The following is a 72,089-nucleotide window of genomic DNA, read 5'->3' as shown; positions in this document are numbered from 1 at the left end:
GTCTATTCTCTAGAGAACGGTACACGTTACTTAACTCCTGGCATCACCTCAGCAGACACAGAATACACATATAATTTTAGACAAGAGATTTTAAAACTTTAAGAAATGCTTCTGTATATTTTTAACCATAAAAACACCTATCATTTCGCAAGGTACAGTTAACTGCTACAAAAGAATGACTCCAACATTTTGCTTTCAAAAATTCTTCATAACTATATGCATTGCAACCTTATTTGATGGTGCACACCTTCAGGAGTCAGATAGCAAGTTCACTATCTGTACAAAGTCATAGTTATCATTTTGGTACTATTAGTAACAACCAAGGTTTGCACCACCATTATGGCACAAAGTTACAAAAATACTGTATACGCTTTAGAGTAACAGCCATGTTAGTCTGTATTCGCAAAAAGAAAAGGAGTACTTGTGGCACCTTAGAGACTAACCAATTTATTTGAGCATGAGCTTTCGTGAGCTACAGCTCACTTCATCGGATGCATACCGTGAAAACTGCAGCAGACTTTATATACACACAGAGAATATGAAACAATACCTCCTCCCACCCCACTGTCCTGCTGGTAATAGCTTATCTAAAGTGATCCTCAAGTTGGGCCATTTCCAGCACAAATCCAGGTTTTCTCACCCCCTCACCCCCCTCCAAAAACACACACACACAAACTCACTCTCCTGCTGGTAATAGCTCATCCGAAGTGACCACTCTCCCTACAATGTGTATGATAATCAAGGTGGGCCATGTCTAGCACAAATCCAGGCTCTCTCACCCCCCCCACTCCTTTCCCCCCCCCCGGGACACACACACACACACAAACTCACTCTCCTGGTGGCAATAGCTCATCCAAACTGACCACTCTCCAAGTTTAAATCCAAGTTAAACCAGAACATCTGGGGGGGGGGGGTGGTTAGGAAAAAACAAGGGGAAATAGGCTACCTTGCATAATGACTTAGCCACTCCCAGTCTCTATTTAAGCCTAAATTAATAGTATCCAATTTGCAAATGAATTCCAATTCAGCAGTTTCTCGCTGGAGTCTGGATTTGAAGTTTTTTTGTTTTAAGATAGCGACCTTCATGTCTGTGATTGCGTGAATCACAGACATGAAGGTCGCTATCTTAAAACAAAAAAACTTCAAATCCAGACTCCAGCGAGAAACTGCTGAATTGGAATTCATTTGCAAATTGGATACTATTAATTTAGGCTTAAATAGAGACTGGGAGTGGCTAAGTCATTATGCAAGGTAGCCTATTTCCCCTTGTTTTTTCCTAACCCCCCCCCTCCCCCGACGTTCTGGTTTAACTTGGATTTAAACTTGGAGAGTGGTCAGTTTGGATGAGCTATTGCCACCAGGAGAGTGAGTTTGTGTGTGTGTTTTTTGGAGGGGGGTGAGGGAACCTGGATTTGTGCAGGAAATGGCCCAACTTGATTATCATGCACATTGTGTAGAGAGTTGTCATTTTGGATGGGCTATTACCAGCAGGAGAGTGAATTTGTGTGTGTGGGGGTGGAGGGTGAGAAAACCTGGATTTGTGCTGGAAATGGCCCAACTTGAGGATCACTTTAGATAAGCTATTACCAGCAGGACAGTGGGGTGGGAGGAGGTATTGTTTCATATTCTCTGTGTGTATATAAAGTCTGCTGCAGTTTCCACGGTATGCATCCGATGAAGTGAGCTGTAGCTCACGAAAGCTCATGCTCAAATAAATTGGTTAGTCTCTAAGGTGCCACAAGTACTCCTTTTCTTTTTGTGTATACGCTTTAACACTCCTCCCCAGCTTTTTCTAGAGTCCAGCTTGTTTTTATTCCTCCCCCTTCACAGCAAGGAAGTCAAAATCCTGTACATCTATCTTCATTACAATTTCTATTTCAACAGATTAAATACCCCAGATAAAAGGGTTACATTATATCTAGCAGATATTAAGAAAAAAAGGAAGGCAAGGTATGAGGCTACAGTCTTTTTCGGTCAGCTGTAGTAAAAATATTCAAAAATATATAATTTTAAGATTATAACAATGCTTTTGTTGATGTTTAGAAGGGACTATTCAACATGAACTGACCATTGGTTTTTATGAACCTCAATAATAGTAATGTCTAAAAGGCTTTTAATTAGGATCAAAGAAAAAGAAAGAGAGAAAAAAAATCTATTCTTACTATTAACCATGGTTGCAGATTGACAGATATATTTTATTTAGATTTTGCTTCTCTCCCTCTGGGGTCTCATACTGATGGTCCTTTGAGGAGGTTAAGTATCCCAAAGCACTACCTCTTTCAGTATTTTGTTGAATTTGAATTAAGATTCCCTGTGGTAAGTTGCTAAATTGCTCAAAATTGACTCTAGGCATCCTAAGAACCCTAAAGCTTCTCAGGGACTTGTTGAAAACTAAAAACTGAATATCTCCTAAAGGAAAACTACACGTCAAATTTATATTATAATGTGTTATTATGTTTTTTGTTCTAATTGGGTTTGAAGACAAAAATGTTGTTATTTTGCCCATATTCCTGAAGTATTATTTTGTTACTATTAGTTCCAGACAAAACAAATAATCAGAATGAATATCATTAGAACAGCAGTAATTCTGGAAAATTTTTCCATCTATCATCCATATTATTTAATTATTCAGATTTAAATCACATCTGTGAATGAAATGATTTCATTCTAGTGCTAAAACAGTGGAACAAGTTACATTTAATATAAAATAAATAAATTAGTCCGATTGAATGTTACTGTAGAGCTATATCTCATTTTCAAAGTTTCACCTTAACCTTAAGAATTAGTTCAAGGATTAATCTGTATTCGCAAAAAGAAAAGGAGTACTTGTGGCACCTTAGAGACTAACCAATTTATTTGAGCATGAGCTTTTGTGAGCTTTTTGTCTCTAAGGTGCCACAAGTACTCCTTTTCTTCAAGGATTAAAACAGCCCTTATCTGTAGGTAAGAAATATGAATATGAACACTGCATCTGTTGTGAAAAGATGCAATGTCATCTTATGGCATCATTAGCATATTTCATGTAACTCAGAACAGCGAAAATTGAGAATGGAACCAGGTTACAGGTGATATTACAAGCTTAAAAATGCATTGCCATTTCTTTAATCACAGACATTTCTTCACAACTGCTATGTTTAAGTGGAACAAAAAGGATCTTCTTTTATATTAAATATAGTTGTAGAATTCATGTTTTCATCCATACTACCTACCCTTACTCTGAGATTCAAATATAAAACAGGATAATTCAATCAGAATTAAGTGATATCTTTAATGCAATGTCATTATGCTGCATTACATGGTGTAAAGAGAATCACAATATAAATTACAACACAAACTTATTACAAAATCTGTTTTATGATAATACAAATTCTTATCTTTGGCATGTCATCATAGAATCACAGAAATGTATGGTTAGAAGGGACCTTGAAAAGTCATCAAGTCCAGCCCCCTGAGCTTTCCAAACAGAAAACTAACCTAGCAAGCATTTTATACCTCTGGCTTCTTCTTTTCCTTTCAGTTTACACCTAGTTAATTACTGTTAAATGTATACTCCTCCCTCCCCCACATATATTTTCATGAAACCATGCAGTTAATAGTGCCTTCACCAAGAAAGATTTTCCTCCATCTGTTAAAGTTACACCAGCAACATTATCTGTGTGTTCAGAATGTACTGAGATATAAAAAGTTAGTTCTGTCAACAGCTTATTGGATCTGATTTTTTTTTTTTTTTTATAGCTCAGTTCAATGCAATAAAGAAGTTTTCTGGAGGAAAAAAGAAAAGGCCAAATGTTGCTCACTTTACCTTACCAAAAATCTCATTGCTTCCTTGGAACTACTTGCATGACTAAGGTAAGCAGGATTAGTCCCCAAGGTTTGTGAACGTCACCAATGTAGTCATGGTAACTTTCATCTTGAGAACATTTTCCTTACTAATTTAAATGTGAATTAAGTTTTTCTGGACTTAGTTGTTCCCCAGACCAATCTGTTGACAATAAGGACAAACTAATAAACCATTTATATCCTCATATACATATTTAAATATTTCATTCATTAACTTGTTTTGCAGCCATGGTTGGTACCAGTTCTGCTACAGCTTTGGTGACATTTTTTGTGGCAGTCACTCTGTCCTTAGTCTTGGTTGCAAAATACTTTTTTTCCTGGGTTTTGCCAACTGTGCATTAGGGAACTGTAGCTAAAACAGAAGAGGGCTACATGGTTTGACTCTTTGTTTATGAAAACATATTCTCAGTTTTACCTTGCATACTTGGTATGTTGCAATCTAAGATATATTTTCATCATACTAATTTAAATTATTTGATAACCAAGACTAAGCAGCACACAAAGCAAGTGTGTATAGCTACACCCACAACTGCATGTAGCATGTTGTCAACACTGTATAATATACCTGGTTTGGAGACCTCAGATAAGTCACTCTCAGCTAATGCTACAACTCACACATAGTCTTCAAGCTATCCAACCATTTGAATGCACATTGATATACAGGAAGCAAAATACTTCTGCAATATCTATAAGTCTCTGAAATCCAATAGGTCAGAAGGAACCCAAAGTTTAATCAAAAACAGGTTCAGCCATTCTCTGATACATTTTAAATGAGAGCCTTTTATACTGTTTATTCATTTGGTGCCCCAATTCAGGAAAACATTTAAGCACATACTTGTCTTTAAGCACATGAGTATTTCCATTAAAGCTGATGGACAAGATTCACTCCTGTGCCAAAATCCATTCAGATTGGATTGGGGAGGAGGGGATGTTATAGTCCCTGACTCTCAAGATGACCCAGCCCTGGTGTACTTTACACTGGTCTGGGGGCTACTGTATATTATGACCACTGGCTCTGGTCTCTAAGGGATCATACATGGGATGCAGTTTTGTATAGGAGCTGACTTTTCCAGTCTTATGCCAGCTAAGCTTTGCTGGACAATTCTCAGAAGGTCTGGAACATCAGCAGAGAATCTAGGCCAAAGAGACTACTCGTGTGCTTAAATGCCTTGCCAGATCTGGATCTGAAATACTACATATTAAAACTTAGCACTAATATATACACACACCAAAAGTACAGAAAACCCCTGCTGTCAAAACTCCAATATTGAAGTAATTTAAGTTTTTGAAACACAGATATTTACATTACCAAATAGATTAAAATTCTGTTTGCTCAATGCCTATGTGAGTTTTGTACCACAGGCAACAGATGGCCTCTCCCCCTCCCTCCACCCCCGCCTCTTCACTCTCTTCTCCTCACCCTCCTGAAAGAGGAAAACTACTTGTAGCAGATCGCCAACTCACTGGCACGGCACCTCCTGCTGGTCAGTCCGGGAATTAGCTTATTCAGCTCAGGAGCCCGCTCTGCTCAGCAGTTTCTCCCTGCCCCTCTGCAGTCCCTTTATCTCCACCACGTGTAGGCCCCACGTCCCTTCCGGACTACGGTGCCCCTTACCTTGGAGTGCTACCCTTTACCCAGGCAACCCCGCTCCCCTGAGCCTACCTCGCCTCAGTGACCCACTGCCAGTCCTCATCTAGCCCCTTTACTCAGGGGCAAACTGTATTCTGCAATGGCCACTCATCATTGGCTAGGGGGTTGGACCTGTTGCCTTTTCCTTGCAGCCCCAGTACCTCCTTAGGCCTTCCTGTCAGGCCTCAGCCTAAGAGGTCGTCAGGCCTGAGCTCCCCACCTCAGCCTGCCCCTTCCCCAGCACTGCTCTGTTGAAGGAACCCTGTGCTCCCAGGCAGCCCAGTCCTTCCCACCCCAAAGCTGGAGTGAGACTGCCTGCCTCCTAGCACACAGCCCTTTTTATACCAGCCCTACCAGACCTGGACTGGCTGCTACCTGCCTTTGCCTGATTGGCTTCTCAGGGCAGCCCTTTCCCAGAGCTCGCTTTAACCCCTTTTTCCCCAGAGCGGGGTGCTCGCCCCACTACACTACTATAGATAAGTTCAGCTGCAAACCACTATACCATATATTCATTTGTGTATCGTCCTTTAATAGGCAAACATATAATCAATCTAAATAGTAGAAACCAACACATCTGGAGTACATTTCACATAAAACAATAGGGCCATACAATAAGAACATAAAAAAAAAGCCATATCAGATCAGACCACTGGTCCATCTAATCCAGTATTTTGTGGCTGACAGTTGCCAGAACCAGATGCTTCAGATAACAGATCAAGAAACTGAATAACGAACAATTATGAAAAAACCTATTCACAGGAATGGTTTCTTCCTAACTCAATCATGTAGCGGTTGGCTTATGTCCTGAAGCTTGAGGGAATAGATCCCTTATGAAATATTTTTAGCCTATCTAGTGTAATTCTGGATGGTCTCGTTCATAAACATCAATATATTTAATGTGTGCACAGACCAGCGTGTTATAAATACATTCCAATAGTCAAAGTAATTACTGCATATTACATACCACTACTGTAATGTCACAGAAATACAAATATATACAGTGTGAAAGTAAGCCAAAATACTCCATACCTGAAGCAATAAAGCTACCATATAATTCTCAGATTTAACAGTGAAATACAAAGAGTTTCCTCCCTTCCTGCCCCACCACTCCGACCCATGTCAGTTTGTGGTATCCAGGGCCAGACCTAATCTGCTTGGAAAATGTAAAAGGATTAACAAATAAATTTATTAGTGACAGGAACCAGGATTTTATGCAGTTGAATAAATGTAGTTAACATTTGAACTTTGTCCAGTTTGGCACTTGATACAAAAAGCTTGTTCATTTCATATAATGACCAGGAAACGTAGATGTTTCCTTGACAGTTTCCAAAGCACTGAAAATAATGCATTATTATTTATGATGTCACGCGTTCTTAAAGTACAAAAGAACCTTTTGCCAACTAAAAAATGAAATACAATAAACAGAAGGAAGTTTACATGTTTCTAATTTCAACTTAGGAACAAGACATTGTTCTTTATGGTGATTCATAGCCAGGAATTCATATCCAAATTCCTGTTAAGTTGTACATTTGTCTCATCTCCCCTCTCAAGGTGCAGTTCAGAGAAGCATTCTGGGGTAGGGGGGGAAACCCTTACAAGCAGCCACATAAAATGAACCATTAATACTGGTGAGGATCATACCAATTCAGGAAAAAAGGCTGATGAGATATGTTAGATCTATATAGTTATAGTACTCAGAGTGGTAGCTGGGTTAGTATGTATCAGCAAAAAAACGGGGAGTACTTGTGTGGCATCTTTGAGACTAAGGCCCCCATTGTGCTAGTTACTGTACACACCTGTAATTAAAAAAGACAGTCCCTGCCCCCAAAGAGCTTGTAATATTAGTGCATGAATGGAGAGAACAGGTGGATACAGAAAACAAACAGGGAGAGGCAGGGCAAGATAACAGTTAAATGATTATGTTTAATAAAATAAGAAGCTGATGGAGGTGATGAGTCAGGGATGGAGGTTGGCTGGACAGACCTTGCAATGGAAGACAAAAAAAAAAATTAAAGGAGTCAAGGGTGATGAAAAGTGTGTAGCAAGACAACAGTGCCAAAGGGAGGATAAGGACAGGGAGGGGGAAATTTAGTGTGGAGGAGAAGTTGTGGATATCAATGCATTGGAAGCCAAGAAAGGACCAGGTAGCCAGGTAAGGAAGAGGGGGCAGGGAAGCAATACCGAAGGAGACAAGGAAGTGGTCAGAAAGGAAATTTAATAATGGAATGATAATGAGAGCATTGATCTAGAATTGCAGGTTAATCAAAGAGAAGAGGGTGAGGAGACAGGAGGCCAAAATGGAAGCTTTATCTCTATAAAGTCATGAATAATACACACTTTCCCTCTTTGATAAGCCTCTGATAGCATAACAAATCTTCATTTTTGTTTCCTTGACTGGGAAACACCTGTCTTTCACTGGGGACTTATTACATGGACAGAGGTCAGAGGTCAAATGAAAGATCCTGATTTTTGTCTGCAGGGACAGTGATTCTGCATAGTACAACAAATAAAGACCTACACAAAATTCTGAACTGTACAATCTTGTTACTTTTTGTTTAATTTCTCTCTGTGATCAGACGGTGAGACAATACAGTAATCTATATGTCAACAAAACTTATGATTGGGTGAGGTGTGATAACCCCCACCCTCCTTATAACAGTTACAGCCCCATATTCAACTCCTCCCAAGAATAGCAGTTCCCACTGAAATCTCTCAAAACAAAATCATTCAGTTCTTCTTGGCTCATCACTTTGCAGCTTCAAGCCTGTAAATTTCAATATTGCAGACTATCTTCATAGGATTCTGTGTAAGAAGTACTACAGAATCTGACCATAGGAAGCAAAAACATTTCCTTCCATCATTGAACAAAAATCATTAAATGCAGCTAGACAGACTTAACTAGCTTGTAGGAAGTCTGCTTATCCTCAGGAATGTTACTTGAGTCTCTGCTTCATTTTCATTAGCACAGTGTAATTTGGTACAATGAAATTCTGTTTCTTGTGAAACTGAACTCTTGGCCCTTACTCAGCCTCTGATATATGCGTTTGGGGTTTTTTTAGAGTTACACCATGTTAGAAGGGGAAAATAAAGCTCTCACACTAGAAGTTAACTATACTAGTGACTTGGTCAGTCACATCAAACCCCCTACATATGGGTTGTGTTTTTTAATAAAGACTTTCAGTATCGGCCTCAATTCATGATTAATCCAGAGACTAATTTTTGTCATCTCTCACTATGTTCAGGTAACTAAGTGAACTTCTCTTTGTGAATGCTAGCTACCAAAAAAGCAAAGGTCAAACCAATTGAATAAAATGCCAACTAGCAGACGCCATCTAATGTGGTTACAAGGTGGCCCCAGTAGTCTCCATGTGCACCTCATTAGATCTAATTGCATTGACAGGAACTGTAATTCACTGTTAATCTAAAATAGCTGAGTGGATGGAGTTCTTTCACACAAAGTGCAGTCAAGTAAGTAATTTCAAGCATGAGTCCCAGCAAACTACAGTAGGGACAGAGTCACATATTACTGACAAAATGAAAAAGACAGCCATCAATATATCAGTGGGCTGGCAATACAAAGGTTTAATTCATAACTGTATTATTCACTCCTGTGGCAAAAGGCTCACAAGTTTATTGTCTTTTCTTCTGGAATTATGTTCATTACATACCTGAGTGGGCACCTCGAGCCATCCTTAGATTTTATGGACTACAATTCAGCTCATTCCTCACCTACAGCTGCATTCCTCCCTCCAACTTTTCATACCCATGAAACACACAAGCACACCCTTCTGCCTCAGATCTCCCTCCCCCTACTTCACCTTCATTCCACAGTAATTCCACCATTACCTGTCTGAAGAATCTGTGGTTCTGATTATGCTTCTTCACAGAGTGAGAAGCAAAAAAATGAAGTCAAAGTGCATTTTGAAGAGAAGAGAATAGAAAGGGGGGACAGTTAGGAAATTCAGTCTCTGCAATTGCTGGATTTAAATAGAACAGGGAACTGTGGCTGGAGAACTGGGTAGGCTTGTTGTTTGGAATGCCGTGAAAAGCAGGTCCACCTTTAAAGAGATCATAGAATATCAGGATTGGAAGGGACCTCAGGAGGTCATCTAGTCCAACCCCCTGCTCAAAGCAGGACCAATCCCCAATTTTTGCCCCAGATCCCTAAATGGCCCCCTCAAGGATTGAACTCACAACCCTGGGTTTAGCAGGCCAATGCTCAAACCGATGTCTAAGTCCTCTAAAATGGACATGCTTTGTTGGATTTTTTTTAATTTGGTGTGCATCAGGATGGTGTGAGATAGGGTTACTGATCAACCTTTGGAGCAATTTGACTCAGGGGTTCCAGATATATAAGCCCTGAAAAAATAGCCATTTAAAAAAAAAGTTTCTAGGGGCTTTTGGGGTTTTTTGCTCAGAGCTTGCAATCAAACTATTGATGTGATGAGGGTAAAAATAGTCTCAGTCTGTCAAGTTCTATTGAAGATAGTGCATATGCAAGCAGGGGAATGGTCTTGCTATTGTGGGGAACTTTTCTGGCTTATACACTACCCTAGTGGAATTAGCTAGTGTGAAAAGAACTGAATCCTCACTCCCATTTCCTTTACCCAGAGGCCTGCCTGACCTCGAGGACTCTCCTCTCCTCTCTCATATTCCTGACAACGCTGGGCCCAGGATTCCTGGGGCGCTCAACCCCCAAACTTGTCATGGTCCCTTAGGACAAGGGCTCAGGTGTCCCCATTCTGGGGTACTCTCTCTGCTCTGGATGCTTCCCTGGCTCACGGATCATTACAAATACAATTTATTAAACAGTAAATCAATTTAAAAAACAAGGAAAAAAAGAGAAAGGTTAAAGGAAAACATGTAACCCCTGCTCTGTGGCACAGACACACCACAAACAGCCATCTCAGGAATGTAAGGGAAGTTCACAGTTTCTCCCTTACACATCCCAGGCCTCCTTCTCAGGCCCTGGCGGTGCTGCAGGGATGCTGTGGGTCGGACACTTGCTCTGGAGGTGGCCACGTGCTTTCAGGCTCTCGATGGCAGGACCCTTCTTCCCGGCATCAACCCCCCGCTTTCCCCAGCTGCTCACCACACCCAGTTCTGGACTGCTCCAGCTCTACTCGGCCTCAGCACTGCTGCTGCTCTGCCTTCAGCCCCCTTGGCTGCTTTTTCTGGCCCCTCCAGCTCTGGTTGCTGCAGGTCTCCTCTCAGGACAGGTCTGCTCTCTTTGGGCTGTTTCACTGGTTCTCTTTGGCTGGCACAGCACAGCTCAGCTCTGGCCCTTGCTCTCTCCTTAGTTCCGACGCACTCTGCCTGACCCAGGCAATTCTAGCTCACATGGAGGATGGGACCTTCCCCCCCCGCCCCGCCTCCTGACACCCTCATTGGCCACCCTGCCCTGTCAATCAGGCTGACTTGGAGCACTGACCTCTCCATATTCACCCTGGGGACTGTAAGTCACAGGATCCTGGTTGCCCATCGAGCCTTCCCCTTTCTTTTGGTACTGGGAGATGGCCAACCAGAAACCGACTTAGTTTCAGTAAATGGTCAACAGTCCCCTTACACGTGGCACTGACTAAATCTCTTAGGGACCCAAACTGAGAGCAGTATTTAAGAAAATGTACATTTTACACTGCTCATGTGTCATTGCTACAATTTTGTATGATTTAAACTCCACTCTTAAAAATGCTTTGAAATCTAAATAGTTATTCAAATTCTTTTGAAACCTGCTGTGCCTCATGAGGGCGTGCGGTGGTGTTAGTGATCCAAATTTGGGGTCTCTTGACCAAGGGTTTACTGAGTTATAGCACCTCTAAAAACCAGTTTCCTACTACCGTCTTGTACTGTTAAACAGAGATGCTAATGACTGGTTCAATCACAGATCTCTTGATGGCTGCAAACTCACCCTTCAATTAACATATCTAAGGACAAGTTAATCACAGTCCGCTTACCGAAGACAAAAGGAGTTTTGGACTGAGTGGCTGGAGCTTGCTCCAATTTGTGAGACATGGGTGGCAGTTTCATTATGAGGGGAATGTGTTCAAAATATTTGGAGGGGAAAATAAAACACATGAATGCTTCTTGCGAGGGGAGGAGTTTGAGGGGGCTGACGAGTGGGGGGAGGAGTTTGGGGCTGCAATTAGGGGACAGCGATACATGGGAATATATGGTAGGGGAGGTGAGAGAAGTTAGGAGCTCAGGTGAGGAACGCATGGGACTTCCCAGCTCTGCCAGTGCATCCCAACCCCCCTGCATCTCCCAGCCCTGCCAGTGCACCCACCTACCTTGCCCCACCAATCTGCAGCCCCCAGCCCTGCTAGTGCAACCCAACACTGCATGAAAGCTATTCCTAAGAGTTGATGGAATATTTATCAGGAAATTGGCAGGTTCACGGCTTCCAGAAATTGTTTACTATATGGCACAGTAACATTACAAGCTCTGACACCCCACACTGTTTTTTCGGAGATGAGATACACCTATTGGACAAGGGTCAGATGTTCTTTCTCTCCAACATAAAACTGTTAGTATTTTGGAAAAGAAACTCCATATGTAATGTCTCTTTTAGGCTGTGCCACACCCTCCAAACACTGTGAAACTCAAGCAGGAACACCATTCCACTGTAACATAATTGTCCTTCACTCCAGGTATGGCATGTGAGTCAGGTTACAGGAGGGGGGAAGTAACAGCAATAGAAACATCCCATGTTTTGTTTCTTCCTTTTTGTTCTTTACTAGCATTAGATAGAATCCTGTGAGCATGAGTGAATGGATTCCAGAAGGAGGTGAAGAGCTTGTACATTTCAACAACTGTGGGGTTGCCAGAGTAAAGGGGTGTGTGTGTGTGTTAACAGGGCATATTTTGGGGCATTGCTAAATGAGACCACAGGTTTTCAATTTCCCGGTTTTCAGAAATGTGAGTTTTGCTTGAATCAGTGTTCTACAAGAGGACCTTGTATCACCAAGGAATCTTAACTCTGCATTAATATACATTTTTGCCACTGAATTCTGCTGCATAAGATTCAAAGGCCTACTTCCACCACAGGTGCCAATTAGACACACATGATTAAGGACTTAAAAATATAGTGGGGAAATTTATACTTCAGCTCTGAACTAAGTGGTACTTTCCTTTTCAAATGCTAAGACTTAGTGAAGAGAAAAGTTTTACTTGCAGTTTTAGCAGCCTCTGAGGCACCAAATATTTTACTCAGTGCTTTTCTATTACTTTTACACACACACAGAATCAAAAGCAAGAGAAGTGAGGACAGAGTAACAACAATGTTCACCAAAGAAAACTCACAACCACACATAATTAACTGGGGTACAGTATACCTTTGTTTAGAATCTGTGGCTTCTAGTAAATTTTATTATTTCCCTGTGACTTTAAAATTGATGGGGACTTCAAAATGAGTGCTCCTTCTATTAAATTTAATTACTTCCCCTCACATCTTGCATGGTAAAGGGGTGGATATTAAATGAAGGCAGCTTCTAAACAAAGTAATATGTCAACTGTTGAAATACCATATATAAGTTTGAAAACTCAAACTTAAGATCTTACATATTTTTCTCCTCCAATTTTGGGCCAGTCCCTGTGCATGTATGTAAGTGAGGAGGTTACAAAGAGTCTTTCCCCATCTTGTACCCTAGCACATCCGCCCATAGACCATGCTCCCAAACAGTAACTCTCCAGACACTAGGGCTCAGATATGCAAAGGGATTTAGGCACCACTGTGATTCACAAAACCTTCACTCAGCTGGCCACTAACTTCACTAGGTACCTAAATTTCATCTGTAATAATCCCTAAGGGACCTAAGTTTCTGCCACTGGGTATACACGCTGATGCCTCAGGCAGGCACCCAGAGACCTATCTCCTGCCTAAGCCCTACCACAATCCTCAAACCAGTTGAAGATAGGCAGGACAACACCTATCTTACCTGCAAGGCCCAATCCCACTGGACTATGGGATATTTTGATGTGGAGCTCTCTCAGTCTCCTCTGATGAAGCTGTTCCACATTGTCTATATCAGTGGTTCTCAAACTTTTTTTTCCCCGCAGACCACTTGAAAATTGCTGAAGGTCTTGGTGGACCACTTAATGATCTTTCCAAATGTTGTTTGTACCATTAGCTAACTATTGTAAATCGCTTTGGATAAAAGTAATATATAAAAAAAAACTTAATTATAATTAATGTGTTTTTGTTCTACAAATGAAAGCACATAACTCATATTTTAATATCAGTAGTCTTACCTTTATAATGCGATGGATGTGCCCTCTCTTCCCCACCATGGCAGCCCCCGAGCTGGGACTGGGAAGAAGAGGGGTCTCCCCTGCTGCGGCAGCCACCGAGCTGGGGCTGGAAAGGAGGGGGGTCTCTCCCTCTCTCTCCTGCCACACAGCCCCTGAGCTGGGGCTGGGAAAGGGCCATCTCCTCCCAGCAGCTGCAGCCCTGGAGCTGAGGAAAGTCACCTCTTTCTCTGGCTGCCGCAGCCCTGCACATCCCAAATTCCCCCCACTCCTCTTCTCACCCCCCTGCCACCTACCCTCTATTCCCCCCAAGACCACCACCTGACCTTATATGTACGTCTTCTCCAGGGTCCAGGCACCTAATTAGTGGAGCCATGCCTGCACGACTCCACTAATTAGGTGGGTGGTCCTTCATTCTCTTGTATGCTGCTGCCCAGGCACACACCTTAGAGGGAACTATCCACGGACCACCTGAATGGAGCTCGTGAACGACTGTTTGAGAACCTCTGGTCTATATAATTAAATATTCATTGGACCAAAGAAAGAGTGAGAATAACTCTATAGCTCTCACCTGAGAGGTAGAAAAAACCTAGTTAGATCCCTTTGCCCCAGGGGGAAACTCAGCCAGAGAGTCTCCCAAGTCCCAGGTGACTACCCTATCCAGCAGGCTGAAGGCTATAATGGAGGCTTCTCCTCTTTCTCCCCCTGGGCTTAGTAGTGTTAAGCATGCTCTGACTGTGCCTGCTGGATCAGGTCCCACAGCAAGATAGGTGTTGCTCCACTTATTTTAACATGGTTTGAGAATTGTGCTGGGGCTTAGGCATCAAAGGGGTGTCCAAGTGCCTGCCTAAGGCAGCAGTGCACTTGTCCAGCTGAAATGTAGTGAATATAGGCATCTACAGTGTTAGGTGGTAGATAAGCAGCTCACAGTCTATTAAACTAGCTCACAGTATAGACATAGCCTAACTCAGATCTGCCAAAAACTATGTATACTGTCCTGCGTCTTCAAATATCAATTATTTCATTTATTTATCAAGATTTATACAAAACATAAGAAAGCACAGGTCCAGCTCTAGGCAAGTTTGCCATACACTAAAAACACTATACAAATAACAATTCAAAAATACAATACAATAAATGCAGCAATGTCAACAAAACGGAAGGAAAAACATCATGCTCTAGACATGGATTCTAGCCTTGGACATACAAACCCCAATTTTCAGTGCAAAGTGTGCCCTGCTGTTGGCTATTTTGCACCAAGAGGATGAAATTCACAGTTCAGGGAGCCATACAGAGAACACACTGCTGGCAGCTCACTTTCTCGTAACTGAGGTGGCTCCAGCTCAGATGCCCAGGAAGGACAGGGGTCCAAAGCCCAGCTTGTAACACAAAATATTCTCAACACCTTTGTTACTTCAGTGAGCATTACAGGCCTCAACTCAGAGAAGATCTGATATTCAGAAATAATTCTGCATCCATACCCTCCAGAAATCATTCTGCACCCATGGTGGCAGACGGTTTAGTCCAAATCTACTCCATTTTCTCTCCAAAGTAATAAGGAGTATCCTCACTACAGCACAGAATCAATTCAGACACTCATCGAAGATGGATGGGATTCAGCAGGCTGTTCCACTACACAGAACAAATTTGCTGATTGATGTGACAGGTTCTAGGAGAGACCTATGACCTAAGATTTCAAAGCTCTTTATGAGGCTTTTGGTCAAATTCAGCATAATTCTTCTACTTCAGTAGAGGTGAGGTCACTCCCCATTGAGGTCATCCATAAACTGCGTAACTTGTGAGGAAAGAGACCAGGAAGAGGGTTTCTTGAAGTCACTTCATTGATAGTTGAGTGCAAAAGTTCATCATACAGTCCTACCAAACCATTGATCAGAATGGTCTGTTGGAGGAACAATATTCTCCCTTGAAGCCCTTCTTAAATACTTGGTTTCGTTCTCCCTCAAGCACAGACTACCTGAACTGGTCCCTTGCCCTGAATGAAAGGGTCCATTATCCCTTCAGTTAATGTTTATGGAAGCTACAATATGTGCTTGTACTGAAGGGAAAACTGACCCATAAGAGTGGCAGTAATGAGACAGTAGGGAAAGTTTAGGTAGTTATTGTTACTTTCTGAACCTAATACCCATAAAATTTCTGTTGAAATGATTGTGAAGGAGCTTACGGGAAGAGGGACTTGGTAACCTTTAGAAAAAGCTCCTAACTGCTATAATTGCCATCACTTTTTTTTGTGTAAGCATGTCACTGCCACCCTAGCTGCATCATGCTATGGCCCTGTGATGGTGCCCCCCCCATGAGGCTTTCTGGAAATATGCTTATGAATGTATATACACCGGACCCTCGCTAGAACGTGCGTCTATATAGCACGAATTCGCATATAACGCGGTCGCTGCCATGGATCCCAAATGTAATTACTTTAACTGCAATTCATTTTAACGTGGTCCCCGCTATAATGTAGTCCCCGTGTTAACACGGTACCGCGCATGGATCCCAAATCCCACGTTCTAGCGAGGGTCCAGTGTATATTACATAATTGGAATATGTTTTATGCTACAGATACCATGTAACATATCTCTGTGAAGGTTAAGATCTACAGAATCCATTCATCCTATTTGTATGCATGTATCATTTTTGTATTCGAAGTTATGAATATTGGCTGTGTACTTGCTTGACTTTGAGTAGTCTTTGTAAAGCATTTGGTCAGCTTCTGGAGAAAGGAATGTGCAAATTAAGTGCCCAGTCAAGAACCACTTAAGCCAACAATGAACTTGAAGATGCCAATCCACATGTGAGCTTTCCCAGGAATGTGGCTTGGCTGGTAAGTAACTCAGTCATGCATGGACATGTGACTGGCCCACATGACTTCAAAACTCCATTTTGTAGCTTGATTCTACACAGGGGGAGGGAGGGGTGTCCACCCACAAGAGAAAATCTATTTAAACCCCTGAGAGACCCCCTCCATTTTGTCTTCAGCTGGCTAAAGAGGTAGCCTCTCCACCCCCAAGGATACCTGAAAGAAACTGGAACAAAGGACAGTAACTACAGGGCGTGTGAGTGATTGCTGGATCCAGACTACAAGGAGACTAGTCTGTAAAAGGAAGCTTACTGGAATTCCTCTATGGGTCAGGTTTTTATCTGTATTCAGTTTTCTTAGACATAGACTTATGTGTTCTATTTTATTTTGCTTGGTAATTCAGTTTGTTTTGTCTGTTACTACTTGGAATCACTTAAATCCTACTTTCTGTATTTAATAAAATCACTTTTTACTTATTAATTAACCCAGAGTATGTATTAGTACCGGGGGGGGGGGTGGAGGGGGAACAACTGTGCATATCTGTCTATCAGTGTTATAGAGGGTGAACAATTTATGAGTTTACCCTGTATAACCTTTATACAGGGTAAAATGGATTTATTTGGGGTTTGGACCCCATTGGAAGTTGGGCATCTAAGTGTTAAAGACAGAAACACTTTTTAAGTTGCTTTCAGCTAAGTCTGCAGCTTTGGGGCATGTGGTTCAGACCCTGAGTCTGTGTTGGAGCAGATTGGAGTGTCTGGCTCAGCAAGACAGGGTGCTGGAGTCTCAAGCTGGCAGGGAAAGCAGGGACAGAAGTAGTCTTGGCACTTGGCAGCTGGCAGTCCCAAGGGGGTCCTGTCACAGGCCCCTTCATACATTTCCCTTGCAGTGGCCTTTTAGGTACAGATGCTCTACTTGTTAAGTGTCTCCAAAGATATTAGTAGTAAAATATATAAAGATATACTTAAGTACTCCCTGGGAAGAATGTGCTCTGCATGAAGAACCATTGTTACATCCTTTGTATTCATGAGTTTGCCTAGTCATTAAAGATAGGCAAAAATGCCAGTTTTTCTCCAAGAATGTTTTACTAATAATGTTGAATACATACATACAGCACAAACATATGTTAATTCACGAGTAAAGATGCCAAGCAGGTCAAAGTAAACTGTTAAAATACTATGTGCCCTGAATGGGGCTAATGAAGGCTAACTAGGGACCAATTAACCAGACAAGTCACAGCTGAGAGGAATCAGGTGGCTTAAATAATCCCCTCACTGAACAAGGGTGTCCAGTTGAGGAGGAACAAGTTGGGATGGATTTATAAAGACATGAAGTTGACAATAGAGAGGGAGATGCAGGGAAGTAGTTTTCAGTTGCTCTCTGGGAGAAGGGAGGTGTGTTTGGGGGCTATACAGACAAAGTAGTTTACAGTTACTCCCTGGGAGGAGGAAGTTTTGGGGCTAGCAAGCCCAGAGAAAAAGGGGGCACCAGATGGGTAGGAAAGACTCAGGGAAAAAGTAGTAAAGTCCTGATTAGGACACATTTTGGCTGCTGATTAGAGGGTCCCTGAGCTGGAACCTGGAGTAGAGGATAAGCCTGGATTCCCTTAGCAGCCACTGAGGAAGTATCAGCTGGGCAGTGAATGGAAAGACTGCCTGGGCCCATTTGTAAGAAGAGATTTTGATACCACAGGAGGGGAGGATTTGTGACTTGGCTGAAGCACTAAGCCATGAACACAGAGCATCTTGCCTTGCTGAAAGCCAAGAAGAGAAGGCAGGGGAAAGGAGATGTCAGACCTGGAATCAGCTAATACTCAGAGTGACCAGGAGGCATGTACCAAAAATTGGGCAAATAGGCTTGATATTGTTTGCTCTCAGTGTCTATCCTGAGTCCTATTGGGAGTTGGAGCAGGCCCTCAATCCTCATAATTGTATATGAAACTGACTTTGTCATAGTGTCACAGGGTCTGCTCACCACCAGTGTGCCTCTTCCAAATGACATGCACTATCTGATCTACATCCACAATATTCCTTTTCATTGTGATTGCTTCACTGTAAGCTTATATTCTTCCAGTTTCCACTGCATCCATTTCTGAGGCCCTCTTCATGGGGATTAGCCACTTTGTAAGGAATTAACCTCTTCTATGTTAGTAGATCACTCATTTCTATGGGTTATTATTCAACATTTCTGTTTATAAAAGCATCTTTCAAGCTATTTCTAAGTTGATGCTACTCATTTAAAATTAGGCTGTGCCTTGTGGCCAGTGATGACACCCAACCCCTGACCCAGTTGACCCACACTTCTTGTTGAGATGGAAGTGGGGATATTTGGATTGAAGTTCAGGGTCCTCTCTTTCCTAGATGCTTTACCAGCTGGCTACTTTTCCAGCTTCTGGGACCCAGCTTCTTTGGCTTGTGTGCTGCTGCTGCCCCTGACTGAGTCTGTTTCAGGACCCTGTGACCACTATCCGGATGCTGCTGCCTGATCCCTGTTCAGTCTTCTGTATCCCCTCTTCTTTCACTGCCTCTGTATCACCTCTCAGTTTTAGATTGCAGGGTTACATGGCTCAACTGGGCCTACTGATGTGTGTGAATTGCTATGGTGCACATTTCTGTGGGAGTGTCTTGTTAAAATATGGGCAGTAAATCACCCTGAGTGTGTTCTGAGTGTAATTTTTTTTAAAAACATGGTAGTCTACACAAGAGTCATTTCTACTAAAAATCCCAGGAATGACTTGGGCCTCAGTTAACTGTGTTTAAAATTGTGTAGTCGAAGACCTGAAACTCATTTTTGGCTAGCTGTATAGTTTTCAAGGAAAACTTTTAGTCTTTGAGCTTTGCTTCTGATGCAAAGCAAAGTATGAAACCACAAAGAGGAGGTTTACAGGGCTGGCTAATGAAATTCCCACTCCCTCCACACACACACACACAATGATATTTGCCTAGAAATAGCAGTGGCAACCAGATCTCTAGAAGTGAAAAGGTAGTGCATAGTGATGTCAGCCCCTACATCGATTTAGGGTTACATATATACCCAAAAGCTATATTGATGGCCATTTTAAAAATCCCATACATTACAGAAAATCTAGTTCACCCCATTATATACCTCAGTTATGATGGAGTTCAGTACACGATCAATTTGTGATTTATATACACCTGCATGTGATGATGTGATTTATAGAGTGACAGATTATACTATGAGTTCCCTTACTTTTCTTGGTATTACATTAATATTAAAGAAAAAAGAAGAAATACAGAAAAAAATACATCACTTGATTAATTGTAATGGCCAGCTGTTACACTTCCACTGAGATTGTAAGAGCCTCTGCCTAAGGTGTGTTTAAGAGTGCCAAACCTCACAGCAACTCAGCTCATCCTAAAAAGCTCCATGGCCTGGAGTGAAAGCTGCAATTTAAAAATCTCCCAGAGACCCATTATTTGCAAATCATTGACACAACAAATGGTAACAACTCTGGTTATCCCCATCAGTGCATTCTTAGGGAGCTTTTCATCCGTAGAGGCTTGTACGCTCAATCATTTCACCTACTAACAATCCTTATAAAATTTTGGATAAAGAGGAGTTCCTATACATGTGCAGTGGCTCTTAAATTTCTTAAAAGCTTTTCCATATAATCCAAAGTTAATGTCAATCTGACTTGTGCTAGAAACATTTTTATTATAGGAAACAAAGTTGGCATTTAAGAAATCAAAGATTTTTAAAGCTCAGAAATCCAAGTTGCCCCATCACTCTTAAATCTTTTCTATAATTTAAAAAATAGCTTAACACATTTTTTTCTTGAAAAGAAAAGTGGGAGAGGGGAAAAAAGCTTGAGTGATTTAGATGTTTTCTACCAAATTTCACCCCCAAGGAATTTTCCTAGTTGAGCTGTAAACCCTTGATATAAGAGATTGACAAGATAAACCTGGACACAAGCTATACTACAATGGTGCTTGTGGGCCCTGCTGCAGTATTATTCCTCAGTTAAGGTTGCACAAATTGGCTTTACAATCTCCTATGTAATTTAATTTTAAAAAATGCAAGTCATTAGGAATGGACAGAACTGAACATCACCTGATTAGCTGGCCATTGCTGACATTCAGTCTCAATGGCTGGGATGGGGAAGCGGCCAGTGGGAGTAGGAACGTCCAGTGATTCTCTTCACCTGGAGAGGGAAAGCAACAGCTAGGAGTGCTGAAGGGGAGCCTCTGAGTTTTGGGAGAAAATCCATCGTTGCCAGGGGGTAGGCGGAGCAGAGAATAATGAAGTGGCAGCCAATGACTATGCAGGAATACAGCTACTGAAATAAGAAGGGAGTGGTGAACCAGCCATATTTTTGGATGTGGAGGGCAAGCATTAAGTGGGAGCATGGAATGTGTGGGAAATGCAATGTTTCAGAGAGGGAAGAATAATAATAAATGATGTTTTGAACTTTACAGCTTCAAAACATTTTGCATATAGTAAATTAATTTATTCTCATAACACCCATTTTACAGATGGAAAGAAAGCAAGGTTTGCTGAAGGCCACACATGAATACAACACCAGACTTTGTATTGGAATCGATCAATCCCTAATTCCCAGTCCCACACTTTATCTGCTAGCTAGACAATGCTTTGGAGCATCTTCAGACAGCAACTTGCCAACCTCATGAGGAGCACTTTAAACTAGGTTCAAAGGAGTAGGTGACAAAAGCCCACTAGTAAATATATTTTTAAAAAGTGACCTTGACAGAGGTGTGGAAGTTGTGGATAGAAACGGAAAACTATGTTAGGGTTACAGGAACAATAGGGCATGCATTGGAGAAATCTGCTCAACATCTGAGATGTCTATATTCCTGTGAGTGCATAACAGATTGAAAAAACAAACTTGGTTATCAGTGGTTTTCTGTCAGACTGGGAGGATGTATCTAAAAGGGCCCTACAGAAGTCTGTCCTGGGTTCAGTACTCGTCAATAGTTTCATTAATGATTTGGATAATGGAGAACATGCTTACAAAATTTGTAGATGACACCAGTCTGCAAACACTTTGGAGGACAGGCTTAAAATTCAAAATGACCTTGACAGATCAGAGAATTGGTCTGGCAGGGGATTGGCCTAGATGACCTCTTGAGGTCCCTCTTCCAGCCCTACATTTCTATGATTCTATGTTCTCTCTCTGAAAAGGTGGTGGGTTTAAGCAATATTAGGAAGCCATCCAACATTTTGGATGGGTAGAGAAAGCAGCAGTTCAGAGCAAAAAGGGAATGCAGTGGAATTCAAAAAGTATTTTGCTTTCTAAGTCCTAACACATGGTATTGCTATAGTGCAGTTGGCTTTCGAAACCAGCATTGTCTACTGTAGTCAAATAGCTGCATTATGAGCAGCTAGCGAAAAGGGGCTATACCGTGTATATTGTATCCAGTTGATCTTTATACTCAAGCTTTCTTTATCTATTTTTTAATTAAATGTGTGAATGCCTATTTTTTCTAGCTTTTCATAAGCCTCATTTATAAGCCAGTTTTTAAGCTCATGGGTAGATTTAGCTCTAACAAAAAATAAACTGTTGGTATATTATTGGCTTTTAAATTTGAAGGTAGAATTTAGGAAGGAAACTTGAAAATGTAAGACATTTTCCAAATTATAGATCTGTTCTTCTCAATTTCACAGGAGAGAATGCCTCTTCCTATGGAAATTGTAACATAACTCTTCATCATTTGGGTCAGAGGTTAAGTCACATTGTATCTTTTTTCTTAATTTTAAAACCATTTTTTTCTTCTCTAAATCTGAAAAGTTAATTTAGTGTTTGAGGAAGGCACCTCATTGACAGGATAAATGTTCCTAGTCAGACATCAGCTATGAAATGAGAATCAGAAGTACAGACTTTCTTAACCCACCCCACAGTCCTTCCCAACTCCCTTCTAGTAGGACCACTCAGAGGGAGTGTTCATTTCCCTGTCTTTTCCATCCTTGACTTCTTTGTCATGACTGCCAGCTGCAGACACCTGTTCAGCAGGGACTAGAAGACTGATATCATCACCACATTTCACAAAACACTTACGAAATGGTAATGGCTTTCAGCCATTATCAACTTGGGCAGAATCTGAACCAGTACCCTAGAGGTGAAAAGACTTTGTATTTTATTACGAATCTCTTCAGTCATTCACACACCCCATTGGAGCCTTTTAGTTTTCCTATTGTAACTACAAATGTTTTTTCTATATCTAGCAACACCTTTTTTGGTCTTGTCAATTGCCCCTTATCTTCTTCTAAATACTCTTTCTACTGGGTGTGTTGGAGAAACTGGAAAATAATAACACAGGAACAGTAGGTTTGTTGTTCAGGTTCAGTGGCCACCCAATACAGTAATTTCTGCATGGAAGACTCTCTTCCATTACTATTAGTAACATCCCATACCAAAAGTCCATTCAGGCTATTCCACGCAAGTCTGAGAATGGAGTAGAAAACATGGAAATAAACCAAGTACATGACAAATGTAAAAAGCAATAAAAACAGAAAACTCTTCCAGAACCAAAATGGTCCAGCCACAGCCAAATAAACAGCTTCTCTCTCACAGACACACACGCCAGCAGCATTCTTGGAGGTGCAGGTTCAGAAAAATTCAGGATTAATTCAAACTAAACCATCTCTTTCCATCTCTTTTCACTCTCTTGGAATTGTGCAAGAGAATAAGAGAAGGCTCATAAATATCTTTAAAAGCCCAGCATGATCCTCTTTTGCTGCACAAAAACACATTTTGTCACCATAAAACACTTACCATGTCTTTCCCCTCAGGCTGAAATAAGAGCATTTACTTTTAAAATAAACAATCTGAAGATTCTTTTCTTCTTTTTGATGACCTGTATACAGCTTTGTCTTATAATAAATTGATTTTTTTTTAGCTGAAAGTATTATTTTGTATCTAATGGCTTTTAAGCAATATATTTAACGTTTGTGCTATGATGGAGAAGTAGAGTAAATATTAATGATGCAGATTTATTTTGAGTGAATGAGGACATAGTAGTTCAGTCACTCCCTCATTCTTAGTTGCAACTTGCAGGTAAAGATTTCTGATGGGTGAGGCCAAAATGAAAAGGAAGGCAGGATTATAAATTACAACGAGGCTAAATCCAAAGAACTAATGAGCTGAATGAGACTGAATTTTGTGATTCTCATTCTCCAGAAATTCAAACAAGCCAATATGGCTAGAAGTTCCATAGAGGAAGAAGAAGGTGAAAAGAATGGGCTAGTGAAAGATATCCAGAACCCCCCAAATAATCCCTATCCTACACCCTACTTTGTTCAAGAAAAAGGCTGCAGCAGTGTTGGATTTTATGTTCTAAATTATGGTTCAAGCTTTATACTGGGAGGTACTTACTATACGCTGAAGTTTGGTGTTTTGTGTAGCGCAATACAATTTAGGTCATGTGAACTCTTCACCTCTTTTCCTGCCCTCTCTATCACTGTTGATATCTGAACTATTTTTCCTGTCCATCAGTCTCATAACCTTAGTGCCTTCTTCATGTTCTCTCCTTCTTTTCACATATTTGACACCATTGACATACCCTTTCAGCTCTATATCTCCAGAATACATCTGTTCTTCCCAATTCCCACTATGGAAACCCGTCTATGCCCTGATTATTTTTCCTATTCTTTGGCTTTCTAGACTCAACTCTAACGTTCCCTATCTACACCTGTTCAAAATAAAGTGCCATTTATTTTACTCACCATCTGAATACATTCAACCTCTCTTCATAGCTTGTAACTGGTTTCTAGGTGGCCCTCAGGATCATATTGCCTGGTGGGTCTGTCCACCAGCTTGGGAGACAAAACAGCCAGCAACACCCAACTCTGTTTTAGCCTTCAAGGCAAGCTCTTTTATTCTTCTCTTACACATATGCAAAAAATATCAAAAAGGAACAGAGGTGATAGTCCTGACCTGATACTCCAGATTCCTCTATTTCCACCCCTCTAGCTCAAAGATCATGACTCTTCCTTAGCCTCAGAAGGAGCACAAGGCAAGCGGGCTAGCCAGCCACTTCTTCCACCACTGCTCAGGGAAGTGTTTGTCTCTCCTGATACCCCTCCCTCCATCCTTTATGGATCTGGGCCTTTATTTATATCTTCAATTTGGGAATCAGGGCCACTAATTAGCTGGACTAACTGGGTCCCAACACCCGCCATCTCTGCTTCTCCCTAGGCCAGGGCTTGCTGCTCCTTAGCTCTGCAGGCCCTTAAAGGGGCAGACTGTCCTGCTACACTGCCCCATGTCTGTGTCTCAATTTTTTTCTACACTTTTCCACATGCCTGAAACCTTCTCCCTGACCCATCTACCATGCTTCCATCCCCTTTTTAAGTCCTTACTTTAAATCTCACTTCTTCCAAAAGGCCCTTTGTCATAAATATAAAGGGAAGGCTAACCACTTTTAAATCCCTCCTGGCCAGAGGAAAAACCCTTTCACCTGTAAAGGGTTAAGAAGCTAAGATAACCTTGCTAGCATCTGACCAAAATGACCAATGAGGAGACAAGATACTTTCAAAGTTGGGAGGAGGTGGGGAAACAAAGGGTTCTCTCTGTCTGTGTGTGTGTTGCTTTTGCCGAGACCAGAGCAAGAATGCAGGTGAGAACTCCTGTGAAGGGTTAATAAGCAATCTAGTTAGATATGTTTTGTTTAAATGGCTGATAAAATAAGCTGTGCTGAATGGAATGTATATTCCTGTTTTTGTGTCTTTTTGTAACTTAAGATTTAGCCTAGAGGGATTCTCTATGTTTTGAATCTGATTACCCTGTAAGGTATTTACCGTCCTGATTTTACGGAGGTGATTCTTTTACTTTTTCTTCAATTAAAATTCTTCTTTTAAGAACCTGATTGCTTTTTCATTGTTCTTAAGATCCAAGGGTTTGAGTCTGTGTTCACCTATGCAAATTGGTGAGGATTTTTATCAAGCCTTCCCCAGGAAAGGGGGTGTAAGGCTTGGGGGAATTTTTTGGGGAAAGACGATTCCTAGTGGGCTCTTTCCTGGTTATATTTGTTAGATGCTTGGTGGTGGTAGCAATAAAGTCCAGGGACAAAAGGTAAAATAGTTTGTACCTTGGGGAAGTTTTAACCTAAGCTGGTAAAAATAAGCTTAGGGGGTTTTTCATGCAGGTCCCCACATCTGTACCCTAGAGTTCAGCGTGGGGAAGGAACCTTGACACCCTTCCTCATAGTATCCATCTCAGCCAAGTGCTAAACAAACAGACACATTAATATTTTTAAAGAAGTAAAAAGATCAAACCATCTATAAACATGCACTACACAATCAACTGACTTCAGTCCCTTCAGACACCCTTCCTGAGTTTGTATGTTGTCTTTCTAGATTGTAAAGCCCTTCAGGACAGGGATCTTGTATTCATATATGGCTCTAGCACATTGTTGGCATTCAATAAATAAAAAATAAAGCATTGTTAAAGTTGGTGCTATGCACAGAAAGAATCAGGTTGGTCATAATGGTATGTTGCTAGGATCACCCATGAGTGGGAGTAATGGCTAACCACCTTTGGAATATTATTCCCATTTGAAGGGAGTTGGGATCTGAATACCTCCAAATGGCATAAGATATTCCTGATATTAAAGGTCAATACATCCAACTATTACAGAAAGGAGCGTATCCTACCCTATTGATCTAGATACTTACATAGCCTCGATCACCATGGTAACTGAACATCACTCAAACAATAATGAATCTATCCTCACAACTCACCTGCAAAGTAGGAAATTATGCCCATTGTACAGATGGGGGAACTCAAGCACAGAAAGGTTAAGATTAGGCAAGAGGTCTGTGGCAGAGCCAAGGATTGATGCCAGATCTCCTAAATTTCTGTCCAGTACTCACAAGACCTATTGATAGATTGGTGTAAGTTAGTTTCTTATTGTAGCAGCTATATTCAGAAGAGTGCAGAGAAGATCCAGGTTTGCATCATGAACAGTGTGTATTATGCCCTGAAGCATCAGGAATTTGGACTAGCATGGAAGGGACTTAATCATCATTGGAGGAGGGACCAAAGATGTACACAAATGTTTGCAGAAATAGTGAAAAAAGTGCATTTTTAACTTTTCACCAGTGCTGCTGCTTGTGAACATTTTAAAAAACACTCTTCACTACGTGTTCTAAGCAGAACACACCTTTTGGCCCCCCAATGAAGAATATAAACAGTCTCCCCTTCATGATGAAAGTCTTTTTCCACCCTCTTTCTACCATTCTTGTTAGACAGGTCTCTGACCTTCGGGTGAGCTACTGAGTTGTCCCTTGGTATCCTTCCAGATGGTAATCTGCCAGATATGATAGCACTGCATAGTGTACAGAAGACAAACATTCCTGGTGGAGACTGATGCACCCTGGGAAACAGGAGTGATGTTCTGAACGGTAATGGCTCTGCAAATGTCCTCCACCACCCCAACGCTCCCAGACAAAGAATTTCCACCTCTACTCAACTGCCATATGTCCTCGTTTGTGGCTAAGAGATAGAAGACCCCCTGACACAGAGGTCAGCATTAATGTGTCACAGATAAATATCTGTGCCAGCACTTAGAGAAGCACAAGCACTTAGACTTGCACTTGCAATTCAACTGCAGACCAAAAATGCAAGCAATGCGGAGACAAAGACAAGACATCTAGGTCTAAAATGTTCACAAATGACCTCTCAATTTGTATTTGCATTTTTACATGTGCAATTAGTACCTGAATACAATCACTGAATAGATGACGTTCTTTGGAGACACTGAGGTCCCTTTAAAAAGCCAGCCTTTATTTTTAAACAGAGTAGCACTTTAATCTATTACTTTCATATTGTGCCATGACTTCAGACGTGTCATGGACCAGGAGACAAAGAACAGGCCTTTGTGGGATCTTGCTGAAACTGCAAGATACTGGCAATTTGGATTTGCTTCTCTAAGGAGCAAATCACTGCAGCAACACTTAAACTGGGGGTCAGAGAAAGGGACTTGTAACTCTGGCCACAAAGCTTTGCTCTTCAGAAGAATTGCTTTAAAATGGCAGCCATAAGCAGGTGTACTATGATTAGGGTGACCAGATGGCAAATGTGAAAAATCGGGACGGGGGTGGGGCGGTCATCGGTGCCTGTATAAGAAAAAGCCCCAAATATTGGGACTGTTCCCTATAAAATCGGGACATCTGGTCACCCTAACTATGATTTTATGGCTCCTATGATGTACTGTCTTGCGAGATCTTTGTGCTTGTCACACTGTTCTATTTTATAAACTGAGCCGTAGTCTTATATGTAATGCATCCTATACAATGATGATAATACCACTATATTTTATTAAAATAAACTATTTTAAAGTGAAGACAATGTACTCATTTTGTCCGACGGACTGTCTTATAGGATGGATCAGTTGTATACTTCAACCAGGGAGAGAACAATCTATCTGTAAAACTGAGATGTTTTAAAGAATTACTGTACTTTTATAAATAAGCAGATTTCAAACAGATTAATTGTATAATTTATTTTTTATCTAACTAGACACAAATACCGTATACGTATCACATGCGAATGCTGTATCAGTAGCATGTTTGCTATCTATGTTAACTTATGTGAGATCATATATAGACTCATAAAAACTCAATGTGGTATATAAACAGAGCCAGATACTATATTATAACACTGTCACTAAACACTAGAAAACTCTGAAAGTCATGACCTCAAACATTAGAAAATATGTGTTGACCGTTTGCTTTCCTCTAGTTCCAGTTATCTCCTTAATATTTGTTTTCATGCTACAGAGAATATACTTTAGAACATCTGTTTGCTGATCTGGGTTTCACTGAATCACAATTGGCCACTAATAGCTGCAACAAAGAAAATGATGAGAAGATTGTTTCTAAAGCACGAATGTTTGCTGCTGTTGTTTTCCAGCAGCGAATATGCTTTTGGAAAAAAGAAATAAACATTAAGGAGAAAAGCACTGTGGTTTCCCCGCTGTCTGGATCCCATTCTGTGAATGGGAGCATCGTTTTGTTACCGTGTAGCTAAACAACTGCTTAAGTGATCGATACAGACCATTATCTTAAATCATAGCATGAATTCCCAATATCATACATAAAATCAATAAAACACACAAAGAATAGGACTGAAAATTTCCACTAAACATAGCCTGCTGCTTTCCAAAATAATATTTAGTAGGTTGGATTTTTTTTTGTTTTACTAATTATGAGCTCAGTGGCAGTTTATTCTGCAGTAAATCTGCTGGTGTGAGATTAAACCTGTTATTGAACAGAGTTTTGAATCTACTGCAAGGCACTCATCACTGCTGGAGAGTGAACATTGCTGTTATCTCATTTAAAAGTTGGCCAGCAAAGCAGCCCATTTGTTTAAAATGCAATTAAGCTGGTGTCTTGAAGAGAAATTAGCAAGGAGTGCTTCATTCTGAAGGCATAAGAGGTCTGTTCATAGACACATTAATTCTGTGATTTGGGACATCATTGCGATTTGGGACTGTGTTCCGAAAGGATGTATGCTGCACACAAGCACAAAAGAGGAAAGCTGTTCACCGCAATGGATCAGCTCTGTTTCATGCTTTCAGGATTATCTTCACTATTTCATACTCATTATGTGTGCTAATTATAGAAATAAAAAGTTTAATGAAGATCATTGCTACTGCCTTGAACAAAAATATTGTGCACATTGACCACTAATCCATATACATTAATGGGTTGCAGAGCAAGATGATGAACACATGGTTGTAATTTATGGGGAGATTATTCCAATCAAATTAATTCAAAGTAAATATTCCAGGGCTAATTATTTTATTTAGATTTCTAAAATAGGCTTATCAATACTCTTAGTACATGCAAAAAAAATAATTAAATCAAATCGTAATGAGGTTGCTTTCTCTTTTAAAATGGCATAAGCAGCTATCCACAGGCAAAAATCAGTTCCGGAAAACAGGAAGTAGGGGTTCTTTTCAACTGCACCCCTTCAGGCAGCAAAGTGGGTTATATACAGACTCAGTAGATTTGAAATGGCCAGTCCCTTACAAGTTTGCTAGGTAGAAAGAAGAATGAAGGACAAACTTATCCCTGATGTAACCCAACTATGGTCAAGTGTCAAATTCAGCCTTCACTGAAGTCATTGGAGTTACACCAGGGATGAATATGGGCTCTGAGTCCCATGGCTGAGGTTCAGGCCTTGTGACTCCTCAACGCCCTCCAAACATTTTTTTCTCCCTTACAGTTACAACCAAGTAAGAGTGATCAGGGAACAGAAAGCCAACATCCCACGTATGAAGTAGGGAGAGAGAAACACCAGTCATTTCTTTCTGCCCTGTACAGAGTGACCAATTCCCACTTTGAAGAATGAGTAAACAAACACACACATTTTCTAATACACCTGTGCCATGGTGCACACACATTTTTGCATGCAACCCATTGAGGTCCATGAAGCCAGCCACAGTTTGTGCCCACACACTCTTGATATTTGTGCTTTTATAGCATATAATATAGAATCCCATGGCATACATTGGCAAATGATGCAGTATGCCATGTTTGCAACTCCCCAGTATTAGGGCTGGCCAGGAACATCTTTGGCCACTCCTTGAAGACAGAGCAGCTTCAGGACTGCTCTAAATAGTATGTGATTGCCCCAGGGGCCATTCCAACAGCTGGGACTCACCAGATCATTATAGCTCTTTAGCCAATCACATTTTTTTCTTACCCTGGCCCTGAAAACAGTAGTTGGGGGTATGGAGGAGTGTTAATGTAGAACTGGCTCTACCAGCTCTAGGTTACATAAGCATTCTCCTATGAAAGGGGATTCCTCATCTGGCCAGGTATACATCTGCTTTGTGCTATGGAGCAGTGCAAGGCAGAGTTATCAGGAAGTAGGATCTGGCTCTTGCTGAGTGTTTATTTCTTAAATTTTTGTTGCTCCATATGGTCCTAACAGTTTTGTCAACACTTTCATTGAGGCAGTAGGAGTGGGAAGCAGGTAGAAGAGTACAGTTCACATTTGCTGTTGCTATGGGCTGGTGATAATTTTCCCCAAAGCCAGATTATAACAGGGCAGTAGTGTATTGATAATATCATTGGGTTTATTTTTGCAATGGAAAGTACAAAAATTGTGCAATTAAACTAAATTAATACGATTAACACTATTTTGGTCACAGAGCTTGAAACCAGGTATTCTAACATCTAAAGTGTGTCAGGAGTTTATGACACCTGCAAACTTCATTGTGGACTGCTCTGCTAGGAAGATGGAGATTTTAAATACTATTTAAAAAAATTCAAAACAATAGGATATTTAGGCTTTTAAAAAAACAATTATGGTATTTAAAATAAAAATTAGTCCTTGCTACTAAGAAAGATTTTAAGAACAATTTTATTTTAAAAATGTCCTATGATTCTTTGGACCCTAAAAGTTCCAGGACCAGATTAAACTGATACTTTAAATTTCAGCATTGCTGCCTTTGAACTAAATGAGGATGGTGCTGATGAAATTTTCAGTAGAGAAAGAATAAACACTCTTTAAAGAACCAGACTTTAATTCTCCTTGCTTCCTGTCTGTCAGTATAAACTAATGTCTGACAATAAGATGATTTAAAGCCTAGTTTTCAAAACCCCAGGTTTGTCTGTACTGAGAGGAGCTCCCATGGGCATACTTCAAAGATTTCAAAAGTTAGGAGAGTCTGTGGAGAAGGCTGTGGCAGCTCCTCCCTACGCAGCATCCATGGATGCAAGTCAGTGCAGAGACAACAGAGATTTTAAGGAAGAAACTAGTTTGAAATGGAATTGAAGCCTAGTTTCTGAGACAAGTGTTTTTTCTCTGCCACAGCTGCATTTAGTTCAAAAGACAAAAAAGGCTACAGCTGGGACTCAAATTGATAAATGTACTTTCAAATGACACCAGAGGTTTTAGATTTCTAATGCTTGCTATTCATTTCAATGAATAAATAAGTAATAACACCACCAAAGGAAAAATGACTTTTTTTTTCTGCTACTGTTTCCTTGGGTGTATTGATTCAGGGAGTCTTAGCTGGCTAACAAGTTCCAATCATATTAGTATAGGCTGGAACCTTCATTAGCCAATCAGATCACTTCCTTTTTGTATCGTATAACACATTGCTTCTACTGAATTCTCTAACCTTTCATTTTGGACAGAATTAATGTAATCATGCTTGTAACACTTTACAGAAGATGTGTTGCCAGCAAACTGTTACATACAGTGATATGGTTCCCATTTCTGGCTTGCCTCTCACACAGCCAACAGAAAAGAGAGTTTGAAGTTAAGCTAATTTCTTTTTAATTATCTTTTCTTTCTTTATAATTATCTTTTGATCACAGATAAGTGGAACACATTACAAGTGTTTTTTCATTATCTGAAGAACCTGATGGTGTCTGCATGTCTAGTATAACGCTGGTAATGCTTACTATTTCTACAAGATGTGCTGACAAGATTTGCAGGAAAGTATATGTTTGGATAAAGTAACTTGTAAATAAAAACAATTACAAAATAAACTATATTTGTAGAATGCCTATACATTTTTTAAAAAAAGAAAAGGAGTACTTGTGGCACCTTAGAGACTAACCAATTTATTTGAGCATAAGCTTTTGTGAGCTACAGCTCATTTCATCTTTTTATATACACACAAAGCATGAAAAAATACCTCCTCCCACCCCATTCTCCTGCTTCTAATAGCTAATAATTAGCTAATAGCTAATAATTAGCAGCAGGAGAGTGGGGTGGGAGGAGGTAATTTTTCATGCTTTGTGTGTACATAAAAAGATCTTCTACACTTTCCACAGTATGCATCCGATGAAGTGAGCTGTAGCTCACGAAAGCTTATGCTCAAATAAATTGGTTAGTCTCTAAGGTGCCACAAGTACTCCTTTTCTTTTTGCGAATACAGACTAACATGGCTGTTACTCTGAAACCTATACATTTTTTGATTAGAGACAAGTCAGCCAACAGGACCCTCAAGTCCTTTCTTCCTTCCCACCACAAACAACCACAACAGGTGAACACAAACAGTTCATTCTCCAAAAGTAACACCCCAGAAAGCAATGATGTTATTGCAACGGTAACATTATAGAAATTAGATATGGATAAGACCTATATGGTCTTCTAACTCCTCCCCCAGCCAGTGTAGGATAATTCCCTATAGTGCATTTTCTAGTGTTTTGTCCATTCTTGTTTCTAATGTGCCAAGCAATTTGGCTTTCACTTCTACCTCTGGGAGATTACTACACAATCTAATAGATCTCACTGACAGGAATATTTTTATGTTGCCAAGTCATTCCCATGAGTGCCATTTTTAGAGGAGGGAGGGGAACCCAATTCCGGCAAATGTACAATTGTTCCTATGGTATTTCAGTTAGTGGGTGCAGGTAGCCAAACACCATCTGGTACCCAGCTGGTACAGCATATTTAGAGATGCCTAAAATCCTTCCAGCCCTCCCTGGCTCATCTTTGCTTTTGGAATCAACTTCTTAATCATTTTTAATCACTGTATTGTTTTGCTATCTGGAAAAATTCCTTTGTATGTATACAATTATTTGAAGGAAGAATTTAATTATAGTTCAGAACCTATTATTATGAACAAAGCAGCAAAGCAGGGCTTTTTTCCTCGTCACTTCAGTTTAATTATCTTTAACAAGTTTTAATTGTATATCTTTTTGAGTTTACAGCATGCAAACTGTCTCATGAGATGAACAAATCTTTAAAAGCAGGGCAAGTAATAGTGGCCACATTCACGAGCAAAAATAGATTTCTTACTCAGAATACCAGAATAATGAAAAAGAATGTCTATTGTTGCCGTTTTAAAGAATTTAACTTTAAAGTATTCAAAAGGTATATATAACAATCGATTTTAGGCTACACATGCTTTTAACTGTATTGCGCTTCATGGAAAAAGTGGACAAGTTAGATCATGTGACTTTTTTAAGCTGACAAGATGGAGAAAGACTGTCTTATTAAAAGTCTAGATATTATGGTCCTTACTAAGGCACAACTCCCACTGACCTTTTTCCCAAAAGATTCAATAAAACTAGAAATGTATTTAGTCTTCAGTATATTGTAGCAACTATGAATATCTACCTGTTCTCAATGGGTTTAATTCAAGGTCCATTGAAATCAATAAGAGTCTTTCCACTGATATCAGTGTATTTTGGATTAGACACAGTACGCTGCTAAGTACTTTAAAGGACCACTAGTAAACACTGCAGTGAAAGACATGGAAGAGTGGGGTCTGGTTCCACTCACGCACACCGATGTAAATTTCCAGTGAAATCAATATGGCTATATATGGCTCCCCACATTTGCCATGGAAGTCAATGTGAATTTTGCCTGAAAAAGAGCCACAGGAGAGTGGAGACATGATTTCTGCACTTCCTTCGGGAGTGCAAGCAGGAAGGCACACAGCAGAGTCCTCGAGAGTGGAAACTTTTTAGCACTAAGCTCCACAGCACATAGGAAAGCAAACCCAGCCTCCATTGTTTAGTAAGTAACAGTAGAAAGTATAGAAGTAAAGTGCAGAGGCAAAAATAGAGACCAAGTACTAATAAAGAAACAATTACTTTTTGCTAAGAAAAGCTACACAGGTAAGAAATGGAACCACCAGAGGAAGACAAAGAGCAATGTCTTTAAGAGCACATACTTTTTTCTGATGATGATGATGAATAAAAAATAATAATGCTCATGAGAAAGTAAACTACTATCCACATTCATTATTTCAGTTCAACACAGTTTTATCAAAGATAGTACCAGCTAAAAAATTTGGATCCAGATCTGGATTTTGAATGCTACCAAATCCGTTAGGTTTTGTTAGGTGTATTATAAGCAAGAAGGTAATTTGTGAAATGCAGATCTAGATCTGGATTTTGAATATGCCCAAAACTCAGGGCATTCAGAACTGGTGCTTTGCCCAGCCCATGTCCAATCTGGTGTATATTCCATTAAAAAAAACCTACAGTAAGAGAATGTTAAGGTTGAAAAAAACAGGAAGTTCTATAATTAAGGTTGTCTGTAAATCTTAATCCAATCTTAATTCACTGGTTGTAAGCACGATACAACTACCTTAACCACAAGACCACCCCTTTTCTTCCAGCAATCCCCTGCTATATTCACTACACACTTTCCAACCAGCTTCTCCAGACCCCCTTAATCAGGACCCCCACCTCCTGATTTTCTTACACCCTATCCAAGGTCCCACAAAGCTGCAAGATGTCCTGGTCAACCTCCTCCTGGTGCTGGCTAAGAGGGCCATCCATTAAAACAGGAGAAGGAAGCTGGATGGGGTGGTGCTCTGTAACTGTGAGGCCTATTTCTGATCCCTACTGCAGTCACGTCTCTAGGCACTGTCCCTTGACTCTTTAGATACCTTTGAGGAGCAGTGTGTGCTGTTGGAGGTTCTCTGCTTGGTGTCCCCTTCTGGATCCCTCATTTTCACCCTATGATTTTCACTCCAGTTCCTGCTTTTTCATTTGTTGCCCCTAATATTCACTTCGGGCCTGAGTTAACTGGCCTCTCCCTCTGGCTAAGGGGGAAGGCCTTTAGCTATAGGCAAGCTTAGGCCTGCCATCTTGCAGTAACTGCAATAGGTACACACTTTCCAATTGGCTTCTCCAGAACCTCTTACTTCTCCCCACACTTCCTCATTTATGCACACCCCCATTTATGACTTCCTCATCAACCTCTCCTGGTACTGTCCAAGATGGCCATCCAACACTCTAGAAGGAGGAAGCTGGATGGTGGGGGAGTCCTTGGCCACAGTGGGGACTATTTCTGTCCCCTTGTTTGTTCATGTCTCCAAACAGAGTTCTCTAAGCAACATCCTCTGACTCTGCAGATGCCTTTGAGGTCCTGTGGGATGGTGGTCCCTGCCCATGCCCTCACCTCTGACCCTCCAGTAATCAGCATCAGGCCCCTGCCACACAAGACCCTCCCCAAGCCCCCAGGCACCTCAACCATGCCACCTGAGTCGATTGAATGACATTCAGCTGGTCCAATTCTGAACTGCATCCAGAGAACATCTGTATGCACTTGTGCTTCATACCATCCTGCCTCAACACGAAGTAGCAGGACCTGTTGCCACCTGAAGAGGGTGAGGAATCCCAGTTGTCCAGTCTATACCTGGTTATATGGCCCACTGGGGATATTATTTGGCAACTCCTCCATGGACTCGGGAGCATGGACATGTACCTGGCCCAGTTCACAAACTCCCAACACCTGTCCCTTTTGCAGTGAGAGGGCACCCCTGGCACATGTCTATGTAGGGTGCATCAAGTTGCAGTCCCTCTTCCAGCTCCTCCAGAACCTCTTACTGATGTTCTAGCTACACTTTTCAGCGCATCTTCTAATCTATGCACACACCATCTGTGGCAAAGTCCTGGGACCTCCTTGTCAACCTCCTCCTGCACTGGCCAAGATGGCCATCCATCACTCCAAGAGGAGGTTCTCTGTGACCATGGGACCTATTTCTGTTCCCTTGTTCAATCATGGTTCTGGGCAGAGTTCCACTGGGCAGTGTCCACTTAGATGGTTTTAAGTAGCGCTGAGTGCTATCAGGGGTTCTCTGCTCAGTGTCCCCCTCTAGATCCCTGATTTTTAACCTTTGACCTCACTCCAGCACCTATTTTCTCCTTCGTTGTCCCACATACTCACTTGTGGACTTGGCCTTGTGATTCCTCCCTCTTAGTTCAGGGGCTGGGCCTTAAGTTTTTGGTGGGCCTAGACCCACCAGTTCCAGTACCTGCAATTTTTTTTTAAACACACTTTCCAACATCTGCAATAAACAAGGCAGGCACACACAACAGCCTCATTCACTACACAACACTGCTTTACTCCCAGAGCAGGTCCATCGTCCACTGAATCATGCAGGGGTGCTGTGGAAAAAATAGCATGCGATTATATAATTAAAGACTGTATCATATTCCATTCCATACGAGGGGGCTGGTCTATGGTTCTACAAGCAACCTTAATTCTGGCATTTCCTAACTTTTGACTACTTGACATTGCAACCTTAACCCTCTTTTAATATAATTTTTTAAAATGTAATTCTTTTTTAAAAAAAACAAACTTAAGAAAAAACAAATTCCATCATGTGAAGCCATACTGATACCCACATGAGTCATCAGTAGGGTCTGAACCTTTCAAGCCACAGATCTCTATTACTTGAGTTTACAGAGTAACAGTAGCAGTAGTAGGCTGTTATCCTCTATGTGGACCAGTGACTGGAGAGGGAAGATACACACACTTTGTTTGTGAATTTCCTAATGATTTGCTGACAGCAGAGGCATGCTGAGTCACAACAATCCTGGGGTCAATTCCAGGTTCTGGACAGGAATATGCTCTAATAGTTGTAATCCCTTCTCTGCCCTTGTCTCCCACAGCCTGCCTCTTTTGTCCTCTGCTCCTACCTTCATCTCATGCCTCTGGTTACCTTCCTTCTTCTTCCTACAGCTCCTCCTGGCTCCTGCTTGTCTCCTCCATCTGCTCTCAATTCTGGCACCATGTGCCAAAATGGGAGGCATATGGACGCCTGGCAGCCAGGAGGAGCAATTGCAGGAAAAATCCTACTCCGCTCCTGCAGCCATGGAGTGTGCTCAGAGTGCAGACAGCATGGCGGAACCATGAGGGTTTGGAGAATTCTCATAGCAGACAGAATCTTCAGAGATTTATCTCCCAAACTAAAAAGTCTCTACTGAGCACGTGCAAACAGAGATTACTACAGCAGCCAAATCTTAGAGGATTTTCATGGGGATAGCAAAAGGCTGTACTGTAACACTTCCCCCAAGTGCCCAGTCCAAAGAATGGAGACACTAGTTTTTTTAATGAAGTCATCTCAAGATTTTTTTAGAATGGTCAGGAAAAAAAATGTTTTTTCCCCTCACCTCAGTCTCATAAATGGCTGAACTGTTTTAGTTGTAACTTAAAAAAAAATCAGCCTAAGGCAGACACCAGGTATGGAGCATTTCATCCCAAACAGTTCATGTTTGGCAAAGCAATCAAAACCAGGTTCTTATATCAGAAATTATTAGGCAACATTAGCTATAGGCAGTGTTACCAAAGCTGCTTATAATAAAAGTGAAAGAGAAGGGGACAGACAAACAGGACAAAGGAGAGAATGAATGGCTGACAGACAAAGGAAAACACTGCCTTCCACACGGGCATGCAGCAAGGAATCTGAACTGCCGCTGCACTCATCACGATGGTAGAAAAGAGATAGTCGACCCCATCCATGTGGAACAGCAAATCAAATAGCAGCAACAAGGCCCACTGACAGCTGCCACTTTAAGTGTTGTCATGAGACAGCTGTCCTCTCTCACCCAACATATATTATAGTTGAAAAAATTAGTCATATTGGTAACAGAAGTTAACAATAAAACAAAATTAGTTAAAGTCGCCTATCATTTTCATAGGCAGGCAAAACAAACAGTGTCTAATGGATATGTGACAGATGATTCCTCAACTGATTTCATCTCCTCATTCATTTCTATTACAAACTACAGACCTTGTCACTCCACAGCATCTTCTGCCAAGCACAACAGCAGTCAAACGAAGGAGGGAAGGCATCAAGACACTGAAATACCACAGTGGTGAGGGTAGCGTGAATACATGCTTAGACGGATAAGACTGCAGTGGTTACAAGATGTCAAAGGAGGGAGATAAGGAGTTTGAGAAATCAGAATGAAGAATGCTTAGGATGAAGAAGCAGATCCCGATGCCTTTACAATCTTGTCAGTTCTTGCCTGTTTTCTCTTATATCACCGCCAGCATCAGACCTTCTGTCCTAGAGACAGGCCCAAAATAGAATCCCAGATCTTCATATTGTTGAATTTGGGAAATGTCAGATATGGATCTGAATTTCATATCTCAGCCCTGTCTTTAACTCTATCTGCACTGAAGCTTTCCCCTTTTCACTCTCATCACTCTCAATAACTGTTCCTAACAGCCATATATTCTCCCTCACTCTGCATACACTCTTTAGTGTGAATTTGTGCATCGCTGTAGAGCTGGCAGCTGGGATAGAGACTGCCTGAGAAATGAAGTTGCCTCCTACAATGTGATGCACAAGTTTCAGTTTCTCTGGGAGTTTTTTTCCACAAAACTATAGCTGATTTTCATTTTTTAAAAAACATTTGTGCAAATAAACAATCCTGGCAATAAGCTAACTTTCATTTTCTCTCTTTAAAACTTTACCTATAAAACTGTTTGTATAGATCTTCTTCTCAATCCAGTCCATTTTATAGATGACTGTATACAAAAAAAAAATCATTGAACATCCACTTCTACACCTCGACCATAGCCTTTTTTGAATAATAAACTTGTCCAAAGAAAATGTATACCTTGCAAAACCTTCACTCCCACTCTCCAATGTCTGTAACTATATATTTTCCACTATACTCAAAGATATTTAAGGCTTTGAAAGCTTTCTTAGATGCAGACAATGCTTTTGGTAGGGTAACCCAGTGCTATCTATTCATGGTCCTTGAGAAATTTTATCTACAACGGAAAAGACTTATACTAAACAACTCCATACATTATACTAGTTGCTGTAGGCAGCAGGTTTACTAATGGATTGTTTCCTGACCCATTTACACTTAACATGGAGACCAGCCAGGGCTTTCTGCGCTTTCTACTCACAGTTAGTTTTGGAGACCCTAGTGTGTGATTCAGAAGAAATGCTCACTGTATCATTCTCTGTGGTCAAAAACAAAGGCTAGTGTTTTACTTACAGAGCAGCATTTGAGATGCTATCCAGTAGCTGAATATCTCTTAATCCTCCCATTACAAACACCTATTTTAGGGTGTTTATTATTTGGTCATAAACATTTACTCTGGACCACAGTATCATTCAAGCCAAAACCTCAGCATATCTATCATTATAAATTAAAAACCTTCAAGGCATTTTTAAATTGACAATGCAAAAGGAAACGAAAATAAACATATGAGATTCTATTTATACTTGAAGTTTCTATTATCAAACGGAAATTTTCCCACCAATCTTTGCCCCAGACAGCACAATCCATATTTTCAAAGTTATACACAATGGGCCAAATTCATCCTTTATGTAACTCCACCAGTTCCTAAAGCTAATGTTTTAAATATGATCTGCATTATAGAATCTGTGAAGTCTCAGTCAGAAGCACTGTTCTGTTAAAGATAAAGACCAAGATAACATAAATCATACTACACTGCAAGCAAATCTTATATATTCTGATATTTAATAAATTGAAACCGAGCAAGGGCAATGCAAGAAGGGAGAAGATCACACAGGAGTGGAAGTTAAATGTGGAAAGCAAAAGAAGAGTGTGAGTACGTCTTCAAAAAGAGGAGAGTGAGGGAGCTTGATTCATAGGGAGAGAGATGTTATTGCAGGTGTAGGGACCAGCATTAAAAAGAAAAAAAAGACATGAGGGTCAGAGCGGGAGGAGGCCACAAAGGGAGTAATATGGTAACATCATCTCACCCAGGAACACTTGAGTATTTCTTTCTGTAAGGCATTCTCTATTTTATTCACAGGTAAAGGTTGTATGGATTTGTAATAGATCAGCCTCTTCCACTGAAGCTGATCCTTGACTGAAATGAAAACTGCTGCATAGTCTCTGGATGAGTCCCAGCCACTCTCAAACATCAAGCTTTACTATGTGCTGGGGGAATAGTATACTGCTATCTGCAAACTGGGCCCATACAACTTATACCTAGTAAAATCAAGCATGAACCATTAGTATCTGCCTAATGGAGAGCAGATCATTAAGTCATCAAAGGAGTGGTCATTATGTGCCTGCTCAAAAAACTATTTATTGATATGGTCAACACTGCTATCATCACTCTACCTCTTCACTTTGTGGAAAGGTTTTTGAGAAGCTGATTCTGGAGCTCTCAAAGGGCCTTTATCCCTGCTGATTGAGCATCTGGCCTGTGTATGTTAAGGTGTGTGGTTTCATTGATTAATGACCTCTGCTTAGCAATGAGCAAAGGTCAGATAGACATGCAGATTCTTTCAGATCTCAGCCTTTGATACCATTAACAATGGGGTTTGGGTTACTCCATTGTAGACTCTATCAGGCAGTAGAGGGGTTTCACTTCTTCCTCTCAAAGAGCTCCTAAAGGTTAGTATTGGGAAATTGCTCATTTCTCTCAAAAGCTCTTTCACATTATTAGTTTTGCAAGGTTCTGTTCAGTTCCCTTGCTCTTTATTCTGTATGTGAGGCTGTTTGGGCAGTAATGCAAATCAATATGTGGATGATGCTACTAAGCTCTACATTTCTTTTTCATCTAACCTGCTGGTGTAATATCTGTGCTGGATCCTTCCAGCTAAAACAGAGGCTGGATAGCTGTAAAAATGATCTTTAGGGCATGGTATGAAGGGTGTCTGCCCCTATCTTTGAGGAATATTTGCATGCCTCTCATCTGTGAGGTTCAGAATTGTAGGACATACATGGACCCCTCCCTGCTCCTGGAATCCCAAGTAACATCACTGTCCAGAAATGATAGATAGTTTTACATTTTCAGTTAGCACTTTTACAACTATTTTACTCAGATGTGGACCTTACCATGAGTCCTCTATGCATTTGTGACCTCCAGATTAGGTTATTGTGCTCCACATTTCTCTCTATGTAGTGGAATTCCAAGCACGATCAGGAATCTAGGTGTAACTCCCTTTTCTGAACCTCATTGATAAGGGGAAGAAAAACTTCTAAAAATGGGGCAAACATCCTGCCCCATAATCTATTTTATAATGTTTCCCCAAACAGCCAGCATTACCTGTATCTTATTTAGAATGGGAATATCTTTAAAGAGCATTAATAATCTACGCCTGGTGTATGATGATGCAGCTCTCTGGTTTAGCAAGATTGGCTATAGGTAAGGCTATGATTATGTCACAGAGATTACAGAAGTCATGGAATCTGTGACTTCCATTCGCCTCTGTGACATTTTCTGCCCCAGGCTGGAGCTCCTGTCCCCAGATCCCCACTCCCTGCAGCTGCCCAGCTGCAGCGGACAGCAAGTGGATCCTGCAGCTGCCCAGCCATGGCAGGCAGTGAGGACTCCCCGCAGCTGCCCAGCTGCAACAGGTGGCGGGGATTCCCCTGCCGGCGGACCCTGCAGCTGCCCAGCTGTGGCAGGCGACCCTCTGAAGCTGCCTAGCCACGGCGGGCAGCAGGGACTTCCTGCAGCTGCCCAGTCATCGTGGGCAGGGAGGGTACCTCTCACAGCTGCCCAGCCATGGCGAGTGGCTGGGGGACCCTGCAGCTCCCACTCCCCATAGCATGTACTGATCTTTATTGTCCTGGTAAAATATGTGTGGCAACATTGTACGTGAAGTTACAAAAGTCTATTCTCTGACGTTACTAAGATGTATTCCAAATCTGGGGAAGCAGGCACAAACCAGTTTCTCAGAGACAACATTCAAACTGATGCCTCAGTCAGGTGTCAATGAAATCAAACGGACCAATGGTTAAGTGGCCATTCTTTGGCAGGAAAAAGGGTGTGAGCGAGAAATTATCTTGGCAAGGAAACAGCTGGAGGTCCCTGTTCCCAGAGACTTCCTGTCTCCTGAACCCCAGGTGGAGATGATTCTCAAAGAAGAGGAAAAGGTGTAAGAATAGAGACACCTGAGGAACAAAGAAACAGGTTTGGACTGAGGGAAGGATCTTGTCTAAAAGGATATCAGTCAGTAAGACTGCTGAAGCATGTAGCGAGAGAGAATTTTGTTTTGAATTCACTCGCCTTGTTAAGTTAGGTATTAGTTATGTTTTATCTTTTATTTCTTTGTAACCAATACTGACTTTTATGCCTCATTACTTATAATCACTTAAAATATGTCTTTATGGGTTAATAAACTTGTTTTATCTAAACCAGTGTGCTTGGACTGAAGTGTTTGGGAAACTACATTTGCGGTAACAGGATTTGTGCACATCATTTTCTATTAATAAAATGATGGTGTTTATATGAGCTCCTGTTGTCTGGGACAGGGCTGGGAAGTACAAAATGCATATTTCTGGGGGGTAAGTCTGGGACTGGGAATTTGCTGTTGCTGCTCTACAGTGTAATTTGAGTGGCTGGCCATAGCACTCATTCAGTATAGCTGGAGTAATTTACATGCCAAAGGCTGTGTGAGAGCAGACCAGGAATGGTTGCTCTCACAATGAAGCAGTATGAAAGACACCCCAGGTTGGAGAATTGAGGGGGCACAGGTGTTAAACAGTCCAGCTTGTATCCTGGGTAATGTCACACTCTTGAGATCTGATATTGTATTTTTAACAATGTATTTTAATTTGTTTGAACTCACACACAGTATAGTCTCCGTAAAATTCAACCTGTAAATTTTTGAAGGAAACAAAAAACAAACAAGTAAGCAAATACCAGTTCACATGACATGGAACTGGCTAGTTTAAGCTACTAAAAACATTTGGGAAAATTAAAAACTGTATCTTTCACCGATTTTGTTTTAGGAGAAATTCTTTTGAAATGTGAATCAACTTCTTTACAATGGGATTTGGAACACTTAAGAAATAACTCAGTTTATGGTGCCTTGGAATTTCCACAGTCTACACTTAAGCCAGACCTTTCTTGTATTATCATTGTGTGTGTCTGTAATGATCTGATTTTCAAAATGACACCAGTCACATCTCTCCAAGGGATAATCTATACTAGTTGTGACGCCAGTAATTTATCTGACTATAAAATCATCTTAAATCAGAAGCCTCTGCCTGCCTGCTCCTATTTTTGGCATTTATATCACAGACTGCCAATCTTCATTTAAATTTACTAGAAGTAGTTTCACACATCTTAGAATATGTATACTTCTGTCATTACATAATTTCTATAAAATGACCTCCTTAATAGATTTGATAATTATTTGTCTCAATGGCAGATTGCAGCTTGTGGGGGACAGGAGGGAGAGGTAAAGACTAATTAAGATGGCAGTCTTCAAATAGTTTCTTTACCAGGGAAGGAGCAAGGACATCTGTATGGGATAAAGATAACAGGCATTTTGATAAATTTATTTCCTGATTTTATATATGGCAATAGAAATCCACAGATCGCTCTTGCCTAAAGCTACAAGTATCTGAGCTTCATCTTGGTCCACTTTTCCCCACACACAGGGCCCAAGGATCACATGTGCCAAGGAAGAATCTTGTCTAAGAGAGAAGCTGAGAAAAGTATATAATTTTAAACAGCCCGAAATAAGTATTTATTACTATCTTAAGGTGGTGGTGAGATCTGGCATGAAGGTGGTTGGAGAATCAGAAGATATGTAACAGATAGTAATTCAGCTTAAAATTAATTTACATTTCCTTTTGGGACATGGAGTTACATTATCCTACATATACAAAGCTGAGAGTAACAGAATTTGATTCCTATCCTGTTACATGGTTGATCAACCAATATTCCAGCATTCCAGAGTTTCATCTTATACTTACCATGATTAAGGATGAACAAAACTTTATTTCAGGTGTCTGTCCAGCCAAAGAGTTTGATTTTGTTGGGTCATGGCTCAGTGAGACGGCCAAGGCCTCTTAACTATTTTCCATCTTTCCTCTTTCACATTACTGTTTTCGAAGAGACCCCTTTATTTATTTATTTATTTATTTATTTGGACATGCACAATTCAGCTTTCACAAACGTATACTTATTTTTACACCAGAGGAAAAATCCTCATAACTTTTTCATAGAAAAAGTTGGAAACTTTTCTGGGGGAAATTTCCTGGGAAGCCAGTATTTCAAACTAAAAAACTTCCATTCAGCAGCCACATTCAGATTGTAGCTTTTTTTTTTTTTCCATGTTACAGTACTAAATGCTGGGGAAAGCACTTTTTTTTGCGTTGCATGTTGTTATACCCCAAGCTAGCAAAATTCCTGCCTGAAATGTAGATAATGAGTATTTTTTGACTATAGGTATGTTCCTTTCCCTGTGGGTGATAGATCCCATCTGGAAATTGTTCCATGAGAATGGGAAACCTTGTCACTCTTTCTTTCATGCCACAAGGAATAGCTTAATATTGCAATAGACTAAATGTCTACCTGATGTTTTATGTAATCTGGACACATATTTAACAGTTAAGAACAAGCCCACACCTTCCACAAGTTTAGTCTGATTCAGTTTTCCATATATGAAATATTAAATTGCAGAAACAGGGGGTTATAAATGGAAGTGTCACTACAACCTCAGTACAACCCATGCTGCTCTGATAAAACATAAGCAATCAGCCACAAAATGTACAGTGGAAGGAGACAAAATCCAAGGGGGGGTGGGGGGGGAGATGTGGCCCAGGAACCAAAAGAGGAAAGGGAAATCACTGTAATGGAGGCAGAAGACAACAGGGACCCATGAAGGGGAAAAGGACAAAAAGATGTAATCCTGCTGTCATTGAAGCCAATGGCAAAACTCCCATTTACTTCACCAGGTCCAGAATTTTACCTCAAGAGAGCAAAAGGAATTGGGGACTATGAAAGAAGAGGAAAAGGACCAAGGAGTTGCGCAAGGGTAACAGAACCTTGGAGAGCAGGGGAAAGAGTGAAGTGGAGGTTGCCAGTCCTTCCCCAGACCCCATTCCATTTGGACAGTGTGGGTCTGATTTTCTTTTTTAAGAGGTGATGAACATCCACAATTCCAGTTAAAGTCAATGGGTGCTGTGAGTCCTCATTATTTTCCTTTCTGAAACGTTGACAAGTCATATGAGAAAATGTACTTTCCTGCATGGAGATACTGATGTCCTTTCCTCCAAATCACTCATTTAAGCTTTTGTTCATCTCTAAGAAGAAAACGTTATAGGTTTCTGGTAGGATTTTTTATTTTAAAAAGAACATTGCCAAACAATGTCAGTTGTTTGCCCAATAGAAAATTGAAATTTCATCCACACTAGCAGTCTTTTTTTGTTAATTATTTTTCTTCGGTTCTCATCACCTGCAGCAAATGTCACCTTCCCTGCCCTCCCCCCCAAAATGATTAAGACAGGCAACACCCAACTTCACAAACAGACTGTCAAGCCTGCCCTGTCATCCAAACCACCAGACAAGCTGTTTGTATTGATATCTTAAACATATGAATTATCTTCTTGGATTATCCTATCTTCAACTGCTTCTGCACCTATGACATCTCATCCTATACCTACTCCAGCATTTCCTCCATCTTCAACAACTGAGCTCTCTGTTTCTCAGGGGCTGCCCATAAATTACATACTGCATTAAGGGGTGGGCGAGTCCTTAATTTGTGCGTGTTTGTTTCAATGTTACAAAGTGGGTGGTATTAAAAATTGCCAAAAATATGTTGGACAGCGCCTCACCTCATGCACACCTGTGCCAGCACTCATACTGATGGACAAGCCTGCCCCATCAGCACTGGGGTCAAAGGATATTTCATGACCCTAGGCCCTGTAAAGCAGGAAACAGAACGCATTGTGGTGAGAGTGGGATAGTGCCAAGAGAGCTGGCTGATGTGGAGAGAGGAGTGGCAAAGGTTAGGGAGAAGTTTTCAGATAAAAGGATTACAGCAGTGCTCAGAGCACTACTTTTTCACTGCTCACATTAGCAGCAGTTGATAGCAGCTGGCATCTGTAGACTCTGCTCCACCATAGGTTCAGTTCTGGACCCCAGATCAGGTGCATGAAATGCCTCACTGAGTCAAAATTGTATCTTCAGCATGAGAACCTTCAGGAGGTATGAGGAGACAGCTTACCTCAAGGTGCAGAAGAGACTTTTCTGTAAGTACTCTGTACCATGGAGGCAATCAGAAGGGATTGTGGTGAACAAAAGTTGAGGATATTAGTAAAAAAGTTGGTAAATTTTCAGCAAAAGAGCTAGGTATACTTTTGAATCATAGTCTGTCTTGTTATCACAAAAAGAACACAATGCTGGCCAAGAACTTTCTGGAGGGCACTAATGGAGGAGCTGACATTTACTGTCAATTTTATCCAAATTAATTGTAATCAGATTGAGAGGAAAAGAAAGATTCTGTATTAAATAAAATTCTGTTTGCAATACTTGTTCCTGGGTGGTGTGACGAACCATTTAATGTCACAGAGATTATCATTCTTTTTTAGGGACAGATCCAAAGCCCCTGGAAGTCAGTGGATCAAGAATAATTCAGCTCAGTTCAGAAGGCTGTAATCTATCATGTGATTTTTTTTCTATATCATAACCCTCAATGATGCAAAATTATCAATAAAATTATTATAATTTATTCTTATAATGTTATGTCATTACATTCTTGCCTTCATCTTTAATGAATTTAAGAGATACAACTATTTTTATACTCATGATGCTTGGAGAATATAGCTTTTTATACTCATGATGCTTGGAGAATAAAAAGCCTATGTTTTTACTTGTATATTTTATTAAATGAGATGTTCAGGCTAATTAAAGAAATTCCAGGAAATGTTTGCTTCCTGTTACCCAGGGACAGGCCAAATGCCAGGGGAGATAGTACACTTTGGTCCATAAAAACATGTTTATTGCACTCACGTGTGCTTACAGAGAATCTAAAAGGCAGCTTTTATCATTTCTATCTTGTTTTAACTTTCTGTGCTATTTTCTTTTAAGCGAGGTTTTGAAAAACATATATAAGCATTGGTTTTTATGTTTTGTATAAAATATTTAATAGAAGACTTTAATTGCAAGTTGCAAATGTACTGCAAATGGCAGGTCACAAATCCAAGGACCATTCTGGTCAATAGGCATACAAACCACAAGGGTTTTTAATCAAAGAACAGGATAGATCTCTTATATAAGATACCAGTTGGTATAGATATGATCTCACCTTGAAAAAACAAACTTTGTCTTAGACAGAGTCCTAACTTTAAAAGGATGTAAAAGTGTTCTTTGTTCAGGATCAAAAAGCATAACAGCAAGGAGCTTTATCAGAAGCCATTAAACTAAGCTTTAAACGTGGACTTTCCTTTACCCTCTTCCCTTCATAGAAAGAAAAATCTCTCGTTTAATGCTACTGCTCAAAAGGTGCTAAAGATTTTCTTATCAGAAATAATTTCTTCTGTTAGCACTCTAAGATTTTTAATTTTCAAACTAAGAAAAACATTATGGTTGGAAAATGTTTTTAGAGTTGATGTTGGTTACTTTTATCCAACTCATGTTTCCTCTCAATGGTGTAAACCTTTGTTTATTCCTTAAATAAGTTCCTTTTGTGATGTTTGTTTGCATATATTTTGTGTCTAAATGCAAGCCTCATATAATAACTTCCTGATACCTTTGTTAGGTGAACAGTAATATGACTTATGCACAAATATAGCAAGGTCATTTAATAATGGAGTACAGTAACTTATTATTATTATAAGAAACCATTTGAGTATAGAATATTTATATTTCTCGGGAAATTAATTATCTAACGTGCTTAAGCAACTTCCTCTCCAGAGATTAAGAAAAAAAAGAGACAAGGCCTTTTCAAATTTGAATTTAAAGACCTTCTCTAAGAGTTAATTATGTTTAAAAAGACTGCTTTGAGAACTAAAAAACTTTTATATTAAGTTATTTGAAGAAGAATTTCAACTCCTATTAAAACCTGATGAAGCTAAAGGGATATCTCAGATAATGGTCTGAATAAAAGAAAAAGTTAAAAACCTAACTTTAAAGATGCTCTGAGAATTTTCCACCACAAGAATAAAGGCAATTAGAAGTATGCAGCATATGCATTAAACAGACAAGTGTATTCATTAACTGAAGATGTTACTAAGACCAACCCAAGAAGGTGCTGAGCCATGACGACAACTGCTAATTTTGAATCCAGCAGAGGTTTATTTTCTTCTTTCCATGAAGTTATGGAAAGGGTTATAAAAATCCTTTGAGTTAAACAAGTAGCACGCTCTGCTCCCAACCTCACCTTCACAGGACTCATCACAGCCTCTCACCTCTGATGAGTCTGTCTCTACAAGCAAGAAAAATAAGCCTATGTCTACACTACAAAGTTAAGTCGATTTAAGTTACTCCAATGTACAGCCACTGCTGTAATTAAACTGCTGGTGAATGTCCACACTATGCTTCTTGTGTCGGTGGAGCGCATCCACAGTAGCAGCTCATGCATCAACACAGAGAGCAGTGTACTCTGGGTAGCTATCCCACTGTGCAACGGGCCACAGGGTGTTCTGGGAACAGTGCCTCATGGAGGAAGGTCCAGCGTCACCTGGTGCAGATTTCTCAAACCCATCATTCCATGGGCATCCTATTAGGTTTCCAGCTGCTTTTCAACTGCCCTAGGAAACTGCGAGCCAGCCATCTCTGTCAGAAAGCGTAGAGCCTGCACTGCTCTTCAGTATTGTGCTGTGTGTTATAAACACAAGGCTATGAGAACACAGTGGGGGTGCTATTCACCACCCTCCTGACCCCAGCTCCCTCCTTGTAGAAGTAGCATGTCTGCGGCTCTGCACCAGAGGCAGCTCTTTGCTTCCCTTGCCTCTTGCTAATCCTGCCTCGGCTCTGTGAGTTTTACATGGCACTGCTGCGTATCCCTAGCATGGCCTTTCCCCTCCATGCCTCGACCAAATTGCTGCAGCTGGATTGGAGCTGTGCCTGCACAGCCTCGTCTCCCCACAAACCCAGGAGATCCACCACCTTGTGACGGGGTGCACTCGCCCCACACTGGATGGGAATTGCTTAACCCTACATTGTGGGTTGAGGAAGCCACGCCCCCTTTACCCTCCTGGGCATGCTTCAGGTACACTGGTATAAGAGGGAGCAGCTCAGCTGGGGCTGACTGCCAGGAAGGAAGGACGTGCTCTGTTGTCCTCGGCCGAGGATCAGCCAAAGCCCAAGACCGGGGAGGCTGGAGATGCTGTAACCCAAGCAGATGCTAAGGCACCTACCGGGACCCCACTGTGTCACGAGTCGCCGGGGACAGCGCAGACCGGGGAACCCGGAGACAGCAGAGACACCCAGACCACAGCAATGGGAACTATGGTAGGAAGCAGCTCAGGGGAATTAGATTGTGGCCCGGTTAGTGAGCCAGTGTTTTGAGTCAGCGTGTTTCGGTTGAAACCTCTCCACTGACTCAGTGGTACGTGCCCCTGCCACTAACAGGGCCCTGGCCTGGGATTCAGTGGAGAAGGAGGGATTGGACCCCCCTATCAGGGCCGCCACCCCCCTCCCCGACTGATTTTGGTCACTCGGCTTTACTGCCCTGTCTTCCTGGGGCAAATGTACTGACAGTGGGACAGTAAGGCCTAGTAGCCACAAAGAGGGGCAAGCCTATTGACTTTGGCCATTGGGTCGAACTGCCCAGCTATTAGGGGCGCTTGTCATTATGCCTTACTGCTCTGCTGAGAAGGGCAAATATATGGACTTTGGCAGCTAGGCCTTACAGCCCTGCTAACTGGGGCAAATCTATTGACGTTGGCCAGTGAGCCCCACTGCCCTGCAAACCAGGGTGGATTTACTGACTTTGGTCACTAGGCCCCTGCTGCCCCGCTAAGAAGGGTGAATCTATAGACTGTGACCACTAGACCTTACTGTCCTGCTAAGAGGGGCGAACCTATTGACTTTGGCCATTGGGCTGCACTGCCCAACTCTTAGGGATGGGTACATTGACTCTAGCCATTAGGCCTCATTGACCTGCCAAGAAGGGTGAACCCATGGACTTTGGCCGTTAAGCCTTATTGCCCTGTCTTCCTAGGGCGATTGTACTGATTGTCACTACTAGGCCATACTACCCTGCAAAGAGGGGCAAATCTATTGCCCTGTCTCATTGGAGCAAACTTACGGACTATAGCCACCAGACCTTACTGCCCTGCTGACAGGGACCAATTTATTGTCTCTGGCCATTGGGCTGCACTCCCCAGCTCAGAAGGGCAAGTATATTGAGTATGTTTAGGATTATGACGGGGCATACTTGCCCCACACTGGACGGGGTCATACCCAACCCTGTCACACACCTCCCACATACTCCAGGCAGGAGTGCATTTGCCTTGTGGAGCTTACGTAATCAGCTGGGCAGTTGCTATGTGAGCTCTCCACACAGAGCAAACAGGAAGGGCAAATTCCAAACATCCCAGGGCTTTAGCAGGGGAGGTGTGTTCACCTGTGTATCTGGCTGCAGGACAACGGAGTTCAAAGCGGAGAGCAGAGTGGTCACGGTGGGCATCGTGGGACACCTCCTGAAGGCCACTTGGGTGACGTAAGCAATGCAGTATTTATACTGACACTACGTCACTCTAACTATGTTGCTCTAAGCTCTACAACTGTTGTCGAGATTGTTTTATTACGTTGGTGGAGCAGGCAAGTTAAAGCAGCAAGAGGAGCATTGCATTGTGTACACCTCCATAGTTAGCTCGAGGTAAGCTGCCTTATGTCAACAAAACTGTGTGGTGTAGCTATGGCCCGAAGAGAAACAGTCACAGAGCAGAATGAAGAAACAGCAAACTTCCAGTTCAGATGACATCACCAGGTCTTCAAGATGAGTTGATAAGATGTAAAGCACTGCCAAGGAATTAGATTTAAATGTACTTGTAATGATTTTAATAGGCTATTGAAATGCTATTGCAATTTAAGAGTCTAACAGCTTTTCTTGTTAAATAGCAAATTGTTTAGACTATGAGAGGCGATATAGAACTAACCTTTGGTAACCAGAGAGAAATAGTGGGATTTAAGTCAGATTTAAAATTCTTGATATGGACTGATTTGCCTATTTCAAGTCAACTCCTTGAATGGCCTGTATGAGTGACTGATTTAAAAACTATAAAACCAAAGAGGACTGAGTTAAGATTATTTATATTCACCCATTTATAAACTGTTTGAGTTATCCAGGATAAAACAAACAGGACTTGCTGGCTGAGAGAGATGGGGCTTGATTTTACAGCCCAGTGGTTAGGGCAAACAGCTGGGATTTAGCAACCCCAGGTTCCAGACCTGTGTTCAAGGCTCTGCTCTGCATCAAGCAGAGTAGGGATTTCAACCTAGGTTTCCCACATTTGGGCTGGTTTCAGAGTAACAGCCGTATTAGTCTGTATTCGCAAAAAGAAAAGGAGTACTTGTGGCACCTTAGAGACTAAGCAATTTATTTAAGCATAAGCTTTCGTGAGCTACAGCTCACTTCATTGGATGCATACTGTGGAAAGTGTAGAAGATTTTTTTATACACACAAAGCATGAAAAAATACCTCCTCCCACCCCACTCTCCTGCTGATAATAGCTTATCTGAAGTGACCACTCTCCTTACAATGTGTATAATCAAGGTGGGCCATTTCCAGCACAAATCCAGGGTTTAACAAGAACGTCTGAGGAGGAGGGGGGGTATGAAAAAAGAAGGGAAAATAGGTTACCTTGCATAATGACTTAGCCACTCCCAGTCTCTATTCAAGCCTAAGTTAATTGTATCCAATTTGCAAATGACAGGTTTCAGAGTAACAGCCGTGTTAGTCTGTATTCGCAAAAAGAAATGGAGTACTTGTGGCACCTTAGAGACTAACCAATTTATTTGAGCATGAGCTTTCGTGAGCTACAGCTCACTTCATCAGATGCATACTGTGGAAACTGCAGCAGACTTTATATATACACAGAGAATATGAAACAATACCTCCTCCCACCCCACTGTCCTGCTGGTAATAGCTTATCTAAAGTAATCGTCAGGTTAGGCCATTTCCAGCACAAATCCAGGTTTTCTCACCCTCCACCCCCCCCACACAAATTCACTCTCCTGCTGGTGATAGCCCATCCAAAGTGACAACTCTTTACACAATGTGCATGATAATGAAGTTAGGCCATTTCCTGCCTAACTTCATTATCATGCACATTGTGTAAAGAGTTGTCACTTTGGATGGGCTATCACCAGCAGGAGAGTGAATTTGTGTGGGGGGGTGGAGGGTGAGAAAACCTGGATTTGTGCTGGAAATGGCCTAACCTGACGATTACTTTAGATAAGCTATTACCAGCAGGACAGTGGGATGGGAGGAGGTATTGTTTCATATTCTCTGTGTATATATAAAGTCTGCTGCAGTTTCCACAGTATGCATCTGATGAAGTGAGCTGTAGCTCACGAAAGCTCATGCTCAAATAAATTGGTTAGTCTCTAAGGTGCCACAAGTACTCCATTTCAATTTGCAAATGAATTCCAATTCAACAGTCTCTCGCTGGAGTCTGGATTTGAAGTTTTTTTGTTGTAATATCGCAACTTTCATGTCTGTAATCGCGTGACCAGAGAGATTGAAGTGTTCTCTGATTGGTTTATGAATGTTATAATTCTTGACATCTGATTTGTGTCCATTTATTCTTTTACGTAGAGACTGTCCAGTTTGACCAATGTACATGGCAGAGGGGCGTTGCTGGCACATGATGGCATATATCACATTGGTGGATGTGCAGGTGAACGAGCCTCTGATAGTGTGGCTGATGTTATTAGGCCCTGTGATGGTGTCCCCTGAATAGATATGTGGGCACAGTTGGCAATGGGCTTTGTTGCAAGGATAGGTTTCTGGGTTAGTGGTTCTGTTGTGTGGTGTGTGGTTGTTGGTGAGTATTTGCTTCAGGTTGGGGGGCTGTCTGTAGGCAAGGACTGGCCTGTCTCCCAAGATTTGTGAGAGTGTTAGGTCATCCTTCAGAATAGGTTGTAGATCCTTAATAATGCATTGGAGGGGTTTTAGTTGGGGGCTGAAGGCGACGGCTAGTGGCGTTCTGTTATTTTCTTTGTTAGGCCTGTCCTGTAGTAGGTGACTTCTGGTGCTATTACCAGCAGGAGAGTGGGTTTGTGTGGGTGGGTGGGGGGAGGGGGAGAAAACCTGGATTTGTGCTGGAAATGGCCCAACTTGATTATCATACACATTGTAAGGAGAGTGATCACTTTAGATAAGCTATTACCAGCAGGAGAGTGGGGTGGGGAGAGGTATTTTTTCATGCTTTGTGTGTATAAAAAGATCTTCTGCAGTTTCCACAGTATGCATCCGATGAAGTGAGCTGTAGCTCACGAAAGCTTATGCTCAAATAAATTGGTTTGTCTCTAAGGTGCCACAAGTACTCCTTTTCTTTTTGCACATTTGGGCTGAGTGAGCTAACCCCTGGGCTATGAGGGGAGACTGTTACTGCTGCCTCAGTGAGTTGCAAGAAGGGCCTTATATGACTTAGGTGCCCAACTGCACAGCTGTGAATCCCAAATAGAGGAAGGTGCCTTTGATGGGCAGGGCTTAGGTCACAGCCCTCTCCTTGGCATTTTCTGGCTAGCTCATGCAACTTCCTACTAAGCTTGCTGGCTTTTGTGAATCCCATTCCTAGGCACCTCTCTCTCCCCTTTGTACAGGGAGCTGGGGTGCTTAACTCAGAGCTGTGGATTCCACTTTCACAGCAGGATGCCTAAATGCTAGATTTTGCAATGCTGAGTCTACATCCCTTTTGTAGATCTAGTCCTAAGTCTCTAAGCCCTGGTCTACACTAGGACTTTAGGTCGAATTTAGCAGCATTAAATCGATGTAAACCTGTACCCGTCCACAAGATGAAGCCCTTTATTTTGACTTAAAGGGCTCTTAAAATCGATTTCCTTACTCCACCCCTGACAAGTGGATTAGCGCTTAAATCGGCCTTGCCGGCTCGAATTTGGGGTACTGTGGACACAATTCGACGCTATTGGCCTCCGGGAGCTATCCCAGAGTGCTCCATTGTGACTGCTCTGGACAGCACTCTCAACTCAGATGCACTGGCTAGGTAGACAGGAAAAGAACTGCGAACTTTTGAATCTCATTTCCTGTTTGGCCAGCGTGGCAAGCTGCAGGTGACCATGCAGAGCTTATCAGCAGAGGTGACCATGATGGAGTCCCAGAATCACAAAAGAGCTCCAGCATGGACCGAACGGGAGGTACGGGATCTGATCGCTGTATGGGGAGAGGAATCCATGCTATCAGAACTCCGTTCAAGTTTTCGAAATGCCAAAACCTTTGTCAAAATCTCCCAGGGCATGAAGGACAGAGGCCATAATAGGGACCCGAAGCAGCGCCGAGTGAAACTGAAGGAGCTGAGGCAAGCCTACCAGAAAACCAGAGAGGCGAACGGCCGCTCCGGGTCAGAGCCCCAAACATGCCGTTTCTATGATGAGCTGCATGCCATTTTAGGGGGTTCAGCCACCACTACCCCAGCCGTGTTGTTTGACTCCTTCAATGGAGATGGAGGCAATACGGAAGCAGGTTTTGGGGACGAAGAAGAAGAAGATGATGTTGAGGTTGTAGATAGCTCACAGCAAGCAAGCGGAGAAACCGGTTTTCCCGACAGCCAGGAACTGTTTCTCACCCTGGACCTGGAGCCAGTACCCCCCGAACCCACCCAAGGCTGCCTCCTGGACTCAGCAGGCGGAGAAGGGACCTCCGGTGAGTGTATCTTTTAAAATACTATACATGGTTTAAAAGCAACATGTGAAAGGATTACTTTGCCCTGGCATTCGCGGCTCTCCTGGATGTACTCCCAAAGCCTTTGCAAAAGGTTTCTGGGGAGGGCAGCCTTATTGCATCCTTCATGGTAGGACACTTTACCACTCCAGGCCAGTAACACGTACTCAGGAATCATTGTACAACAAAGCATTGCAGTGTATGTTTGCTGGTGTTCAAACAACATCCGTTCTTTATCTCTGTGTTATCCTCAGGAGAGTGAGATATAATTCATGGTCACCTGGTTGAAATAGACTGCTTTTCTTCAGGGGACACTCAGAGGAGCCCATTCCTGCTGGGCTGTTTGCCTGTGGCTAAACAGAAATGTTCCCCGCTGTGCGCCACAGGGCGGGGGGAAGGTTGAGGGGGTAGCTACGCGGTGGGCGGAGGCAAAATGCGACCTTGTAACGAAAGCACATGTGCTATGTATGCAATGTTAACAGCAAGGTTTACTCTGAAAGAGTGTAGCCACTGTTTTATAAAATGTGTCTTTTTAAATACCGTTGTCCCTTTTTTTTTCTCCACCAGCTGCATGTGTTTCAATGATCACAGGATCTTCTCCTTCCCAGAGGCTAGTGAAGCTTAGAAAGAAAAAAAAAAATGCACTCAAGATGAAATGTTCTCCGAGCTCATGCTGTCCTCCCACACTGACAGCACAGACGAATGCGTGGAGGCAAATAATGTCAGAGTGCAGGAAAGCACAAAACGACCGGGAGGAGAGGTGGCGGGCTGAAGACAGTAAGTGGCGGGCTGAAGAGAGTGCTGAAGCTCAAATGTGGCGGCAGCGTGATGAGAGGAGGCAGGATTCAATGCTGAGGCTGCTGGAGGACCAAACCAATATGCTCCAGTGTATGGTTGAGCTGCAGCAAAGGCAGCTGGAGCACAGACTGCCACTACTGCCCCTGTGTAACCAACCGCCCTCCTCCCCAAGTTCCATAGCCTCCACACCCAGATGCCCAAGAACGCGGTGGGGGGGCCACCGGCCAACCAGCCACTCCACCACAGAGGATTGCCCCAAAAAAAAGAAGGCTGGCATTCAATAAATTTTAAAGTTGTAAACTTTTAAAGTGCTGTGTGGCATTTTCCTTCCCTCCTCCACCACCCCTCCTGGGCTACCTTGGTAGTCATCCCCCTATTTGTGTGATGAATGAATAAAGAATGTTGCTTCACATTCATGCAATGACTTTATTGCCTCTGCAAGCGGTGATTGAAGGGAGGTGGGGAGGGTGGTTAGCTTACAGGGAAGTAGAGTGAACCAAGGGGCGGGGGGGTTTCATCAAGGAGAAATAAACAGAACTTTCACACCGTAGCCTGGCCAGTCATGAAACTGGTTTTTAAAGCTTCTCTGATGCGTACCGCGCCCTCCTGTGCTCTTCTAACCGCCCTGATGTCTGGCTGCCAGACGATTTGCCTCAACCTCCCACCCCGCCATAAACATCTCCCCCTTACTCTCACAGATATTGTGGAGCGCACAGCAAGCAGTAATAACAGTGGGAATATTGGTTTTGCTGAGGTCTAAGCAAGTCAGTAAACTCCGCCAGCGCGCCTTTAAACGTCCAAATGCACATTCTACCACCATTCTGCACTTGCTCAGCCTGTAGTTGAACAGCTCCTGACTGCTGTCCAGGCTGCCTGTGTACGGCTTCATGAGCCATGGCATTAAGGGGTAGGCTGGGTCCCCAAGGATACATATAGGCATTTCAACATCCCCAACAGTTATTTTCTGGTCTGGGAATAAAGTCCCTTCCTGCAGCTTTTGAAACAGACCAGAGTTCCTGAAGATGCGAGCATCACGTACCTTTCCCGACCATCCCACGTTGATGTTGGTGAAACGTCCCTTGTGATCCACCAGAGCTTGCAGCACTATTGAAAAGTACCCCTTGCGGTTTATGTACTCGGCGGCTTGGTGCTCCGGTGCCAAGATAGGGACATGGGTTCCTTCTATGGCCCCACCACAGATAGGGAATCCCACTGCAGCAAAGCCATCCACTATGACCTGCACATTTCCCAGGGTCACTACCCTTGATATCAGCAGATCTTTGATTGCGTGGGCTACTTGCATCACAGCAGCTCCAACAGTAGACTTGCCCACTCCAAATTGATTCCCAACTGACCGGTAGCTGTCTGGCGTTGCAAGCTTCCACAGGGCTATCGCCACTCGCTTCTCAACTGTGAGGGCTGCTCTCATCTTGGTATTCATGCGCCTCAGGGCAGGGGAAAGCAAGTCACAAAGTTCCATGAAAGTGCCCTTACGCATGCGAAAGTTTCGCAGCCACTGGGAATCGTCCCAGACCTGCAACACTATGCGGTCCCACCAGTTTGTGCTTGTTTCCCGAGCCCAGAATCGGCGTTCCACAGCATGAAACTGCCCCATTAGCACCATGATGCATGCATTGGCAGGGCCCATGCTTTCAGAGAAATCTGTGTCCATGTCCTGATCACTCACGTGACCGCGCTGACATCGCCTCCTCGCCCGGTATCGCTTTGCCAGGTTCTGGTGCTGCATATACTGCTGGATAATGCGTGTGGTGTTTAATGTGCTCCTAATTGCCAAAGTGAACTGAGCGGCCTCCATGCTTGCCTTGGTATGGCGTCCGCACAGAAAAAAGGCGCGGAATGATTGTCTGCCGTTGGTCTGACGGAGGGAGGGGCGACTGACGACATGGCTTACAGGGTTGGCTTCAGGGAGCTAAAATCAACAAAGGGGGTGTCTTTACATCAAGGAGTATTTCAGGCAGGGCTTCACGGAGGGTTCCAATAAGAAATGGTGCACCTAAGTTATTGTCCTTATTGGAACAAGGAGGTTAGCGTGGCCTCTGATTGATACATGGCTAGATTTGCCTCGCTGCACCTTCTCTGTGAGTGACTGCAGTGTGACCTAGAGGAATGAGTCCCCTAGATGGGGGAGGAGGCAAATGAGTACAAAACAAATCTGGTCTATTTCTTGTTTTGATCCACTCCATCTATCTTTTACATCTTTGGCTGGCAGCAGATGGTGCAGAAGGACTGCATGCCATCCACATCTCATGGCTGCTCGGCAGAAGATGGTACAATACGACCGCTAGCCATCCTCATCTCTTGCCTGCCCGGCAGAAGATGGTACAATACGACCGCTAGCCATCCTCATCTCTTGCCTGCCTGGCAGAAGATGGTACAGTACGACTGCTAACAATCCGTATCGCCTGCCTGCTCACCATAAGATGGTTCAATAGGACTGACTGCAGGACTAAAGAGAATGACCTGGTCAAGTCACTCCAAATTTAGTCCCTGCGCCCATGTCTGCCCAGGCGCTCCCAGCCAATGTGGCCGGGAGCACCTCGGACACGACGAGAACGGCTACCAGTCGTACTGCACCGTCTGCTGCCAGAAGGCAATGGGTTGCTGCTACTGTGTAGCAATGCCATACCGCGTCTGCCAGCACCCATGAGACATACGGTGACGGTTACCTGAGCGGGCTCCATGCTTGCCATGGTATGGCGTCTGCACAGGTAACTCAAGAAAAAAGGCGCGAAACGATTGTCTGCCTTTGCTTTCACGGAGGGAGGGACGGAAGGGGGGCCTGACGATATGTACTCAGAACCACCCGCGACAATGTTTTAGCCCCATCAGGCATTGGGATCTCAACCCAGAATTCCAATGGGCAGCGGAGACTGCGGGAACTGTGGGATAGCTATTCACAGTGCAACGCTCCGGAAGTCGACTCTAGCTTCGGTACTGTGGAAGCACTCCGCCAAGTTAATGCACTTAATGCACTTAGAGCATTTTCTGTGGGGACACACACATTTGAATATATAAAACCGGTTTCTAAAAAACCGACTTCTATAAATTCGACCTTATTCCATAGTGTAGACATACCCTAAAAGTTGATGCATTCAAATAGACATAAGAAAGATAGATACTTAGATAGCTGATTACTTTTTATTCAGTACTCAAAGTACATTCACCTGCAAAAAAATAACCTCAACACACCAGTCCAATTTTTCTGACTACTAACATTTGATAGACATACCTGGTTTGTTAAATGTGTAGATAGAGATTTCACTCTGTGTAACAAAACCATTAGAAGTGATTGAGGTATTGTAATGATGCTTACTCTGTGATATGGCAACACCCTGTTAAACAAAAAGATCTGATTGATTATATTCCTGTACAATGTCTCTTTAAACAAAAGCTAACTCTTGTAATGATTGTTTTGTTCCTGGTACTTACATGGCAAGGGTTGTAAACTTGGTAAAAATTCCGAAATAAATAGGTTAAAGAAAAGTTGATGCATGCTCATCTTACTCAAACCAACAGTTTTCCTGAAATCAAGGGTATGAGTAAGGCAAGCAGGATGTACTTCATGTGCCAACACACAGTAGTATATGAAGAACACAAAATACTAAGTAATTAATAATATAGCATAGTTAAATGAACAGAAACTCATTATGATTTCTATTTTAAAGGGCTGTTAGATATAAAGTTGCAGTGGGGGAAAAAGAGGTTAAGAAATTTAGTCAGACACCAGGGGTTTTTTTTTTCTTTTTTTCTTTTTGCATGCTTCTTAACATTCTTTGGTCTCTGGTTTTGTTAAGTCACTTTCCACTTTCCAGTTTTCCAGTTTCCATTCCATTCTGCTTTTGCTATGCTGAGCTGTGAAGTAAAGTATTAGATTAGATGAGGGGCAGCGTATAATGCCCAAGGTTAGTGTGAAAATAGAACTTTTTTGCACAAAACCGTAGGAAACAGAATATCCCCAATTCAGGCCAAAAGACTAAAACCTCCTTTCCTGCTTCCTCCCCTCCCATAAAGAGACATATAAACCTAATTTAAAATAAATATACATATTCTCTGGGTCTGATTCAGTTCTCATTTTCACCAGTGTATTCAGGAATAACTCCAGCAAAGTCAGTAGAGTCATACCAATGTATCATAGTGTGAGGGCAGAATCTAGGCTTTTGATTGTTTCTTACATACTTGTATTTAGAGTACTTATTGTTTAAATGTTAGAATGCTTACACAAAACTCTAGGACTGCACAGATCCTACTTGCCTGAGACACCTACACTATTAGCTCTTTTTAAAAAATTCACAGAAGACAGGATTGGCTTTTTCTAAATTTGATACATATTCATCATCTTGCAAGAATATGAAAGTTTCTAAATAACTAATAGTTTTAACGTAACAAAAACCCCAACACATACACAAAGAATGTCTACTCATGAAAATTTTATGTCAATTTTTTTCTTATTTCCTGCAATCTGTACACATTTTGTCTAATTATTTTTGAAAGTACATCTGTTTAGACACCTGCAGAATTACTGCAAGCTGTCATTTTGATTCCTGAAAGATTATTTAAAATTTAGATTTGGCACCTGTCAAAAAACAAAAAAACTACTATTGGATATTATAATGAAGCAGCTAATAATTGCTAAATTTCAACCAATTACGCAGAATGACAGACAATGCTTTCAAACTGGAACTTTATGTCAGGATCACAGAGCAAAAGCAAAAGCACTGCAACTTAACATTTTTGGCATGGTAGATTTTATTTTGATTAGCCATGCAAAATGGATTGTCCCAGATAACTTGTAAACACTGACAATATGATTTTTGCCCCTCAAAGTACTGTCAAAAACTTTTGCATGGGTCCCAGTAATACAAGTCTCAGTTACAGGCCCTGTTTGACAGACTAGGACACAGAAAGCTGTCAACCTAAGAGTAGACCAGAAATGATTGTTAAGGGGATTTGGTACTTTGTGTATTTTGCCTAATAGAGGATCCTGTGCTCAGCATTTCCTGAAGCAAGAGAAGACAGATGAAATCTCTGGGCACTTCATTGCTGCTGCCTCTCAAAGATTTCCTGTCAAAATGGGCCTATAAGGGGAGAAAGGTTTTCAATAACATTTTTTTTTTACCTGGCAGGATTACCACTCTTGCTATGAAAAGAATTTGAAGGGGCTGTCTGGGTAAAAAACACTGCTGCCAAACTACCACATCTAGTTGTGTTTAAAAATAAAAAGCGATGTGACTTACAACATCGTAGCGTATGCTATAAAACCAGTTTTGATTGACACTTTATCCATATTTTATATAGTGCTTTCCCTCCTCCCATCACATGGAGCAAGTGACCTTGCTATTAGTGTGTTTGCAACTTAAACAAGGAAAGCATATTTCTTGTCAGCTACATTAGGGATACATTTTCAACATAGAGTGTGCACTGCACACTCAACAGAAAGGGCACAATTTCTGAAACCCGAACCTTTTATGTCAGCCTTTCAGAGGGTGGCACCGATGCAAATTTCAGTTGCATAGGAATAAAGGTGACAATAAAGATGGTTGCCCTTTGCAGTAACAGTTCCAAACAAAAAAAAATGTTGTACATGACTAGAAATCTAAAATACACATTGGAATTGAAACTTGGGCACAGGGCATGAGTGAATTGGCTGCATTAGAAAGAGCTGCACATATGAGAGCTGGAGCAAGGAAGTGAAGTTTAAGAATGATTTTAAAAATATTTATTTTTTTGCCTTGTCATTATTTTAAAAATGCCACTATTGAAAACTTATTAAGAATTGGGCCAACTGGCTTTGGGAAAAATAAAACAACTTCCCTACCTTTACTTGCTTTTGGAACTTGAAGCTTGAATCTAAGTAACTTAAGGGTTTTTAAATGTTTAATTAACTTGTTTTCATTACAGAATATATGGGGATAGTAAATTAAGGGACGTAGTTGGCATCTTAATACTTGGAGGAAGTGTAAAAGAGATGAGATTTGAGCTGCATTTTAAAATTGGAGGGAAAATCTCAGATGTGGAAGGGAGGAAGCTTTTCCAGGTAGGTGGAGGAATGGAAGTTAAGGATTGACTTCCAGCTGAGGACAGTGTGGAATGAGGATTGAGCTAAAATACAATGCAGGAGAGAGGGTATGGTACTAGAAGCAGGGATTGAGACCAGGGAAGTTAAAAGATTGACAGTGAGTCTGTGGAGACCACTTTAAGACTGAGGCAAGAATTTTTTTAGTCACTCGCTATAGGAGACAATGAGAAAGCTGGGATGTCTTTCAGGATAGCAATGATGTGTTTGCATATACAAGCAACATTCTAAACGGGCTGAATTATGAATACAAGTGACTCTGAAAGACCATAGAAGAATCAAGGATGTGCAGCATGGACTAGCATTTTGGCATTGTTAAAAATCAAGGTTCAGTAGTAGTGGCCACTGGCTACACAGTTCACATATGATAGAAGATAGACTTGCAAAGCAAAGCACTGTGAAATGCTACAGAGAGAGAGAGCCTGGGGTTGAGGATAGGCACATAAGCAAAGGCAAAAAGGAGATCAGAGCTAAGACAGGAGATGAGTAAGCTAGAGACATGCTTGAGGGTCCTCCCTGCTACATCTGCAAGAAGATATGCATTAAGGCAATAAGTATACAAACAGTACATAACTTTAGAAAAAGAGCCTCTACTAAAACATTACAGAGGTAACAAGAAACCCCCCATAGCAGTAGGTTTAAGTAGAACAAAATTCCTGGATACAGTAAAACAAAGAAAAGACTTACCATTTATTGCTTCTTCCAGCAAATACTCTGAAAAACATGGCTATTGCACAGGTTAGCAATAACTATTTCTCTATTTTAAAATGTAACCATGTAATTAAAACAACCAACCAACCAACCAACCAACCAAAAAACTATGCAAGTCCATCATCTGGGTACTGCGGTTTAGGAGAAAACTCAGGATTCACACCTCTCAGGCTACAGCTGTTTCAGAGCCTGCGACGAGATCTACAGGCCCCATACTGAACCAGGGCTGGGAGTAAAGCAATACTGGGCTAGGCAGGCCTCGTCCTCAACAGGTGCAGGGCATGTTCCCAGAGGAGGAACAGTTTAAAAAGACAGAAAAAGGGGGGAAATGAACTGCATTGTGGCACCAGGAAGCAAGTCTGATGCAGAGTGTTGTGCTAGGAGTGGCAAAAGCTTTGTGAGGGCTGATCTAACAGGAGTGACTTGGATTCCCCTCCCCTTCTTTGGAAGTTGATAGCCCTAAGAGTGAATAGGACACTGAAGGATACATTCAGTCAACTACAGTGCAACAAAAAACCTGCAGCACCAAGACTCAATGCCCAGGTCAATTGACTTGGGCTTGGGCTGCAGGGCTAAAAATGGAAGTGTAGATGTTCAGGCTTGGGCTGGAGCACAGGCTTTGAGACCCTCTTCCCCTGCAGGGTCTCAGTGCCTGGGCTCCAGTCTGAGCCCAGACATCTGCACTGCAATTTTTAGCCCTGCAGCCTGAGCCCTGTGAGCCTCAGCCAGCTGACCCAGGCCACTTATGGCCATTCCAGAGGTCTCTTATTGCACTGTAGACATACCCTAAGAGAACAAGGAGAGTTTCATAAGCTCCTAGCCATGCCCCAAACTGAGGAGCTCCAGACTGGCAGGAAGTGAGCAAGGGGAAAACCTTATTTGGGGTAGCTCAGTAACTGGGATGGACACTGATAAACCCCTAGGGCCCTGGTGGGAGTGGGTTTGCCCCTCCTTCTCCTCCTCTGTGGGAGCAATTAGAGCACACAGGGGAGACTGAGGCTGCAGCTGAGGCCCCCTCTGGGATGACTAGGCTGGCAGAACTAGTAAGGACACAGCCTGGCCACTGGACCCTCCAACTAGAAGAATCCATTGCATGGAACTTTTCTTTAACACATCTGAACCTGTATATGCTTAGAGTATAAACATGTTCACATAAGAAATATTTGCATATTAGTATTATAACATTTTTAAATAGCACATAAATAAGGGGAGACAGAGAGCTGCTAATACTTCAGCTGAGCAACCAGCTCTGCTCTTGCAGCTGATTTTCCTTCAAGCAAACCTTGTGTAGTTCACCTGCAAGGAGTCCCAGTTTCATGAACAAGAGGATGTTTCCCAGATTAGGAAGACAAGGAAGGAAGGCTGAGCCCCATAGAGCCAGGGGCCATTATTTGGTGGGGAATGATTTTAGAGAAAGCAATGACAGGGGAAATATCCCAGATGTGCTCCCCGGGATTCCATATCATTCTGCTCCTTTATTGGCCCCCAGAGAAGTATTTTCTCTCAACAGAGAAACGTCTCTGGAAGATATACCACCAGCCTTTCTGGGATGAAACTTCATATGAGGTCAAGGACAAGGACTACCTGCTGGCAAACTACTGGAGGTTCCCCAGACAGTGATACTATTAAATTAATAGAGCTGGGTGTCTCTGAGATGCAGACAGCCTCACCTACCACTCTCTCCTTCTGCTTGACACCACGACATCGAGGCCTGGAATGAGAAGGGGAGACTTAGATCTGAAGCTCTTCAAGGCCTGAAGAAGTCAGCTCTGCTCTTGTGACACTTTCTCTGGCCAGCAACCCTCCTGTAATTTGTCACTGGAAAGTCTCAATCAGATAGAAAGTGGGGTTGTGGAAGTAGGGCATGAATAAATTGGAGAACGGGTTTCTTCTTGTAGGATATGAAGGGAGCAGAGCAGAAAAGACAAGAAAAAGGTGAGGAATTCCCCTCCCCAGTCTTCCTTTCTTCTCCAACCTCATATTGTGACTACTCAAAATTCACTAGCCAAACATTTTTGTTAAAAATGGAGTTAAGGCTCTGCTGCATTTCACTGTGTTTTACAAGCTAACAAATAAAACCAAAACCAATCTCCTGACCCACAGGACGGGGTGATTGGACCTATATTCTTCATGTATGTCAAAGCCAAAAAAAAAAAAAGGGGGGGGGGGAGTCAATGAAAAAAACACAACTGTTTTTACTTGACGACATGATTATATACAAAGTTATGTGAAAATGCTAGCTCCACTGTGGCTCACTTTTAAAACCAACATTAAAAATCACCAAAACCAAAAGACATTTTGTATTTCTTTCAAAAAATAATAGTCTTTAGGAAGTGGAGACACCAGCTTTTTGATTCAATCTACCTTTATCAAGACTGTATGTGAATTCCAACCAATTTTATACTTAATAAACATCCCCCTCTCTGGGACTGACATCATCCTGGGAGCTCTCACAATTAACACTTTCTCTAGTTGACAAAATTCTTTTTTCAGCAGCTATTAGCACCATCCCATTATCTTTAGTTAAACATATTCCCAGATAATCCTTTCTATTTTCTACATTTATACAATGAGATATAGCAATCACATAAAACCCATCATACTATCACAGGTCAAAGTCCAAGTTAGCATGCATCTTTCCTCCTGAGGCCTAATCCCTGATTTTATTAGCCACAGAGAAAGGGGAAACTGTTACAGAGAAATGCAAGATGTCAGGTCACAAGTAACTCATGAATGCTATCCTCTGAATCTGTAAATATGTAATTTTCTTCTTTTTCAATAGTGACATTCTTGAAGATTATCTGCTGGAGGCTCATTAAAGTTGTACCCATTTAGACACTCAGAGGCCCATGCAGTTTTCATGGTAGTCTTCTGAATTAATGATCTTCCCATATACAAATTATAAGCAGTGTCACCAGCTTGATATAAAAAATGGTTACTTACCTAGACATTAACTCTTATTTTTCAAGATGTATTGTGCACATATATATTGTACTGCAAGCATATGTACACTCAGTCCACTTGAGTCAGAGCGTGTGCACCCAGAGCCCTTGAGTTAGAGATTTTTGCCATCAATACCACTAGGCAGCACATGTGCTCCTGCTCTCCTCATATTCTCAGGTGAGGGCATAACAGGGACATGTCTGCTGCCTTTCCTTCACACCACTGAATGTAACATCCAAAGTAGCAGAGGAGATGGGAAGGTCATGGAACGTATATGTGTACAACAGATCTCAAAGAAGTTACTGTACAGGTAAGTGATTGTATACATATACATTCCACTGTATATGTATATGTGTATGTATCTGATGAAGTGAGCTGTAGCTCACGAAAGCTCATGCTCAAATAAATTGGTTAGTCTCTAAGGTGCCACAAGTACTCCTTTTCTTTTTGCGAATACAGACTAACACGGCTGTTACTCTGAAACATTCCACTGTAGGTGATTCATCAGCAGTTCCCTTACAGGTGGAGGGACTTTGGACCATCTGAACAGAGATTGCAACACCAACTTAACAAAGTTGGCATCACCACCACAGTTTTGACTAATGGTGTAATCAGTGGAAAAAGTATGCACAGGCAACCATATATCACTGCCTTGCAGATCCCAGCTACTAGAATGTTGCTTAGAAAAGCTGATGAAGTGGTCTGAGCCCAGGTGGAGCGAGCCGTTATTCTCAGCAGAGGAGAGACTTTAACAAGATGGTAGCAGAGCTTAATGCTGTTGAAAATCCAATGTGAGATTTGCTAACAGGACATTGATTGGCCTTTAACTCTCTCAGCGTAGGCTACAAAAACATCTGGGAGAACTCCTGAAAGACCTGGTGTACTCCAGATAGAATGCATAAATGTCTGTTCTACAAACATCCAAGGTATGAGGAGTTTCTTCATCTTTAGGATGGGGTTTTGGGAAAAATGCTGGCAAATTAATAGTTTGGTTCAGATGGAAAGATTACACTACCTTACGCAAAAATTTATGTTATTTATACAAATACAAATAACAATAACAATTATAAATTTAAATAACAAGGTAATTAACAGTCCTGGGTGCCCAGAGAATGGTCACAGCAGGTTCTCTTGCACTAGCTCTGCCTGTACTCATAGAGAAGTGGCCATCCTCATCATGAGATCCTGACAGACTTTGAAATCCTCTGGTCAGTAGTGGAGGGGACTCTGGAGTGATGGCTTCATCTGGTGAAGATGAAGAAATATGAATAGGACATCTAAGTGTTCCTCGACTAATTCTCTCCCCTCTACAGGATCCAGCACCGTGAGTAGAGGGATGTTAGCAGGATCCTGAGTAGAGGTTTCTCCCCTGGAAGAGGAGACTTCCTCCTAGAGAGCGACCATGAACAAGGTCTCTCAGAGCAGCCTAAGGTAATGGAGGGTATTGCACAGTCTGAGGACATGGGTGCACAGCAACACATATAATGGACACAGGAGAGGGGGGGGTCTTCTACAAACTTGAGAAAAGGCCATACATGATAGCAGCAAAAAACAGGCTTGTGTCAGTTAAATAATCTCCTCATCAACTTTCTAAGAAGCACACAGAAATCTTAAAATAAGATTTTTTTAAAAGGATCTGTTCTGAACTGGGTGGATGATCAGCACCAAACTTAACAATGGCCTGTGAATTTCCAACTTGAAAGTATCCTCCTATTTCATTTTGGCTAAATCATTTTGTGACAAGTTCCCCTTGGGGTGCCACCTGGAACTGGGTTACCACTGAGCCCTCTGACCCACTAGACGGGACTCCCTCTCACACTGTGCTGCTGTGACAAGTTGTAGACCCACTCCCAGTCCTCCACTTCCTCCAGCATTCACACAGGTAAGGACACATCCAGCTGCAGTTACATGCAGGCTCTCTGACCAGCCACTGCATAAACCAACAATACAGAAGCTACAGCCAAAATAATCGCCATCTTCCCAGCCTAGGACCCTCGTCTGGAGTATGAACCCAAAATTATACCGTCTTGCGCTGCACTGGGAACTGTATAGCGTAAGCTCCTAGAGGTCGCCCCTTCCTCAATATGGAGTGGAAATGCAACAGCCCCCTGAGCTAAGATCCCCAAGCACTTCACTCCAAATTTACTGGTTTAGATTAAAACAAAGTTTATTAATTACAAAAAGACAGATTTTAAGTGATTAAGAGATAGCAAAGAGATCAAAGCAGATCACCTAGTAAATAAACAAAAACACAAACTAAGCTTAAGATACTTGAAAGGTAGGATATGAATTAGCAAATTCTCACCCTGGCTGATGATACAAGCAGGCTTCAGATTCTTAAGGCACAAGCTACACTTGTTTTGCAGCTTGGGATCCCCACATTTTCATACATAGGCTAGAAAACCCTTTAGCCTGGGTCCAGAACTTCCCCCAGTTCAGTCTTTGTTCCTCAGGTGTTTTCAGGAGTCCTCTTGTGTGGGGAGTGAAGAACAACAAATGATGTCACTCCCTGCCTTATACAGCTTTACCATATGGCGGAAACCCTTTGTCCCAAACTCAATTTGTGGAAAAATACGGACATCCCAGGATGGAGTCCAGAGTCATGTGGCCTGGTCACAGGCCCTTGCATACTTTGCTGAGTCATAGCAATCATTACTTACAGGCGGTCTGGAACGTTCACAGGAATGTTAAGTTCTTCCATGGTCTATTGTCTTTGCAGATGCGCTATCAGCACTGTCTGACTTCTTCATTGTTGTACCTGAAAGGCTAGTTGTGGGTGTCACAATTGAACTACAGATACATAGTCAATATGCCTAAATTTAGATACAAAAATGATACATGCATACAAATAGGATAATCATATTCAGCAAATCATAACTTTTCCAATGACACCACACGTGAGCCGTCTCGTACAAAATGCATCATAATATAATATCACTATGAAGAATATGGAGTGCAGTGTCACACATATGATCCCAGGTTGACAGACCTCTCTTTAAACTTTTATGATCTATGGAAGAGTTTCTCTCAGATTCTAAATATTGTTATAGAATGTCCACTACCATCACAGAAGAGGAAACAGATGGCCTTTATGTACAGCTTAAAGAAGTAGTCCCCAAACTGTGGGGCACGCACCCTAGTGGAGCATGGAGGAATGTTCAGAGGGGCACAACGGGGCCCGGGTCAGTCTCCACAGGGGGCAGGGAGGGCGCATCGCCCCACCCCACTCTGCCCACAGCTCAGCTCCAGCCCTGCCCCAGTCCTCGCTGCAGGTCTACCACCAGTCTCAGCCCTGCTCCTGGCCCCAGCTCCTGGCCCCACCCCCAGCTGCGGCCCCAGCCGCAGCCCTGGCCTCGGCCCCATGCCCCTGCTCTGCTCCCAGCCTCAAATCCCTACCCTGACTCTGGCCCCGGTTCCACTCCCAGCCCCAGTTCCCAACCACAGCTCTTGGGGAAGCATGGACAGGTTCCATTATGAGTAAGGGGGGGGGGGAAGCGCAACAGAAAAAGTTTTGGGACCACTGCCCTAAAGGGCTAACTCCTCAAGTCCAGATGAACTTCAATTTGCACAGGACCCAGCCTGGGGTGGGGAAGGAAAGAAAAGCAGTTGTACGTCACCCTTATGCCTTGGAGATATGTCACCGGGAGCAGGTTCAGCTTCTGGTGTAAGTTGCAAGAAGAGTGCAAGTTAGAACTGCTGTAATGGCCAGTGCTACCTGGATATTCCCCTATACTGGGGGATCCTCACATTTTGGCTAATACAGCTTTGCAGCTTTGCACGGGCTGCCTTTCAAAAGCAGGTGTAGTGAGTGGCAAGTTCTGCCTAAAATGTTTTGTGCTGTCTGAACAGATAGTAGAAAGATCACATATTAATGTACATGATTTCAATGGAGCTGTATAAGTCAATACAGATACAGTACTGTGTGCACAGCTGACATTTGATTTTAAAGAAAAAAAACCACTTTCTCTACTTACGGAATATTTCACACTTGGCAAACATCTTGTGATGTGGATTGCAGCAGAATGGGACCCAGGAAACTTTAGTTGTGCTCTTGACTCAGCCACTGACTGACTCCCTTTGTGACTATGGGCAAATCCCTTAACTTCTAAGTATTACTTTTATGGCTCTGTTTTTCTTACTTATTTGACTTGCCTGAGCATCACTGACATCAGCGAAGTGCTAGGAACAAAATTAGTGATTTTGTGATTCCAGAAACCAATCAGGACACTTTCAGAGTAAGGTCCTGCTCAATATGAGTAGGAGAGGCAGAGTGTGACTGTAGCAACTAAGCCTCTGAGCAAAAATTGATTTTTCTGAAACATAGTGGTGGGGTTGCAGTGTTCATTTAGACCAAATCCTTAGTCACCCACTAACACCATCCATCTTCCTTTCCATCTTCAGACAGAATCATCTTTCTCCTATGTGAATCTGTGAGCAACGCTTAAGTTTGAAATCACAACTCAGTATTCTGGACATGATTGTGTTGTCACAAATGCTGAACATTCCTGAAAATGATGTGGCTGGAGTAACAGACTGATTGTACATAAATAAAGCTTCTATTTGACGCCAATATCTTGGTCACCATAAATAATGGAACGGTTATAAAGAGAAAAAACAACATTAGTGGGTTCTCAGATACTACAACGAGGAGGACCATGTAAGTTCTTGGGTAGAGTGTGGCAGTACCTCTTTAATACATTGCTAAATTCACACATTTAGCAAGGTTTTTATTTTAATAAAAATATATCAAAGGAGAGCCTGCCTGCCAGGTGGCTTTTTCTAGACTTGCAAATAGATAAAGTCCTGATATTAAGCAGTCATTTTCATTACTGTTTAAATGTCCCCATAAACAATGAGATTATGGAAGAGAGAGGCAGCTAAAAAGATTGATGATGTAGAATTAGTCAAGTCTGCCATCTCAAGCCAGCATTGGCTGAGGATGCCGCTGCTGCCCTATCAAATTCTTCAGTAATTGTAGATTCTCACATTCAGTACAACAGAACTGAGTTTTCTAGTTAATGGTCTAAAGCAACATTAAACGATTTGTATTTATTCAATCTTCCTGTGTGGTCACCTCCTCTCACACTGGTGAGTATAATTAGGAAAATGCTACATTGCATGTCTTGAATAGTGAATGTAGTTGATTGTTAATCATTATATTTACATAGTTTATATGAAAAATATTTAAATTCATGAACACTCTAACTTTTCTTTGCCGTACCATTAAAACTTGAAAAGTGCCTCAATGTATAATACCATATCGGTAGCTTGTTGATTTTTTTTCTGTGAGAAAATTGTTGGACAACAAAATTCCAGGTGTAAAGAAACTTTTAGTTTAAAAAGAGGGATATTCTTTTTTGTGACCATTTTGCAGGGGGATATAGATATACAGTTGTAAACTGACAGAGAAGTACATTCACATTAACAAATAAGCTGTAATATATTACAAAATATTGGAAAAATCTGTCTTATGGAGCCTATTTTGCAGAATGAATTGTGAAGTATATTTTATCTGTATTTTACACCAGTGTAATATTGATTTCCTACAAAAATACACTAGATAAAAGATTTATGTGATGCATAGGAAATCTCATTTGAGCAACAAACAGTAACTGCTCATATCTGCAGGAAGAACAATGGCAAAATCAGAAATGTTTCACATATTTTGATAATTAAAAAAAACATTTGAGAACGTTGTTAATTTTTTAACAAAAATCAGGCACTCGAGAGCACCAAATGATTAATAATGTAAGAAGTAATTTGTCTTTGCTAATGAAGTCAGTGGTAAAAATTGTATCATGGCAATTTGTATGAGTGGATATTTCCAAATAGATTAACAAAAGACTGAAAGAGGAAAAAAAGTAGTGAAACAGAGTTTGAGATAATAGATTTTAAGAAGTTTCTGGTAACAATGATTACTTTAAAAACAGCGGCCAAGATTTTCCAAAATGACTAGTGCTTTTGGGCAACTTGGTTCATGGGTGCCCAGTTAGAGACACCTTAAGGACTAATTTTCAGAAGGTAAGTACTCAGTATTTTCTGAAAATGAAGCCCCTTTAGAGGTCTCGGCTGAGTCTCTCAAAATTGAGGCACCCAAATCACTAATCACTTGACAAAACACTGACTAATAAGAGTAGCTTGATTCTGATGACAATGGTGCCTCTTAGGCATGTGAAATGGATGACTATGTAAAGTCAGCTTCAGAAACAGAAGCCTGTCTATCCTCGTCACTAGAAAATACATACACAGTGCTGTCAGCCCCAAGCATTCACAAAACATGTGTCAGGAACCAAAACTCCTGAGATTTTCTTAAAAATAATGGGATTTTAAAAAATAACTTTTGGATCCTTTCCCCCCTGCCCTTTGGTTTCTGAGCATTTAGAGTTCACATACTCTACCTTTCCTCCACAACCATGAGGGCTAGAAACCTATTCATTTTTAAATGAAATTCTCACTTATTTATATGACTCATGAAGCTAGGGCTATCAAGGAGGAGAGGGGAGGGGAGAGGATGACCAAATGCTTTAAATCTTGAAACTTCATCAAGAGTTAGTTACACTACTGTTAAAACCTGGCCCATTTCCCACCTCTGGATCCAAGTCCTGTACCCCATGTCCTCCTGGGTCTGGGTAGTGACTGATCACTGTTCTTAGGTCTCAGTGTCTCTTTTGCAGTCCCAAGGTGTAGACCCCATGTCTGGCACCCTACTTGGGCAGTGGAACCCCTTGGAACCAATAC

The sequence above is a fragment of the Eretmochelys imbricata genome, chromosome 8, assembly GCF_965152235.1.
Source record: "Eretmochelys imbricata isolate rEreImb1 chromosome 8, rEreImb1.hap1, whole genome shotgun sequence".
Classification (NCBI taxonomy): Eukaryota; Metazoa; Chordata; order Testudines; family Cheloniidae; genus Eretmochelys; species Eretmochelys imbricata.
Note: the sequence above shows the minus strand (reverse complement) of the source record.